This window comes from Pinus tabuliformis, chromosome X, assembly GCF_031772625.1.
Source record: "Pinus tabuliformis cultivar Carrire ecotype Pingquan chromosome X, CPIR1, whole genome shotgun sequence".
NCBI lineage: Eukaryota > Viridiplantae > Streptophyta > Pinopsida > Pinales > Pinaceae > Pinus > Pinus tabuliformis.
In genome coordinates, this window is record NC_142308.1 from 33,319,295 (window position 1) to 33,391,383 (window position 72,089).

General features: G+C 37.2%; 1 protein-coding gene across 1 annotated transcript; it reads right to left on the reverse strand.

Annotated features, from left to right (window-relative positions):
- Nucleotides 1–30,134: 30,134 nt before the first annotated feature.
- LOC149138192 (protein SKU5 SIMILAR 14-like) lies at nucleotides 30,135–37,548 on the reverse strand. Its single transcript, XM_089446204.1, has 8 exons — nucleotides 36,828–37,548; nucleotides 36,623–36,732; nucleotides 36,263–36,533; nucleotides 33,294–33,396; nucleotides 32,656–33,001; nucleotides 31,598–31,963; nucleotides 31,305–31,383; nucleotides 30,135–30,643 (listed from the first exon to the last, which is right to left on the reverse strand). The coding sequence occupies exons 1-8, from the start codon at nucleotides 36,981–36,983 to the stop codon at nucleotides 30,440–30,442; spliced, it is 1,635 nt and encodes a 544-aa protein (XP_089302330.1). The 5' UTR covers nucleotides 36,984–37,548; the 3' UTR covers nucleotides 30,135–30,439.
- Nucleotides 37,549–72,089: the final 34,541 nt, after the last annotated feature.

Consider the following 72,089-nt stretch of genomic DNA (forward strand, 5'->3'; position numbering starts at 1 on the left):
CGCAACTACAGATAAAGAAACCCGCGTATACAAAGCAGACTTATAATTTGATTTATCTTTCAGATGTCAGTTATTAATCTGTGTATCAGAAGCAAATAAACAGTACCAGAAACAGAGCAGAAGACAGTCACACACAAGAACACAAGATATAAGGAGGAAACCCAATGTGGGTGAAAACCCCCTGCTGCAATTCGTCTCTATCTTCTTTTTAATTAGAAACTTCTCTTTACAATGTTTTGTACTGGTGCAGTCTTTACCAGTACGTAGGCTGCAACCTACAGAGAGCTACAACTCTCTCTCGTTCTCCAGCTTTCCTGGAAGGGAGCTCCAACCCCCTAAGTTCTTGTACTAGCTTGAGATACTAGTACGCAGGCTCTTGCCTGCAGAAGGCTGCAACCTTCTCTTTGCTTTCAGGGACCTCGTTTCATTAATTTTTAGACTGGATCCACAAGTAACATCAATCAAACATCAGGAATTTCTGCATAACCCAAACTCCTTTTCACCAATCAAAAGCTGAACCAAATAAACACTTCTCTGATCGCTGTACCCAGAACACAGTAACTGTAATCAAACACCAATTCTGAACCCAGAACACTGCAGTAATAAAACAGAAGCAGCTAGAACATAAATCAAGATATATACGCTACTTCACTGTTCAGCAACCTGCGAGTATACGCCTCAGTACCACAACCAACCTGCGTATACGCTTCTTTCACTCACAGAAAAAGCGTGTATACGCACCTGCAATTCACTGAACCTGCGTACAGATCTATAAAGGATAATTTATTCTTTTAAGCATTCAGACATCAGTTAACCCATATTTATAGATCAAGAGTGCGCCACATATAACAGATCAAAATCATACAGAGATACCAATGTTCAAGCCTTGAGATTTTGATCCATCAATAGTCCTTATCCTTCTTGCGCTCAGGTTCCTCCTTCATTCAGATTTAGATCTGCACCATAACCCAATCACCAGTATTCCAGATCTCATGCATTATCAGATATTCAATAATAATTCAGATGATCCCTTGTCACATGATCTCCTTCCTCTTTTATAGTTTTAGGCCTTCCACAATACCACGGTCCAAAACCATAATAAACCAATACCAAGGGCCCAAAACCTGGGGTCAACACTTCTGACGAGATACCATGGTCCAAAACCATAGGTTCAAATTCCAATGACTAACAACCATGGACCAAAAATAAGTTTCCCACCATGTACGCGCTTTTCTGTGCATAAAAGTGCATGTATACGCATACGCGACTTCTGAACGTATAACCCGTGTGTATACGTGTGTTTGGCAAGGTGAACCTGCGTATACAAGATTTCCTTCATTCTGAGCGCCTGAACTGAGATCTGTCACCAAAGAGAGTTGCCATCAAGGACAACACCTGTACCATAGCACCACTCCTATGCCAAAATGCCAACAGAATACTCTAGGGAAAGCCTCAACTAAAAACCCCGATGTCTGTATTATCATACAAGTGGAAAATATGTTCAGATTACATAAAGCATCAACTCACAAGCTATCCTGCTCTCAGTACAATCCAACAATACAGCTCACAGACTGAATAGACACAAGATGATCCGAATTGGATCCTTAAACATTTCCATGACTGTTTCAAATTATGTCAGGCTTCACAATCTTATGAATGACGAGCTTATCAGAGATGACCTTTGGACAATGGCAATTTGTGGCCAGCACAGAACAACGAGGACCCTCGGTCAAAGCGCGCTGACCGTTGGCCCATGGAGACTGCGCATGGACGCAAATTGGCAATCGGAAGCCCAGATCCAAAAATAGAGGCAGTTTCTGATACGCGATTAGCACAAAGGAAAGCCGCAGGGCAAAACTCTCAGTGAAGGAAAGCCCCGAGCGCTCGGTCACGAGGAAAACAGGAAACCGTGCGGAAACCGTCAGAAGGTGGGTCCCGCGCCCAAAACCAGCAGGATATCGCATGCACTTCGAGCGGTAAGCGGGTTTGGCCAAGTTCAGTGCGATGCCACACACTGGGTGACACGCGTCCAACAGATGTGAGAGAAAACCGCTTACATCACGTGAGTAATGGTCGAGCAACTTACCCGCGCGATATAGACGGAGACTGTAGGATCTGGAGGCTCCAGATCAACGACGTAGAATCAACCCAATGGAAGACCGAATTTGACAGGGAAATAGACTAAGGTACATGAAATTTGAGGTCCAACATGACTGATGAGTTGGCAGAGGAACAATTGCGTGGGCAATCTTGGAGAAACGGAAATAACGACCGTTCAAAGAGAACTAACACTCAGTTCATGAGGAAACATGTCACCACCTCTCTTTGAAGCATTACACAGTGATGATGATACAGAGCAGGGGAATTCCAGCGGACAGAGGTAGGCGATCTAGAGAGCTGGGAAGCGGAAACGAACAGTCAAGGAGCAGATTGGCTTTAAGCCACAAACAGACAAAGAGCAGGGGGAACAAAAGTGGAGAGAAAGAAGTGAATTGTAGAGAACAGAGAAGCCGAGCTGACATGCAAAGCAAAGGCAACATCGAGCAGATAAAATAGAGAGAGTCCGAGAGTCTGTGAACTCTAGAGAAGGCTTGAGAGGTTCAAGCAACTCCTCTATGTAGACTTGTCAGGTATTGAGTACCAAATAGGACTCATACCACTAAGAATAGTCGAGGTCGAGATTCAGTAAGGGGAGTCTGTGTACTCTAGAGACTTGGGGGATCCAAGTACAATCCTAATGATCATTCTCTGTTAAGTGAGACTCAAATTGAGCTCCTTATTGTAAAATCTCTGCTTTAAGACACAATAGAAAAGGCCACCATTGAAGGCTGGACCCAGAGACGTAGCCGAGGAGGATTGGGTGAACTCCTTATTAAATTTGTTGTGTTTTGTATTTGCTTACTATGTTTCTCTTACTGTTCCAAGTGTCTGTGTATTCAACAATCTTATCGATCCGTTGCTTAAAATAACATAGGCACACCCGAGCACATGGGTCTATAATACCTTCATTAATTAACTGAGATCATTCATGAGTGATTTTAGATCACAAGATATGCCTTCCCTCAGCCCTCCAAGCCTCCTATTTCCTTGCGTAGTTTTCCTTGGGGTCCAATGCTGCCACCTGTGTGAATTGGCCTCATCACACACTCATCAAACCCAAAAGTAACTACGCAATATCCAAGGAATGAATTCCTTCTGCATGCAAGAGATATCTTCCATGGAATATTCCTGCAAATGATAGTACACTGTCCCATCATCTGATCTCAACTGGGTCTCTGTCTGAACTGACATGCATGAGTTATTTATGAGAGAACATCCAGTTATCTGAAGTGCAGCAGTTACATGCATGCATGCATTAACTGAACTCACAATTAGTTCAACAAACTATTTGAACTAATCTAACTGGAGTTAACTCAGTTAACTGAGCTAACTAATTACAACTCAAAGTACAACTCATCTTGATCTCCTTTAATCAAGGGATAACTTCCTCAATCAATGGAGAAATTGTTGCATGTCTTCACATAGACTTCATGTTTGATTTTCTACAACTAATTAACTCAAGATGAATTAATTAATTAGTTTACAAACAGCTGCTAAGATCAAATTCGAATTTTAATTCTCAATTTTAGTTTAGGGACTAGCTAAAATTGGAATGTATCTCGAAATGCTATTTATAGCAGTGCTAATTTTAGCACTTCTATTTTTAGCAATTCTTGTTTCTATTTTCAACAATTTTCAACAAGAAGGCATTCAAAGAGAGTTGATGAAACCCCACAAACCCACAACTGAATGGGGTAGCTGAGAGAAAGAACCAAAGCATTGTTTGAGCTTCTAGAGCTATGCTACATGACCAAGGCTTGCCACTTCATTTGTGGGCAGAGGCATGTAACACAACATTCTACTTGCAGAACCAGGATCCTCATTAGATTCTTAGTATGATTACACCAAAGGAGGCTTTCTCGGGGAGAAACCCATATGTGTCTCACTTCAGAATTTTTGGAGCCTCTGTTTATAGCCATGTCTCCAAATATTCGAGGAAGAAGCTTGACCAAACAACATAGTTAGAAGTTTTTATGGGTTATACCAAAACTCCACACAATTACTGTGTGTACTTACCTTCCCTTAGAATGACAATTGTGTGAATGGATGTAAATTTTGATGAGGAGAATGTAACAGTCCAAAAATAAATATCTAATTTAACATTAAATTTAAATGAGAGTGGCACTTACCTAGCCCAATAAACATGTAATTAATAAACTAAATTCAACTATGAATAGTGCTTACCTGTGGTAGAAGTAGGCTTACCGCAACAAGGTTTTGGGGACGACTCTCCACCCAACCGTAGGCTCAATTGTGCAAAGATTTGCTACAACTGGCCACCCCCGAGCCCTCAATCAACGTACTACTGCCAGTGACTCCTATGTCTTAGAACACCATTCTCCCAAGAGAATGGAAGACAGAATCTCGGAAAGATGGAATGCAGGAATGCCTCTCATCTTCCTCACCATCTATTAAATAGAACAAACATTGGAAGGGGAACCACATGCACACACTCCATGTGTCTACATGCAACTTTCTTTTGATTTTTAGCTTTCTTGTTTTATTTCTTTACTTTTCTTTTGATTTTTAGCTTTCTTGTTTTATTTTCTTCTTTTTGATAGTTTTCTTGTTTTATTTCTATTTATTCTTATTTAGAGCTTTAGTATAGTTATTACTATTTTTATTTTTAATATCATTTATTATTTAACATTTATGATTTATTATTTTTATTATTTATTATTAAGGGGAGGGATATTACATACTCTCCCACTTTAAGGAATTTCGTCCCGAAGTTAAGTTGAATTATTTATTATTTATTATTTTATTTACTTCATGTTGCCAACACCCTCTGCTAAACTAGTATAACCAACAGGCATCGAAAGTCCCCAACACCCTGGGAAATCTCAAGGAATCTCTGTTCTTTTTCCCACTTTCGGCACCAGGCATAAGCTTGACCCAGTCTGTATCTTAGTCCAAGGTTGGCCCCAAGGCTCACGCCTGACTCAGACCTCATCTACCCCAAGGCAAGCATCTGGTCCGGTACTCAATGACCCCGGGCATCTCGCAAGGCTGGCCCACTCCCTCCACAACTACTAAGGCGCACAGCCCAAGGCATCGAAGTCCTTTACATCCCTTCCAGACTTCGGCATCCCAATCCAATACTAGGCACCTAGCCTAGAACATCAGGCACGTGGCCTCCTCAAGATGGTCTCATAGTTCTTCTAGAGCTATCCATCAAGAGCTATACACAAGACAAAGGAACCACTGGCATATGTAGTGTTGATTGAGTTTGTCCCCAGCCCATATGGTGTTACTTATTCTCTCTCATGCATATGGGCTCACACGAGATCATCGAATAAACCGGCCCTTTCGGCCCATTTGTGGAGTCCTGTGAATCATCACACCTCAACATGCAACCAATGCATTAGCTATACCATCATAGTATCATAGAAAATAATCCACATGCCAAGTCTTGCATGTCATCATGAGAACATTCATCATTGTTAATCGCAAAAAAATAACGAACTGCATGCTCATGCATGTCATAAATTTGTATGCAACTATCACATGCTTCACCTCATGAAATACCATCATAAGTTATAACATCAACATATTTTCATCAAAGATATATCATGACTTCACGTAATAAATGAAACACATTTCAATATACATCTTATCATAACATCATGATCTCTATGAATATCATACCCATTATGATCATTCAACATCGTTATAATAACAGATAAATAAAGAAGCATCACATATACCCTCATACCAGCACATCATGAAACATCATTAATATGATAACCATCTCAATACTTAACAAATATAATGCACTTTAAGCATTATTATCATGAACTGATTTCATTTAATTATATAAACAATGAATACTAACTATGAATTAAGATTATTCAACATCCCTCTAAGATCTATGTTATCTCATGAATACTATTATTGTCATGTTTTCATCAAGATACCAATTGCTTTCCAATATTCATTTTCACTTCTTTCAACTAGGAAGTTGACAATTCATTAAGTACATCATGAGCCTCATCAGCTTTGAAATTTAATCTCTCATCATATTTTCTTCCTTCCTCAATATATTACTAGCCTTACAACATTCCTTAAATTATTAATATTGGATTTTACATCAATTTACACCTTTGCCTTACTGTCTCATTATATTCATCCTTAGTTAATCATTTGAAGCCCAAAGCCACTATCATCCACAAAAAGGTTTCATATGCTTGGTGTGCTTGGTAACTCCTTCCATTTCCCATGGTAAAAACTTGATAAATTATTTTGCAAAAGCCTCAGTATCATGAATCCAGTACATCCTCTATTAATTGATTTTCTCTTCTCTTATCAATTTATGTGTAGTCCCTCTCAAGGTTTCATTATATAATTCTTTTTCCTAGGCTTCATGTTTGGTGTTTAATATTAGTCTACATAGTCTATATCATTTTCCAACAATTAATCATCATTTTCGTCCTAGTTTATCACTTGACATTCTCATCAATTACAAGTATTCTCAACTTCCAATTTAGACACTTTTAAATCTTCCAATTTTGCATCTACTTGCAAAGTTATCCAATTCCCATCATACAAATATTCATGCAGTTATTACTTCTATAACCCAATGTTACCATAATTTCATTATCGCCTTTATTAAATTTTTTTGTGCATGCTATAGGGAGCATAAAAAATGTCATCATTCCTTGGCTTCTTCTTAACATATGGAATTTCTTAATGACATGAATTGCTTATTATAACTTTTTGATCTAACCACTAGGATGCCTACAAACTCTAACAAAAGATATTGAAAGAATTGTTTACAACTTTTGACCAATACAAAAAAAATAGACGCAACCATAACTATCATTATACACAAATTGGACAAGAAAATAATCTTCACCAAGTCAAGAACTTGCATCAACTACAAACTTAAACCACATTTCACCAATTTCATTATTAATGATTCTTATGAGATTTATGTATAACTTGATCTTTTTTCTTTTTTTGTTTTTACTATATCCATATAAAGTGTATTCAAATTCTGAAATAATACTTATTTGTAACCATATTGAATATCGTAAATTTCACTACTAAAATATATAATACATTATGGAATTTGACAAAATATTATGATTAATAACAAAATGCATGATTGGATTTTAAAACAGATCATTCAAGAAATCACTTAGTTTAGAAAATATGGCTACTATTAAATTCCCTAACATTAAATATATATATACAATATAAACCATAATTAAAATATTATAATTTCTTATTAACTTATAATTCAAGTTCACCATATATATATAAAGTTATATATTGAATAAATCAGCGTTCTCAAAGGAGAATCAAAATAATAAGAGCCGTCAATAACTCATTGTTGTTGTCATTTCTTAAAGAAGATTTTATTTATTTATTGTGCAAGTTTGTTAATGGAAAAGAATTCAAATTTATAGTGGGATGAAATGTAAGTATTTATATGCCACTTCTCCCAGTTATATTGGAATTGATTTTAAGTTGTATCAAATTTACATAAGTTCTATGTCTAACATTGATGCTACAGTCAATCCTAATATAATTTTATGATGATACTCATCCTTTCATTGTTGCCGCTAACAAGCGTATGGTCGTTGTATAGTTTAAGGAATACCTTCATACTCATACTCCTATTTTTATACATTCTAATTCATTAGCGTCATTTTAAACACCTAATTTGGAATATGAACAGTGTGCACAAATTGCAGATTTGACATTATTGGTTGGTTTAAAAAATTAATAAATCAAATTTGAAGGAATAAAAATGTAATCTCGCTCAGGCAGAATTTGAGTTTGCAAATTCCAACCGGTTAAAATTTAAGAGTTTGGATAATTTCCTATAATTGAAAACACCAAGTTTTCCTATATACTTTCTCCAGGGCAAAATCCTACTCATCATGAGCCAAAGCAAACAGGAAAAAAAAACAAAGAATCTCATTGAAATCCCACTATAAAATGGCTAAATCAATTAAATCAAGAAAATCAGAACAGCTTAGTTAAAAATCAGTATGCAGGATGAACAGATTGCTACAGCACTGCAAAGACAATGTAGGAATTAATAAAGTAACATAAATTCGGAGTAATTCCTTCAAAAATTTTCTTTCAATCTGCTGTGTTAGTGCAATGATATTCTACTTTTCAGGAATCAGGGCACAGAATTTGGAAAGAAATAATAATTTATTCAAAAGATAGAGAGAAAGTATTACCCATACCTGAAATGAGATTTGAACGGCGTAGAGTCTATTTCAACGATAAAAGGAAGAGATGATCACTTTTTTTTCCAGTGGAAAAAAGCTGTAACCTTTTATTTAAAAAATGAAAAGTTACAATTGCAGATGCATGATGCATTACCATAAGCTGCCCATTGGGCTCGAGTGCTTTCGCACCCTTCGCAACGTTACATGACTAACGTGCAAAAATGATGAGAAAAGAAGAGTGAGAGAGAGAGAAAAAGGGAGAAAGCAAGAAAAACTGAATTACATATGTGAGCAAAACTCACGCTTCAGGTTTTTCTTCCTTTTTTCTTTTCGACCTTGCGCCATTCTCCTTGAGTGGGCTCGATCGAGGCTATGACTAACTGTGTTTCTGCTTTTTGCGGGCCTAATTCCTTGTCCGAATCTGATGTGTCTGATTGGTGATGCCGTTTTATCCCTCCCATGTTCTGGTCATCATTTGTCTTCTCTGCCTGATTTGGGTGAAGCTGAGAGGCCTTGTTGTCTGATGTGGTTTCCTTCTGGTTCCCCGTTTCTTGGGAAACCTCAGCTTTCTCTGTGGTGGTATCTTCCTCTTCTGCTTCTGATTCTTCATCCTCTGAGATCGGGGGGGAGAATAGCCATCCTTTCCTCTGCTTCCCTTTCTGCTTTCTTTTACTGTTTACTTTCTTGGCTTCTGGACATGTGCTTTGCAAGTGTCCTGTTTGTCTGCAGAGCCTACATCTGAATGCAGTATTTTCATAGTCTAGTGCTTGCATCCAATTTTGTTGTTTATAGATCAGCCTTATGTTGTCAGGCAGCCCTTTACTTAGATCCACTTCCACACAAATGCGTGCAAAAGTGAAGATCCTTTCATCAATCCTTTCCAGATCTGTTTTGATGTATTTCCCTATGCTATTCCCTATTCCTTCCAAGACTCGTTCACTCCAGAAGTGAAGGGGAAGGTTATATAGACGAACCCAGACCGTCACTTTGGACACTGTCATTTTGTTTGGATCGAAGTCTGTAAACCATGGGGTCATGAATAGCCCCGTCGTTCACCAGAACCAAGGCCCAACACTGATGATTGTATCTCTGACTTCCTTGGATGCAAATCTGACTATGAAAAACCCTTTGGAACATAAATGTATGTCACATTCCATGGTCCAAGTGGTGAAAATCCAGTGAAATAGATCCGTTGGTTTTGGCCAGAAACTGTTGAATCGACATATTAGGGCATGCGTTTCATATGATTTGACATAATCATCCAGCCTAGTGGAATCAAAGTTAAGGGCTGGAGATTGCCCTAGCTGGTCTACTATGTATGGCCTAGGTGTGTATCCGCCTTGATCTAGAGAAGGCCCTGAATCTTTGCTACCTTGAAGGATGTTTTTGTAGGAGGGACCTCCCTTGGGTTGATGCTGGGGTGCTGTCTTTTTCGCTTTGTCTCCTCCTGAGCTGCTTGGCTGACCCTGAGGAGGGGTCCCTCCTCTCAGTCTGAGGTTCAAAACAATGGTTTCTCCTGGGCTAATCTCATAGCTTCCCATGGTTCTGTTGTCCTGGAGAGACCATCTGCCATTGACTAAATGTTGGACCTGGCTAGGGTATCCAGTCAATGCACAGATTTGCTGCTTCAGCTGCAGCACAGTACTTTCTGCATGTACCCATACTAAAAAAGATTGCTTCTCTGGGGTTTTAATGAAAATCTGAAAACGAGTTTTTGTTACCTGATGTCTGCATTTTAGCTGAGTTCCTGCTCTGCCTGAACCGGTGTCGTTGCTGGTTGCCTTGTGATCTGGCTGTAGGCAGTCTTCCAGATCTGAGCTTCTATTGGGACATTCTTCCATTTGCATGTCGCGATCTGCAAACCCTCTGTTGGATCGATGCATATATCCACCGATCTGCTGCCTGAGTTCTTGGAGATCTTGAAACTTGCTCATATTAGATAGATCCGGCCTGGATCTACAGGGTTTGGGCCATGCAATTGTGTGCAGAGGCAGATCTGCACCATGCAATCCCTCGTCTTTGCATGCATGAAGCGACTGTAGAGGGGTGAGCCTGACTATCACCAGACTGGCAGATCCTGTATATATCAGGCCGATCTCTGACGATTTTCCGCCCCCAAGTTGGGTTCTGAGCCCAAAGACGAATAATGTCTGCAGATCTCTGGCCTCGAACGGCTTTGCTGGCTTCTCCTTCAGATCGGCCTTAGTTGCATTTGGCCCATCAAGCAATAGGTGATATGGACGGAGGATGACTGCTGTGCCAAAAGCATCCGGTGCTTTCCAGGCATTGGGCCGCATGACCAAGGCAGTTCCAGAAGCTTGAGGAGGGTCGAAACGCTCCAGCGCCGCGCTCTTAATGTCAATCCTGTGGGGAGCAGTGACTGCGTCCTTCCCTTCCACGCCGCCTCCGACGATCGCCATGACGAGGGTTTCATTTCCTGCACAGACAGATTTCTCAGCGGTGGCCATCTCTCCCTCGGAAGAGATGATCACTTATTGGGTAAAGAGATTCATGAATTCAAAAGTCAACAGAGAGTTTATTGGCCTAACAATTGTATGGAGCAAATCGTACTTCAAACTCACAATCTAAAACTCTCTCTACAGGCAATCAATTTCTCTTCTTCAATGCACATGAAATCATCTCATAGACAATGGATTTCTTCAATCCAATTTCAAGTAACAGGATTTCCCAGTAAGATAAACACGATTCCAAGCACAACTATTTGATTCATACAAGTTTTAAGTGGGAAAGAAACTCGATTGCGGATCTGTCCACTCTTCAACTACAAATTAAAACAAGGGCACAGAAACCATGAACCTTGTAATTTATTTTATTTTATTTTATTTTTAAAGCGGAGACTAGAGATTCTAATTCCGTTTTATAGACATACTTAAATCAAACAGTTCTCTAGACCATTTACTAAAAGTACCCTTCTCATTTTTCCGCAGCTTCAAAATAGAATTACCTTCCTGCTTGCACAATATCCGGTTGTGCAAGGCTTATCCTCCTTCAAACACCAAACCAGTTTTTACTTATCATGCACAATAATAAGAAGAAGTTTACATCCTTTGAACAATTTCAATGATGATCCATGGAATTTTCTAACAAGACAAACTTTTGGTGATATATGCGGTTTCAAAATATGATCCTTAACAGTCGAAAAGTTTTACAAAATTTTAACGAAATCTTCATAATTAACAATACGAGGAACAAAAGGATTTGCCTAGATATCTCTACTTGCAACAAATATATCAAATATATGGTTTTCCTGGTTTCTAATCACTAAACACCATAGCTGTAACCCTACAAACCACTCACAATCAAACCCTTAAACAACCTGCAACCTTCAATTATGCAAACTCCAACACCACAGCCTTACTCTGGTTATCCCCATACAGGCAGACAGTTTAATTAAAATTAGTGATTTCTCTAGCTTTGCACACCATTAAGCTTCTTATTCAACAGGATAAACTTGATTAAATTGTGCATATTCCTGATCATTAACCATGGATACCGATCTGATTATTTCACGAAGCTTGAGGCCACTGCCTCACGGGACATATACTGACGCCATCTTTACAGACACAGAAGAATAGCATAAAAAAAGGAAATAAAATGACAAAAAGCCCACGCAAAGTGAAAAAGTAAATTCAGCGTAACTCACCTGGAATCCCGGTACAGAAATCTGAACAGTGCCACTCCTACTGCATACAGAAATTTTTTTTTCTCAGTTATACTGAATAAGTCTTTGGTTTCTTGGTTTGGTTGTATTGTAAGTGGACGCTGAAGAAAAAGCAATGACAAATCTTCATTCCAATTCCTATTTTCATCTGGATTTGAATGGCTCCTCCTTCACTTCTATTCCCATTGCCAATGCCAACGTTCGTCATTCTCAATCATAACCAGAAGAAAAATTGGAGTACCAGCTTCATCAGAAAGCATAACAATAATAACCAGAATGAAATTCGAATTCCCGCTCCAATTCCTCCACTGCTGGATACCTGCGCTTATCGGTGGATAATGCAAATGGATGCAAAACTCTGAAGGAGGTCTACGCTCGCAGAAAAAGGAGGGATTGGCTACGATGGCCGGCCACGGTTCCCATGCTGTGGGATAAGTTGAGAAATGATGTTGTTAATAACGAAAGCGCCGATATTATCGATATATTGAATTCCGATTTCAATCAAGTCGCCAAATATCCCCAATTGGATCTCTCGCCCCCTTTTTTTTGAGAGACCAAATACAAAGGTGGAACGACATTATCTATCCGAATGTCAATAATGGAGTTTACAGATGTGGGAAGTGCATGTCGATTACCAAAATTAAATAACCAAACTAAAAAAAATTCGGACAAAAATGATTGCAGAAACAAATTATCTTTCAGAACCACAATATAAATAAATTTATGATAAACGAGTTTTATCTGATGCCTATCATAAAACACACACCACTCGGTTTATGTTGTTGTAGAACCCGCAAACAATTGTAAAAAATGGCTAATAAATTAATGAAAACAAATCAAAATGCGGAAATCTAGAAACCCCGATTCCAAAGTTCAGTTGCCGTGGAAATTACTCGTAGGAAAGTAAGCATCCTGTAACTTTCAACAACAAGTCAAGTTAAAAATCCCAACAAATAAATTTTTTCTAAGATGCCCATAGGCCCTAAGGGTTGAGCCAAAGCTCTGATACCATATGTAACAGTCCAAAAATAAATATCTAATTTAACATTAAATTTAAATGAGAGTGGCACTTACCTAGCCCAATAAACATGTAATTAATAAACTAAATTCAACTATGAATAGTGCTTACCTGTGGTAGAAGTAGGCTTACTGCAACAAGGTTTTGGGGACGACTCTCCACCCAACCGTAGGCTCAATTGTGCAAAGATTTGCTACAACTGGCCACCCCCGAGCCCTCAATCAACATACTACTGCCAGTGACTCCTATGTCTTAGAACACCATTCTCCCAAGAGAATGGAAGACAGAATCTCGGAAAGATGGAATGCAAGAATGCCTCTCATCTTCCTCACCATCTATTAAATAGAACAAACATTGGAAGGGGAACCACATGCACACACTCCATGTGTCTACATGCAACTTTCTTTTGATTTTTAGCTTTCTTGTTTTATTTTCTTCTTTTTGATAGTTTTCTTGTTTTATTTCTATTTATTCTTATTTAGAGCTTTAGTATAGTTATTACTATTTTTATTTTTAATATCATTTATTATTTAACATTTATGATTTATTATTTTTATTATTTATTATTAAGTGATTTATTTATTATTATTTATTCTTTATATTATTAATTATTATTTTTGTATTATTTATTATTTATTATTAAGGGGAGGGATATTACAGAGAAAGTGATGTGGTGCTCTCTTAAGAGGGAGCTTTAAATCCCACCAGAAGATGAGATTTTAGCTCCAAAGGAGGGGCCTCTGGAAGTTGTGGAGCAGCCACAAATGGAGGAGCAGAGAGGAGGCAGAGTGGAGACATCCACTCAAGAAGAACCATCCAGAGAAGGTAGAAAAAGAACCAGGGAAGCTAATAGATTAGTGTAGGATGTGAGGGAGAATTTGGGAGCTCCTTCAAATTTTCACGTGCAAAGGACCTGAGAGGTACATTGGCTACATGGCTCTAATGACTGAGCTTGTAGACACCGATCCATCCTCTTTCGAGGAAGCAATAGAGAAACGTGTTTGGGTTGATGCAATGGTGGAAGAATACAAACCCAAAATGAAGAACAGTGTTTGGGAAGTGGTCCCAAGACCGGTAGAAATCAATTGTGGGTTCGAGATGGATCTCAAGGTTAAGTGTGCAACAAATAGAAGCATAGAGAAGTATAAGGCCAAATTTGTGGCCAAAGGATTTTTTCAAGTTGAGGCAATTGACTATGAGGAAACCTTTGTTCTTGTAGCAATGTATTCATCAATTAGATCAATTCTTGCACTGGTTGCACAAATGGGGTGGAAGATCAACCAGATGGATGTAAAAACAACATTTGTAAATGGTGTTAATGAGGGGGAAGTGTACATCGAGCAACCAGAAGGTTTTGAGACATTTGATCGGGAGTCTCATGTGTGCAGACTCCTGTGAGCATTGTACAGTCTCAAATAGGTGCCCCAAACTTGGTACACTAGGATCGACAGTTATCTCACTCGTTTGGGCTTCACCAAAAGTGAAGCAGATGCAGACCTCTATCATATTTTGGTACAAGGTAAATTGATTATCATTTTTTTATATGTTGATCATTTAACATTAACAAGTGATGAGAAACTTATTAGTTCTTGCAAGGAGTACCTTGCAATGGAATTTGAGATGAAGGACATGGGTCTCATGCACTACTTCCTCGAGCTGGAAGTATGACAAGGCGACTTGAAATTGTTTGTTTCTCAAGGCAAGTCTGCCAACGAGATACTACAAAGATTTCGCATGGAGAGTTGTAAGCCCATGGAGACACCTCTAGCGACCAATTGGAGGAAGGAGAATGCCACTTCAGGGGAAGAGGTTGATACTACCATTTACTGGTAGCTAGTGGGTCCACTTATGTATCTTGTGAACATATAACCATATATGTGCTATGCAGTCAACCAACTGAGCCAAGCTATGGTTAGGGCGACCAAATTATATTGGAAGGCCACTAAGCATGTTTTACGGTACCTCAGAGACACTACCCAATATGGATTATGGTACAGACAGAGAGAGGGAGTGACGTTGTGTGGCTTCACAAATGCAGATTGGGTAGGGAGTCCATCTGACCAAAAGAGTACTTCAGGTGGAATTTTCAGTGTTGGGTCTGCAACGGTTTCCTGGTACAGCAGGAAGGAGAGATTTGTGGCACTTAACTTGACACAAGCATAATAAATGGTTGCAAGTCAAGCAACATGTGAACTGATATGGATCAAATATACTTGTGGAATTGTTTGGTTAGATGATGGATCCTACTATGATCTATTGTGATAATAAGAGTTGCATTAAGCTATTTGAGAATCCAGTATTTCACGATCGATCCAAGCATATAGATATTTGGTATTTCACATGATTGTGTGCAAAGGTTGATAATGTTGCTACATTACATTCTGACAGAGCAACAAGATGTTGACATCTTGACAAGGATAATGAGTATGACCACATCATATTAATTATTCTTTCTCAGTACAAGCCTATCTTCCATGGGAACATTATAAATAAATCCTTTTATGGATAATGAAGAGGAAGTGAGAACATGAGTTATTTAAGAGGAGCAAAATCAATCCTTCCTAAATCATTTGAGAGAAAAACCAAAAAAGGGAGGAAGAGTGAAATCCAAAGACAAAGTCCTCTCTAAAATCTTATTAGCCTGGAGCTCAAAGAAGACAAGAAATTAACTTTCAAAGAGGAAAACCACTATAATTGACAAAGGAATGAAACTAATGGTTCTAAATAAGAAAAACACCCATTGTTACTCGTAAATAATTGATGTTGAAATCTCATTATTTTCCAATTGTGAGGGAGAAAATAAAGGATCTAGAAAGAACAGGGAGGATGTAGTGTCAAATGTAAGGCTCTCATGTGATGAGAGTCCCTTCTATCTTCTCTCCTTCTAACTCCCATAACATTTATGGGCATTACTTAATTTTCCAATCCTTAGTGGATGCCCAATTAGTTGTTTGGGGCATGATTTTAAGTACAATTAGGGATAATGGGGAATGCTTAAGAGGAAACTAAAGAATAATCTCCATCTTAATTTGAGCTCTCTAATAAAAGATAGAGGAGGATATCATGAAATGGGATTTTGTTATTTCTTTGTTAGTTATGATGAAATCAAACACAAAATAAGATTCACATCAAGATAACCACAATATGGAGAGTTGTCAACAAGGTGAAGTATGGGGTGTACTCTTTATTAATACATAATTCATGATGAATCATATACTATCCAAGTATCGTATCAACTAAATCGTGGAAATGATTGGAGGGAGCAACTACAAACAGTATTGGAAGCCTAAAACTAGGGATGAACTACATCTAATATGATTCAGATTGGATCATTATATGTTTTGTCATCCATCTCGATGCTTTTAGAGTGGATAAGTGGAGGAATCAACTCACATGACCCTTTTTTCTGGTGGGACCCAGTTTGGAAAATTGGGGGTTGAAAACTTCTTGGAGCGTTCTTGAGGCATCAAGTAATTTATTTATTTATTTATTTTATTTTTTGGGGTTGGGGGGGTAAAAATTTGCCACTTTAGTGTGGCATCTTTTGTTTCCTATTCTACACACATAGACTTTTCCAACGACACAAGAATCACGTAAATCAAAGTTTGTATTCAAAAGTTATGCCACTCAGAAGTTGACCTTCTTGTTTTTACCACCATAATTTGAGAGGATGCCACATTAGCCCCCATTATTCATGGAAAATGGGCTAGCCACGTTGTTACGATGAAGAAGACTCTATAATATTATATATTGTAACTTTGGTTAAGAGTTGAGGTAATCAAACCTAAACACTAGTAGGCTATCAGGTTGTGTTATAACTAGTCCATTGGGAGGAAAAGCGGTTCCATCCTTTCTAGTGCATTTGTTTCACAGATGAGCAAAAAGAGCCCAGAGAGATATATCATAGAACACATAGAGAGAATTTGTGCACTATGCTAGCCCACAAGCCACATGCCATACTTTGTTGTAGTCGTAGACATTTTCTATTTAGAGAAAGAGAGTAGAGGCGCCTCACATTCCAGCTAGGTTTTTCTCCCAAAAGGGTTTCCCAAGTCATATCTGCTATAAAATATGTCTGTGAGATTTTATTCCACTATTCTCTATTTCATAATAATTTTAATTCACATGCATACACTATTAACAATAATCTGAAGGAAAAAGAAAAGATCCGGAAAAATGGCTCCTCGCCCTACCAAGAAGGTCGCCGCAGCAAACCCTACTCCAATGAAGGAGAACGCTGGAAGTGTTAATTTGAAGCAAACAATGCTAAAGGCCAAGTCAGTGTCGGATGTTACTATTGAAGCCGAAGGGCCGAAGCAATCACCAGAAAAACCAAATGGAGCAGAGGTGGTACCTGACGCTAACATAGCTAAGGATTTCGCTTCAACGAACTTTTCTGTGGTTCGGGTCGCAACAACGCTATCATGGGACCAAAAACAGGACCTTTCTGCCGCCATGAATCGTACATTCACTACATTGGGGTGGGCAGGTCCATATCTGGGAGGCTTCCCCACAAGGGCACACTTCCTGAGGGCAGCGAATGGAATGCAAAGAAATATGAGGGATCGACTGCCGCTAACTTCGATTTTCAGAGGTAGATAGTAAATGAGGTGCTTAAACCAGACGGATCCGGTCCCGTTTCTTTCCTTGAACTCACACGTTCCTCCTTCCTCAGTCATTTTCCAGAGGGATCCAATAGATCTAGCCAACCAGAAGACTGTTTTTCATACTTTCTGGTCAGATCCAAAGGGCAAATTATGTCGGCGCGCGATGCAAATCTGGGTTTCAGACCCAAAAGGCCAAGAAGGGTATGTAAAGGGTACATTAAAAGGAAACTGGGGAGTACAAAATTATTCGCTGCTTCTAACAACTCATAGAGAACCTGACACCCAGGTGGAACATGGACATTTGCAATGAATAGGACTGGCGTATGACCCACTGCAACACTTCCATGGCCAACATATGGCGAAGCAAGGACCAGATAGGGCATCAATCTGCTCAGGTCCAGACATTGGCAGCAGATCGAGCACTTTCTCAGACAGATCCACCCATTACTGAGCCAGATTTGATACAAATTTTCATTAAAACGCTGGAAGGTAGGAATATCTGCTGGAGGATCGGGAAGGAGAGCCAGATCTAAGAACTAAGGCATGAAATCTAGACTCACCTCGGTATACTAACAAGCATGCAGAATCTGATTTATTTAGGACATAGCCTACAGGATAATCACACACTACAGGATTATGGTATTGTCTCAAACTTGAATATCATAATCAATCTGCGTTTGCGAGGTGGATGCTCCAGAACCAGCTCAAAGAGCACAGGCTCCTTTAAAGATGCAATCAAAGGAAAGGAAAAAGCTCAAACCAAGCCAGCATTGTTGGCATTATGATACAGGTATGACACAAGTGTTTTCCTTGATGGCAACTCTCTCAGATGAAAGATCACAGTATAGCAGGTAAACAACAAGAATGAAGAAAGAAAGGTATATGCAGGTTCACTATATACCAAGTCGCGTATACACGCAGGTTCACTATATACAAAGTCGCGTATACAAAAAGGTATACGCAAGTTCACTATATACCAAGTCCCGTATACACACAGGTTCACTATATACAAAGGCGTGTATATCGTACACATGCACTTTCACAGAAGGAAAGGCGCGTACATGTCGGAAAACTAAGTTTTGGTCCATGGTATTTGGACCATGGTATTTTGGTATTGGTCCATGGTATTTGGTCCAAGGTATTGACCCCAGGTATTGGGTCCAAGGTATCGGTCCTACGTGGTATGCACCTATGTGGCGAATGAAGGTTGATGAACCAGGATCATGAAGACTAAAATGCATTATCATTATATGGTATGATCATGACTAGTTCAGACCTAAATACTGACACATGTCTTATCTTTTATATCTTATGTTCTGGGTATATCTGAAGTTGAAAATTGTAGCGAAGGTATAAGTAATTATTTTCATATCTGTATGCGGGTTCACTTTGGTAAAAGCGCGTACACGCTGGTTCGGCTCATCAGAGTATCGTATACAGTATGAAGTATGATATATGAGGTTGCAGTTGGATCTGGTTGTTGTTGCAGAATTCTGTGGTCTGCTCTGTGTTCTGGTGACTGTGTTTTGTTGACAGGGTTTCAGTGTTTCAGTGTTGGGTGATTAAGAGATTGATGATGCAGGTATAGTTGATGGGTGTATTGCAGTGGTGATTAATTTTGTGGTTCAATGTTGTTGATAGGTCCAGTATGAAAATTGGATGAAACGTGGTCTTCGGATTATGGTGTTGTGCCTCAGGAGTATCCAGTATAAAATTTATGAAACGTGGTCCCTGGAGGAAGAGAGAAGGTCGTAGCCTTCTGTAGGCCGGCGCCTACGTACTAGTAAACATATCGACCAGTACAAGAGCCAGGGGGTTGGAGCTCCCTTTCAGTAGCAGCTGGAAAACGAGTGAAGGTTGGAGCCTTCAATAGGCCGGTGCCTACGTACTAGTAAACATATCGGCTAGTACAAGAGCCAGGGGGTTGTAGCTCCCTTCCAGTAGTAGCTGGAGAATGAGAGAAGGTTGTAGCCTTCTACAGGTGGGTGCATGCGTACTGGTATGAGTCTACGCCATTACAAGATTGTAAACAGGTTTTTCTTATATCAAAGGAAGACAGCAGCAGGTGGTTTTTGTCCCGCATTGGGTTTCCACCTTATATCATGGTGTTCATGTGTGTTTCTGATGTGTGATGATCTATTCTATTTTGCTGTACCTATTTATTGTTTATATGGTTAATGAAGTTCTGATGCACTGATTAAAGATCAACATATATTTAGATTAACTGAATCATAAGTTTATTGGATATACGCTAGTTGCATTAAACACAGTTGCGTGTACACGCGGGTTCCCTTGACTAAAGTAGCGTATATGAATCTGATTATGGAAATGAAAAAGTTAGTGATTTGCTAATATTGATTCACCACCCCTCTCTCAGTATTATTTCCAACACTGGGTATCAGAGCAGGTCCTTTGGTAGAAGCTTAATCGCTTGAAGGAGATTCGTAGAACAATGGGAAAGAAAGTGCGTTAGAAGAACAAGACAGCTCAAAGGAGCAATGACAGCCTGCCATTAAGTGGAAATAAGTATTAAGATTCTGAATCACCTCAGATTGAAGATGAACAGGCAAATGAAGCATCAGATAAAATCATAGATCAACATGATCTATTTAACAAAAGGGAGAGTGCTCTCAAAGAAGAAGTTACTAGCTTAGAAGCCCAACTGGAGTGTGTCTTCAGAGTACGTCAAACGCTGCAGGAGCAGAATGACGAACAAGAAAACGAGATTCTCAAACTAAGACAACAAGTGGAAGAAGGAAGAAAGTCTGAAGAAATCTTGAAGAAGCAATATCTGGAAAAGGAAGAACAACATCAGGTTGAGGTAAATATCTTGAAAGGTAAATTAGAAGAAAAAGATAAACTATTACGATTTCAAGACAGTACTAAGATTTTGGATGATATTCTTAGTAGTCAAAGGTCGCCTACTATCAAAAATGGTCTTAGTTTTTATGAATATTTTGAAGGTGAATCTAGCTCATAAGGTGGGGCAAGGAATTCTAATACAAAATCTGAAATGCTCAACAAGGAGATGAGAGGTCAACCCCATCAACAACTAAAGAAAGAAAGACTTCAAAGCAAATCCTTTACTCCTAACTGTGGAAGTGATAGACGGTTATTTCCTCCGATGAATAATGTTGCATGTTTTATATGTCATAACTTTGGGCATGTTGCAGCCACATGCAGAAAAAGAATGGTTCAACACCATCACACAGAAAGATCATCACGTTCTAGGTACTTTAAGGGATATTGTTTTGCTTGTAATATGTTTGGTCACAAAGCCATTGACTGTTATAGAAGGAATATGAAACATATAAGATGTTATGCATGTAACAAGCTTGGACATATAGCAAAGGAATGCAGGAGAAGATTTTGGGCACCATACAAAAAGGAGAAAACATCATCACAGTCAACGATATGGAAGAAAGAGGAAGTACAGTCAGAAAAATGTGGCATAGTAGAGTATATAAACATGACAGACTAAGAGGGAACTGAAGGTGTGGAACCTCAGTATTCTAAATCTCATACGCAAGTTTCATAAAGGCGAGTCGCGTCTATATGGGACTTCAAAGCTGCATGGTCGCGTATATGTTGGTTCGAGGAAAAGCAGTGGGACAGACTCAAGAAAAAGGCTTTGATATGATTCATTCAATTATTTTGCTCTGTTTGATAATGGTTACAATATGCTAATGATGTGTGGAAATGTGTTGGTACTCATAAGATGCTGTTTAGAAGTGTTTTTTATCCTAACTTGATGATGATGATGCCTTGATACTTCTTGTTGATATATGCATGATTAGATCTGACAGTGAATAGATGGAACATGTTCAGGGGGAGCATATGCTTTGAATAAATGCATTGTTGGCATTATGGTTAGAAATCTTTGGTGATGATGCTTATGTGGCTAAATGATTGTTGGTTGGCCAAGAGAATGGTATTGCAGGTTACAGGTCTGGATGCTGGTGACAAATGCTTATGGTGCAGATCATATATGGTGTATGATAGTTGCTGATGACTATCATGGTCCTGTTTAGATTGTTGGTCATTGTTATAAAAGTCATGTATATCATTTGATGTAAAGGTCATGAAAAGACCTAATTTGTAACCCCAATTAGCATGGGAAGGATGTTGTAATAATGTCTATTTTAGTCATGTATAAACATTTGGTATATCCCCACTTGGTTGGGTGGATGAGTCAAAATGGTGTATCCCCACTTGGTTGGAAGATTGATGTATGTATGAGTCATAAGAAGGTCATACTCACTTAGTTGAGTTGTAGAGTCATGCTATTATTTTGAAAAATATTTTTGCAGACTTTGCATGTGCTCAGGGGGAGCATGGACGGATTGGTACATCTTGGCATGTACAAAGGGAGAGCTCAATCAGAGATTTCAGCATGTACTCAGGGGGGGTATGGACATCAGAATGTATATCAAGGGAGAGAATATGTTGTTCTGCCCTTTGCCCTTGATGTCAAAGGGGGAGAGTGACTTGGTGTGGTTGTTGCCATCAAGTCCAAAGGGGAAGATTGTTGGCATTATGATACAGGTATGACACAAGTGTTGTCCTTGATGGCAACTCTCTCAGATGAAAGATCACACTATAGCAGGTAAACAGCAAGAATGAAGAAAGAAAGGTATACGCAGGTTCACTGTATACTAAGTCGCATATACAGGCAGGTTCACTGTATACCAAGTCGCGTATACAGGCAGGTTCACTATATACAAAGTCATGTATACGAAAAGGTATACGCAGGTTCACTATATACAAAGGCACGTATATCGTACACACGCACTTTCACAGAAGGAAAGGCGCGTACATGTCGGAAAACTAAATTTTGGTCCGTGGTATTTTGACCATGGTATTTTGGTATTAGTCCATGGTATTTTGGTATTAGTCCATGGCATTTGGTCCGAGGTATTGACCCCATGCATTGGGTCCAAGGTATCGGTCCTACGTGGTTTTGGACCATGGCATTGAGAGAGGTGTAAAGCTATATAAGGAGAAGAAGATCATTAGGCCAAAGTGTAAGTGATGAATATCTGATGAAGTGTGAGATCTAGTATGCTGGTTATGGGTATGTGATGTTTTGTTAAGGATGCACCTATGTGGCGAATGAAGGTTGATGAATCGGGATCATGAAGACTAAAATGCATTATCATTATATGATATGATCATGAATAGTTCAGATCTGAATACTGACGCATGTCTTATCCTTTATATCTTATGTTCTGGGTATATCTGAAGTTGAAAATTGCAGCGAAGGTATAAGTAATTATTTTCATATCTGTACGCGGGTTCACTTTGGTAAAAGCATGTATACACGTTGGTTCGGCTCATTAAAGTAGCGTATACAGTATGAAGTATGATATTTGAAGTTGCAGTTGGATCTGGTTGTTGTTGCAGAATTCTGTGGTCTGCTCTGTGTTCTGGTGACTGTGTTTTGTTGACAGGGTTTCAGTGTTGGGTGATTCAGAGATTGATGATGCAGGTGTAGTTGATGGGTGTATTGCAATGGTGATTAATTTTGTGCTTCAATGTTGTTGATGGGTCCAGTATGAAAATTGGATGAAACGTGGCCTTCAGATTATGGTGTTGTGCTTCAGGAGTATCTAGTATGAAAATTTATGAAACGTGGTCCCTGGAGGAAGAGAGAAGGTCGTAGCCTTCTATAGGCCGGCACCTACGTACTGGTAAACATATCGGCCGGTACAAAAGCCAGGGGGTTGGAGCTCCCTTTTAGTAGCAGTTGGAAAACGAGTGAAGGTTAGAGCCTTCAGTAGGCAAGCGCCTACGTACTAGTAAACATATCGGCTAGTACAAGAGCCAGGGGATTGTAGCTCCCTTCCAGTAGTAGCTGGAGAATGAGAGAAGGTTGTAGCCTTCTACAGGTGGGTGCATGCGTACTGGTATGAGTCTGCGCCAGTACAAGATTGTAAACAGGTTTTTCTTATATCAAAGGAAGACAGCAGTAAGTGGTTTTTGTCCTGCATTGGGTTTCCACCTTATATCATGGTGTTCATGTGTGTTTCTTATGTGTGATGATCTGTTCTGTTTTACCGTACCTGTTTACTGTTTATATGGTTTATATGGCTTGAGTCTCCGGATTGTGCAGAGCAAGTTGTGCGGTGTGACATCCGGGGAAAGGGGACTCAGATCTGCCCAAGGGGAGTGTGAAAAACAAGCAGATATGAAAGATGGTGTGAATTGAGTGCAAATCTGACTAAGTGTTGATGCATGCATGTAAAACAAGTGCAACAATTGATTAAACTGAAGGAAAACGAAGCATGTGAGGAGAGTCGCCGCAACGACGACTGTTGGTGCAAAAACAAGAAAAATCATGCGACACTTGGGAAAGGCAATCTATAACTTGAAACAACACTTCTACAAGCTAAAACAAGTTAAAACGTTAGCAGTCATGCAAAGAAACAAGTGAAACAATACTCACACAAGCTAAACAACGAAAATTGACAGAAAAAATGACAAAAGACTACAAAAGCAAAACTCACCCGAAAAAACAACGACGATCGCACTAAGGCTCCTTGATCTCCTCGGGAATGCTAGAGCTCCAAGATCAAGTGTGCAAATGAGCTCTAGCAGCATCGATTAAATAGATTTGGTCGAGTTAGGGTTTATGACGCGAATGCCTAAAGTAAAGGAAAAAACAACACTTGGCCTCCTTTGGGTTTCTAGTAATAGATCCCTATTTTTTATGGATGCTTTTTTTTTTGCTTTTTGCATTTTTCGAGAAAAACTGCCATGCATTGCCCGAAAGGATTGTGCAGTTCTGGGAAGGACTGGTTAACTCTCCGGCCCATGCACTGCGCAGTTTCTGGGCTCAGTGCTGGGATGCCCCTCCATAACTGCACATATTTAGAGCTTAAGGCTCATTGGCAGTTAGGTCTGCACAATTCCCAACAACAGGGCCAGTTGCCCTCAAGAATTGTGTAGTTTTCTGAGGCAAGCCCAGAACTATTAAGGGACCAAGTCAAGAGATCGACTTGTGGGTTAGAAAATCAACTAAGTGAGCAAACACAAGCCAAGATGAAAATGATAAGTCTCAGTCGAAGCATGGATACCTGGATCAATGTAAGATGAGCTGTTGTGGTTTAGAAGGAAGGCTCCAAAATTGAAGCATAGGAAAAATTTTGGAGGGTGGTTTTAGCCACTACAACATAAGGGTATAATGTCTCATCATTCTATGCATGTAGTTATCTTAGAAAATTTTGCATGTGTTTGGTACCATGCCCCTTCTTCTAGTGCCCATCCACCACAACATTGCATGTTGGTGTGATTGCAATGGTGATGCTTCTTAAAAATTAAGTAATAGGATAGGTTTTAGGATGATGTGATGTAGGTGGCTTTAAGATAAACTTTGGTGTGGATGGCCCCTCTTCTCTTGAAAATGGCACATCACAAAAACAACAAATGTACAATGTGCAAATTGTTTTAAGTGTGCACAATATCAAGATAAGTGAACATAAGAAAGCAGAGGCATACTAGTTGGCGGTGTCATCTAACTTTTAATGGTGCAAATGGGATGATAGACAGGAAGAAAAATGTTATAGATCTAACCCAGAAATATATGAAAATATAAATAAACCCAAGAATAACAAGATTAAAATAGATAGAAATGCTTCTTTATTGATCAAACCCTTAAGGTAGGGCAACACCATACATTCACTCTTTAAGGAAGGAGAACACTCCACAAGCCATATGCTTGTTCATACAATCATCCTTGACATAATTCCTTGACGTGGAGTCTCTAGCCTCTATATAAGTCTCATACATACAATACCATGGGTCATTACCATGGTTCCCTCATACCATCAAACTAATACCACGGGCCCATTACATTATTACTAACTACTTGTGGTCCCTTACATGATATGGGTTAACCACCTTATTTATTACTATGGCCCATCCTATTATTACATTATTACCTTGAGTACCTCCCTTGTTACCCCATATTATTCCCCCTAGGTATATAACATTCCATCCCCCTTAGCATGTTTCGTCCCCGAAACATGGGAAGAACACAAATAATAAGATCTACTCAAAAGAGTAGTCCACTGGTACCATGCACGTGCATCTAGCCATCCAAGAGAGAGGTGAACCCTCGGTCTCGCTGGTGCCTCGCTCGCTTGAGATGGAAGTTGACTGTGGTAGCTCTTCTGTGTTGATGTGTAGTAGGTGGATCTTTGCTCCTCTCTATCTGTCCTGCGGGGGTTGTTGTCCGTGTGGCTAATTGGTTGCCATCTTGATGGTTGTCTTGTGGGGTGATGTGGGTGATGATATGTTGAAGTTTTAACCCACGATGGCTTTTTCTTTAATTCACCCTGTTGTGGTGCCTGTTGTGGTGTCTTCTTTTCCAATATGACTTCAACCACTGAGCCCTCATCTGATGTACCTGTAACCTTTTATGTTTCAGCGTATGTTTGTGTTTGATTATCTATCATCACTGGCTCATCATCAAATATGTCAGACCCTGGAACATCTTCTGCTTCAACGTTCATGGACTCTACCTGTTTATTGATGGAAATATCCTGTAATGTAATTTTCTTCTTTTTATACCAGAGCTTTAGGAATTTCTTCTGCACATTAATATTGATAGTACTCGCAGATTCCATCCAAGGATATCCCAAAACAACATCCATATTATCCATCTCTGAAGTATAAAAATCACCATGCAACACATACTTATCCATAGAAAGCTTCAAATCCTTATAAATTTGAACATCCTCATCATCAATCATCATCAACCTGTGTATTTTCAATTTGTTTTGCTGGAACTTGCAATTTTTTTGCCAAATTAACATTGATGAAATTATGCTTGCAACTAGGATTTATAGAGACAATGATCTTCTCTTTCTGAATCAATCCATGAACCTACAATAAGGAGATACCAACAAAAAATAACCCTTTAGGTTCCTTGGTTTCTTTCTTTTCTGTAAAAATAAAATCTTTGCTAGGCTGTGTGTTTGTCTGTGTGAGCTTATCCACAAGATTAGTTTTACGGTCAAAATGGTCCATAAGATCTTTTGTGAATGTGTCCCAAGTCAAGGGCCTTCGATAGCAACGTTGATGCCATTGCCACCATTGCCGTTTTTTATTGTCCAAGTACAGTTTTCCCACACTCAACTGAGTCTCATCATCCATGACATAATTCAATCTAAAATATTTCTCCATTTGTGCTAGCCATTTGGCTGGATGAGAGCCATCAAATTTATACAAGTCCCTGAAATTCTGACCTAGGGCCGCCATCACAAAAAAATTGGCAAAAATTTGAAATGGTCACAATTCCGTCAATATTGCTCAAAATTCGTATTATGACCTGTTTTCGGAAATGGAACAACCATTCTGCATCTACCCATGTGATAGAAATCCTGATCTAGACACTGGAATTTCAGATCTGCGCTGCTACTCTCCCGCCGTCACCACAATTTTTGCAAAAAGCGCTGATTTTAAATCAGCGATATCTCCCTCATCCGAACTCCGATTCGACTGATTTTTTTTTGAAATTGAGTATTTTTTCACAAAGAATCCAAATCTGCAATTAGATTTTGCAGATCTTGTGCCAGGACGTCCAGATCTGCGCCGCAAATTCGCTGCCCCGAAAAATTGTCTGCAACACCACTGATTTTTAGATCAGTGATATCTCCTTCATCCGGACTCCGATTCAGCCGATTTTTTTTTTTGAAATCGGGTATTTTTTCACATAGAATCCAGATCTGTAATTAGATTTTGTAGATCTTGTACCAAAACGTACAGATCTGATCTGTAAACTCGCCGCCCCCGAAATCCTGCAAAAAAAAATAATAATAAATAAATTTCTCCACTTTTTTGCCCAAGAAAGTGCTCTAATACCACTTGTTATTGATCTAACCCAGAAATATATGAAAATATAAATAAACCCAAGAATAACAAGATCAAAATAGATAGAAATGCTTCTTTATTGATCAAACCCTTAAGGTAGGGCAACACCATACATTCACTCCTTAAGGAAGGAGAACACTCCACAAGCCATATGCTTGTTTATACAATCATCCTTGACATAATTCCTTGACGTGGAGTCTCTAGCCTCTATATAGGCCTCATATATACAATACCATGGGTCATTACCATGGTTCCCTCATACCATCAAACTAATACCACGGGCCCATTACATTATTACTAACTACTTGTGGTCCCTTATATGATATGGGTTAACCACCTTATTTATTACTATGGCCCATCCCATTATTACATTATTACCTTGGGTACCTCCCTTGGTACCCCATATTATCCCCCCTAGGTATATAACAAAAAATTCACAGTGGAGTATTGTGAAAACATTGGTTTCGTATAGAAACAATGGTCTAATTAAGGATACTTTGATCACTCAAGCAAGAGATGAGATTCGTTTTTTTTTTCACAAATCTAATAAAAAAGGTTTTGGATTTTGATTTGAAGATTTCACCTCGCTCTCATTTATTTAATTTTCTAAATTTCCCAAGGAGGTACCTTGGCCTCCCTCCATTTCAAAAACTTTTAACATGAAGACCCGAAAGGATCAAAGCCAAAATGCCCAAACTTCCCAAGTTCACCTTCGAAGGTGCTAGAGCAAAAATAAACCCAAAGGACATTTGGACAGGACTAAGAGTTATGAGAATATTGAGTAATAAGACTAAGTGGTAAAATATGCCCTTCATGAACTTACCCTTTAGTTTTGTTTGAATATTCTAATGTATTGTCATATTAAGTTTTTTATGAAACAATTTATTGAATTTCTATATTTACCAAATATTTCGATTTATAATTAGAATATGCAACAATCAATTCCTTTTAACAAGTAATATTTTTTACTCAATATTTTTACCCTTTTTCAAATTAATAAAACTTATATTCAATGTGAATCATAACATTGCCAAATTTCAATCCAAAAAAAGGGCCAATTAATCTTAATATGAGGCACTATGTAATTTTTTTTTCAAATTAATAAAACTTATATTCAACCTTAATCATAACATTGCCAAATTTCAATCCAAAAAAAACGTCAATTAATCTTAATACGAGGCACTATGTAGTTAGTGTAAATTTTTATTTTTATTTATATGACAATTTAAATTTAAATGCATTTAGGGTTTCAAAAATGATCAGTGTTTGGAAATCCAAGGTTTGTATCGATTTGGAGAGTTTCTTGATCCTAGTGAAACCAATCTCAGGGGAATCCTTTTGTTTGTAGGTTTTGAACTCAGATCTTGTTTTCTCGCTTGTGAAAAGGTTACAGCAGAAGATGTCCATTCCTCATGAATGCTTTCAGCTCATTCATGAAGGACGCCAACTTCAGGATCATCAGCTCCTCAATGAATACAACATTACTAAGGATACCTTGATTTACACAATGGCAAGAATTCAAGGTGGAGCCAAAGGGGGAGGTGCATCCACTTCAACACCACCAAGGTCATTTAAAGATGTTCTAATACCAAAGCCTCTTTTGCCAAACCCTAAAGATCTCTTTGGATCTACATTTGTCGTGGAGCAGTTAGTTGGAACCCCTTTTGTTGAGGTGAAAAATATTGCAAGTTGTTTCATAGCTGCAAATTATGAACAAAAAGTGCTTATTTGTCGTTTCAATGATTTTTGGCCTTCTTCATTGGTTCTAGAGGAGTGGGTTCATTAGAATTGGTCTATAGATGTTGCGGTACATTTTTGCTCATTTATTGTTATTTTTCAAAAGTCAGAGGACCGACAAAAGGTTTTAGATCAAGGACCCTAGCTTTGGGGCTGATTTAGTCTCTCCATTCAACCTTGGTTTCCAGATTTTAATCCTCTATCTAAGTCAAATTTGGCAACTCAAGTATGGGTGAGGTTTTCCAATTTTCCCATCCATCTAACACATCCAACAATCTTAGAAGATTTGGGAAATTTGTTATACTGCTTCATCAAAATTGACCCGGAAAGGATTACGAAAGGATTCACACATTTATTCGCATTTGTATTGAAGTGGGCCTCAATAAAGGATTGCCAGATAAAATCCTCATTAGAAGATTTGGGAAATTTGTTATGCTGCTTCATCAAAATTGACTCGGAAAAGATTATGAAAGGATTCACACATTTATTCACATTTGTGTTAAAGTGGACCTCAATGAAGGATTGTCAAATAAAATCCTCATTAAATGGGGAAATAAGGTTTATTCCCAACCTATGGATTATGAAAATACGACTTTCTCACGAATTAGACCATTCAAATAGTGACAAGGAGGCAACAAATATGCCAAAGCACTAGGCAATGGAAACATCTCAAGGAAAAGAAGTGGTTGCCTCGAGTTAGATAGACCATTGGAAAAGAAAAGGCAAGAAATACAAACTAATGTATAATCCTAGAGCCTAAATCCAAGAAGAAAAATGTAATGTTGAGTACTATGATTTGGGGAAAACAGATGTGATATGATATGATGTGATTCATTTTTGATGGATCAATATAATTATTAAACTTGAAATAAATAAATTTAAATGCATTTTTATATTTTTATAAAATGAAATTAACATTATTGCTCCTATTTTAAAAAATAATAATTTTATTACTCAACCAGCTGTTTGCCAAGAGCACAATGTCCAATTCCTTCCCATGTGAACAATCAAGTTTAATTTTTTTCGTACCAGGAAGGCTGGGTTTTACAGAACAAACCTCTCGACTTAAAACTGACAGCACACCTGCAATGGCATATTACAGTGATGAAGAAGAACAAGAAATTCTTCGTTAAAACCAGCAATAGTCACCATCTGTGACCAAAAGCTTTGCATTGAATTAAAACAACAGCACTGAGAATCACGATGAACAACAATAAAGGGCCGATTAAGGCATCTATGGGCGGGGGTGCTGGCCTCTGGCTCTCCCGCACATAAGGGCGTTTCGAGGAGCAGAGTATTCGTCGAGCATCTCAGCTCCTGCAACTTTCATGTAGAACTGCTGCCCCAAGTACTGCCTTGCCCACATCCCAGACCTTATGTTCCACATCCCCGCATTGTCCAGCATCACTAAAATTGCAGTCCAAGACTGGGGATATACCTGCAGACCATGGCATTTTTTAGTTCATATGAATATAAATGGTTAATCAAAATTAAAATTTCCAAATTAAAGATTTAAATTCAAATTTCAGATATGCAGTTTTAAGCTTTGCAATTCAAGACTTAAGTTTAAATGGATCTGTATCTGTATTGGGTATGTATCTAAGACCTAGCAGCTGAATTTAATTTGATTATAGATTTAGGGAATATTGAGGAATTTGATAGACAAGAAGGGGATAAACTTTAACCGGCTTAAATATTGAGAAACCTGGGAATTGGTTAAACTTTGACCTGGCTCGAATATTGTAAAATCTGAGGCACAAAACTAAAGTTAAACTTTGCCTGGGCTACTATCTATCGGATTCTGAAATCTACAATGCAATAAAATAGCAATACCAGACATAACAAATTCTATTTAACTGCAAGTAGATATCAACTATCAGATTCCGATACCTACAATCGTACTAAAGCTAGCCATACCAGACCTAACAAATTCTATTTAAGTACAAGAAGTAGATATCAAGACATTTAAGACCTGCACCTCTTGAGAAATTTGATGACAGCTCAGTGCATCATAGACTTGAAGAAGTGAAGGCAGTATCTGTGCTATTATATCTTGAGAAAATGATAAGAATAATGACCACAATAAGTCAGTAACTCACCTGTGTAGTGGAGCGAGAAACTGCATCGAACAGATTGTAGCTCTTCCTACTAGCGGGACTCCATTGTCCACCCTCCATTCTGCATACAAAGATTTAGTTATCCATTCTACATATCAGTATTTGGACTGAAATACTACCTACACAGTTTACATCGACCAAAAACCTATTACAATATGCCCAGCTGTGAAAATATTCAGTATTTAAAAAAAACCCCACCAATTAGTCCTGTAGATCCTACAGAGTCTCTTCTGAACATTAATAAGAAAATCCAACTGGAAACTTCTGAGGCTTACCCCGCCACGAAGAAGGAATAGCCATCTACATGCCATGACTGAATTGTGTTTTCGTTGTTCTGGAACACGATCTCAATAAATGACCTGAACTGCCCCGACATGACTGCAGCCTGGAGGTACGCACCTCCTCCTCTGGGGTAATCAGGGAGGGTACCCAAATTGAATACTCCCTGGATTTTGAAATAGTCCGCTAGTTTCAGGGGCGTATCGAGAGGCAAGAAGGAGACGCCATTTACTGCGTATCGCTGCTTTCCGTTAATGATGGGAGCCGTATTGGCCAGGATGATAGTTCTCGAAGGCTTTATGAGGCCGTAATGATAGGAACCCTGTGGATTGGGGCGAGCTGCGTTGGCCGTCAAATTCCATCTGCCAAAATATATACACATTAAACAGGAATTCATACTGTGAATATGAAATTTACAAATTTAGCAGACATAGAATTTAATGATTTTTTTTGTTTTGTCCATTTTTTTTGGGACCAGATTGGGGTTAGCGCAGGAAGAAAATTTATGTTTTACAATGGAATGCTTATCATTAGAATTGTACGTTTTAATTTAGATATTAATTTTTGATTTGAATGTTTATTATTAAAATTGTTTTTTAAAAATCACTAAAATGATGTGATTTAATTTAGATATTAAATTTTGCTTTAAATGTTTATCATCTAAACCTTTCCCCATTTGACCTGGTAATCTGAAATATTACTTAACCCCTGCAAACCAACTCATATATATCTCAGGAGTTTCAAATTTGTAAACATTAATGCAAAACCATGGCAATTCCTATTTCCAACCCTATTGAAATATAAATGTGTCTGACATGCTAGGGGAATAGGAGTTGCTTTGCTGCTAACATGCCAAAGTCAACTTTGAGGGAAATATAAATGCAAGGCAACTCCTATTCCGCTCGCATGTCAGACCTCATTTATATTTCAATAGAGTTGGAAATAGAAACTGCCCAAAACCATTCACGTTTTGCATTTCATTTCATTTAATATTGCAGAGATTACATATATATATATATATAACAAAAGTTGCACTAAGTTAGCCGAGCCAAACCTGATGGACTTCGCCTGGTTGATAGACCAGTCGATCTGAATAGTAGGACCGGGAGGTAGGGGGCCAGAGGCCGGTTGCCTGGAGTTGCTGTAGCGCAGAAGAGCCACTCCATTTAACACAGGAGCTGTGAAGCGCGTGGATGCAACTATGTAGTAGTCTTTGGGAACCTGGTTTGCAGTTATGAGCACCGAACAAGACTGACCCACATGGATATCCAGGGAGTCATAGACGTTCTGAATTGTGTGGGATCCTTCAACTTCCACCAGCTTCATCTTGTGGCCCTGGATCCTGAAGTTTAACGTCGTTGACAGTCCCACATTCGAAATCCGGAGCTTGTAAGTTTTCCCTGCCAAAGAGAAGACGATATAAAACATGAATAATTGGTGTTGAGTATGATTATGGCAATTTTGAGGTGCATATCACTTATGTTTAAAAGCTGAAAGCATTACATTCTACAATTGTTTTAAAGCCATTTTTATGTTGATTACAGGTTTTAAATGTCCTAGAAATTTGTCAAGCAGGAATGGAGTTTAATTATTTGATTTTATTCGTGTTTGATTTTCAAAATCTGCAATTTAGTTATATTCAAGTATATTTGTTTTGTAAATCTTTTTTCTGAAAGATGATTATTCAATTACCTGGGTCGACCTTGAATGTAGAAAGCCCGTTGCCCCGCCCGTTTATGTGAACGCCGTTGGGCATGCCGAGAGCTTTTCCATTATCAAGCCATCTTCGAAGAACCTGGCAAAATAATGCAACGAGATACAGTGTGAACAGGTATTCCCGAATTTATTAGAGAAGATTTTCCTTTTTAATAAACTTTTCCAAGCAGTAATTCAGTCAGGAGATAGTAGCACGATCTTCTGGCGGGAGATCTTAAGGATTAGCTAAATACTTCCCAGTATTATTAGTGATAATATTTTTTTTAATTATTAAAAAAATAGTTAATTAGTTTAAAGTGATATAAAAATTAGTTAAATATTTAATAATAATAATAGCTTCTTTTTTCTTTTCTTTTTTTATTTGAATTTTGAATATCAGAATCTACTTAATAATACAGCCATCATTAATTAAATTATTGTTTTTGTTCTCTAGTAATAATAATATAATAATAAATTTATTTTAAGTAATTGACAAAAAAAAATGTTATTATTTTTAGTGATAATTAATTTTTAAATATTACTAGTACAACCACATTAAAAATATTAATGTGGTTGATATCCTTGAAGGTTTTATAAATATAACGAAAAACCTATTGCAACACTAAGAATGTTTACACATTTAAGTGATTAACAATGTATAAAAAAGTTAGAAAAAAATGAATTACACATCTTATTGTGAAATGTACCATTTTGATAAATAAAATTTGTTTATATATTAATTTCCCCATCTAATTAGAATATGAACTTATTAGAATTGGAATAATCTCAAATTCCTAGGAAATTGCATGAATATAATTTTTAAATTTATTAAAAGTCAATACAACTTAACAAACTCTATAACACGCTACAACCATTGATAACCATTAAGACTAAGCATATCCTGAGCATATTCCCTTGAAAATCAATCCAAAGCCTCAATTAAAAAAAAAAGTCAACAAATCCTCATTCACTTTAAGTTGAAATAAAAAACCTTCAGTAATTATTAACTTACTTTAAATACTTTTATTATTATTATTGATTTAAAAAAAATACTTAATAAATTTTCTCAAATAAATCTTAATTGGGTCACTGATAGGTAGGTAAATGAAAGGTTGTTTGGGCACGTTGAAACAGGCCAGCATTGCCTAAAAGAAAAGCAATCATAGCTTGTCCCGGCAAGGCAAGGCAAGGCAAGGCAAGGCAAGGCAAGGCATAACATAGCATAGCATAGCATAACTATGAACATATAAATTAGAAAACATACATTGACTTATCAATTCAGGGTTCCACCTGGTTTGTGCAGAGTGCTTTTTGGACAAGGCAAGGAATAGGGAGTGTTCTCCCAATCACCATGTATATAAAAAAGTAGGGGGTTGAACGATGACACAGGTTCTAATCTACATGCACATATATTAAAACCTACATTTTTATGTGATCCACCTTATTTCTTTGTTTTTCTTCCAGTCATGTTTTTTCTATATTGGGATAGGATTTAACAAGGAATTGAACTTTAAGTTTACCACAACTAGCTCAGGGCAGGTAAGTAAGTATCTGTCACAACTAACTCTCGTTCAAGCTACACATCCCTACTTTCAGACAAGCATGTGGTCCTCTCTCTTAGTGCATTGGATTATTGAGAGTTCCTAACATCTAAATGCATATCAAGCCACAATTTAAATGAATCTGTGCTCGCAGGTGTGTAGATGTGACTGTGCACTAAATCCATTGTGAAGCTTGGGAAAATCTCTGAGTGAATTTCAATGCCAGGGTATAAATCTAGATAAGTGTAAATTTCTATAAAAAAAACGTACCCAATACAATGAAACTTCTCAACTCCCTAATGAAATATATATACTTGGAAATATAATTTCATTGAAGATACACACTAATATATCTATCTTATATATATTTGAAAATATAATTTTACTGAATATACACACTAATATATCTATTTTATATATACTTGAAAATATAATTTCACTGAATATACACACTAATATATCTATCTTCTACCTATTGTCTGTATATTCTCACTAATATATCTATCTTATACTTGAAAATATAATTTCACTGAATATACACACTAATATATCTATCTTCTACCTATTGTCTGTATATTCTCACTGAATATACCCACTAATATATCTATCTTCTACCTATTCTGTCTGTGCATTGAATATGGCCATCAAAACTCAACCTAAGAGACCTCTCACATCTCAATTTATATTGATGGTATGAGATCATATGCATATGGACATCAAAACTCAACCTCAGCAACCTCTCAGCTCTCGGTGTATGTTGTTGGGCCTGTGATCATATGTGGACAGTGTAACTTTGCATATGATTCAGGTATACTAAACTTGATGTTAGATAGAGATGTGTGAATTGGCTATATGGACCATGGACTCTAAATTTTTATTTTTATTTTTATTTTACAAAAATTCAATAAAAATATGTAAAAAATAATAAAATCTAATTATTTTATATATTGATTGAATTCTGATAACACAAATTTTGTTAAAAATATTAATTTTTATTATTTAAAACATATAAATAAATTACAAATTTTTTAAATCACTTCATTTATTAAAATTAACAATTCAAATCTATTATGTCAACCACTCTCAACCATATTTTAAACAAAATTCATCAAGAATATTAAAAAACACATCCAACCTTCTTAACACATACAAACATTTAAACTATATTTAAAAAATATTATAATTAATCTTTAAACAATATTATTAGAATGGAAGAAAGGGGAGGTGAAGAGACCTCACTCAATAATTAAAATATACAATTTTCTAAACTACAATTCAACATAATTAACATACACAATTTCGGATAATCTTTCGACTATAGTTAACATAATAAAATTTCATAACTATGATTTATCACATGTTTTATTTTATTTTTAAAATTAATTTATTGAAAATAAAATAGTTTTAGAATGATGGCCTGCTTACCGCGTGATTAGTCTTGTACCAGTCTCCGATCAAAGCGGTGTATTCCCCATTAGGAGTGGGGTACGGAACGGGGATTACAGACCTGCTAGCAATGGCCAAACCTCCAAATCCCCCAGCAGCCTTGTGCAGAGCCGTGGAAGGAAAATAAAAGTAGGTGCCGATCTGATCCTTGACTTGAAATTTGTAAGTGAAGTTTCTGCGGGGAAGTATTGGACAATTGGTTCCCAGCACTCCATCTTGCCACGAATTTCTTCGTTGCTGGATTCCATTCCTGAACAAAAAAACTCAAACTCAGATTCCCAGCCCGGCCATTAAAGCTCAACATATCTGAAAATGCATAAATCACAGTTGGGTTCTCACCATGTAAGCAAAAAAGGCTCGTTCAGATAGTTAAAAACATTGATAATAACATTATCGTTCGTCACAACATCGAGTTGGGGTCCAGGAAACTGGCCATTGATTAAGATCCCCTGCACAGAACACAAATAAATAAACAAAACCCAAATGCATTAATGCATTCAATCATGGCTTCTCACTGGCTAAAAAAATAAGGCCTTCAACCAACCTGCTGAGGGACACCCATGGGATAAATAGTCCCATATGTGACAGTCCATGTAAAGTACTTGTAAGCGTCCTCGGTTCGAACCCCAGCAGAGGCAAACCACACCAGACAGATCACTGCCACTATGCTCTGCGAGAACCCCATTTTCCCTCTGGACATGAATCTCAAAGTGAGTTATTCCGCCAAAATGAGGGGCATATTAAAGCCGAGCTGCCAGAGGAATCCGAAACTTCCATCATGGCCATCCCTTTTTCTTTTTTAAGTCCCCCTGGATTGACGCCAAAACTCCCGCCAAATTTAGCGATGCACGGACTTCCGTGATTGCGGAGATGCTATAATATCACGATTTCGAACGCGGTTTTCCCATTTTTTTAAATTTTAGATTCTTCACTCTTAAGCAAATGCATATATTTAACTTAAAAAAAGGGTAGAAAACAATCTTCTCAAAGACTGTTGCCCACCATTGGTTTTCAACTAAATTATTTAACTGGTATTAAATCATTCACTACCATGTGCAAACATAAGTTCCTGATGCTCAGTGTCAGGCTCCCCAGTGTTGAAAAGGGGCCTCTCCCCATGTGCAATCATGTTCTTGAACACCAAGATGGTAACAGACAGGTCAAACCCTCTATTGATTGTCATGTGTCCAGTCAGGGTGCCCCAGGTGAAACCCTGTCTTGAATGTCATATGCCCAGTCAGAGTGCCCCAAGTGAAACCCTGTCTGATTGTCATGTGCCCCTGCAAGAATCTCAGCATATGATGGCAACTTCTGCAACCCTACAAGCACTGATGCACTGTGTCTCCTTGTTGGAGTAGTAATTTGTGGAACTAAAGTTCAATTGATTTCCACTTGGAGTTGTCCCATATACAAGTATAATTCTCTATTGTCTAAGATACCTTGATAATTAACATTCTTTTTGTTGTTGGTACAATTTACTTTTACATTATTTTCATCCCATTTACTTTCACATTACAATTATCTAAATTTTGCTGAAATTATTTGGACTTTGAAGTGGACATTTCAAAAACCTAACCAAACCAAGACATATAGCAACTTAAAATTGTAAAAGTAAAGCAGTTTAGTTTTTTTTCTTCTTCATCAGTGAGCAGTTTTTCACAGTGGATCTGTAGATAGAGCACCCAAAACCGTTTTAATTAATTTAATTTAGTTTAGTTTTTTTAGTGATCAATTTTTCATAGTTAATATTCATGAATCTTTGATTGAACATCCAAAACAGTTTTAATCTAAATACACAATTTCTCTAAATTCTCTAAGGACAAAAACAGATTAACAATATAAATCAGTTTTATTTTTAGTAATTAAATTTTAATTTTGTAACTGCTTTATAACTTTCTATATATTTATGGGATAAAAATGGAAAGGAAACAATGGATCAATTATTTCTGTTTTTCTCTTACATTTTTAATCATATAACATATGTACTAGTACAACCACATTAAAAATATTAATGTGGTTGATATAGTTAAAAACTGCATAAATATAACAAAAAAACCTATTGCAACAAAGAATGCCTTACCAATGCACATGTATAAAAAGGTTATAGGTCAACTTTAACTTGAGAAAAAAAGAATCACACATCTTCTTATAAAATGGACCATTTTGTTGAATAAAATTTGCTTATATATCGCCCTTTCATGGACCATATAGTATAGGCTCAGCAGGAGCCTGTGCTTTTTTGTTATATGTTAATGTTATCATGTTTATATATTACGAGTTGTATTTACATGGACCACATAGTATAGGCTCAGCAGGAGCCTGTGCTTTTTTGTTATATGTTAATGTTATCATGTTTATATATTACCAGTTATATTTACAGATAGACATACTCTTTGAGCAGAGTTATTTTTTGATAACATTATATGAACTCTACTGATGGCAGAGCCTCCTTGGGTGGAGAGCTGATTATATTTTTTTTGTATTACCTCTACTTGACAGGCACTTAGCCTCATATACTACATATGCGAACATCATCTACAACATGTAATTTTCCTTAATATAATGAAAATTATGATTTTTCCAAGGGGAGAAAAATAAAATTGCTTATATATAAATGAATGTTACAAATAATAATGATGAACTTATCATGGAGTTACTTATTAGAATTGGAATAATCTCAGATCGAAATTGGTGGGCGGGGAGCCACTTGGCAGAAAACTAATTTTTTAAATTTATTAAAAGTAATGAACCATTTTGCTAAATAAAATTTGCTTATATATAAATGAATGTTATAAATAATAATGAGCAACTTATCATGGAGAAACTTATTAGAATTGAAATAATCTCAAATCTTTAGGAAATTGGTGGGTAGGGAGCCACTTAGCAAGAATCTAATTTTTTAAATTTATTAAAAAGCCAATGCAACTTAACAATCTCGGTAACATACTACAACTCTTGATAAACACTCAGACTAAACATATGTTGAGCATATTCCCTTCAGAGTAAGCATATGTTGAACATATTCCCTTGAGAATTAATATAGGGCCGTCAATTAATTAATTTTTTTTTAAATTAACAAATCCTCATCCACCTTAATTTCAAATAAAAATCTTTGAGCAATAACATAAACATTATTAACTTTCAATTTGTTTTTTTATTTATTCATCACATTATTTGTTATGATATTATTTATGTTTTGATATTCATAATCTTATTTATTTATTTGTTTAATTTAATCTTTTTTGAGCCTTGAAATCATGTGACTAATAAGATATTAAATCACTCATCAAAATTTAATTTTTAGTTAATTGCAAATTATAAGTGATTTTAATCGAATAATATCATTTTAATTAAATGAAATTGTCTATATTAATGATTTATTCTTTAAAAGGTATTTTATATATTATTGATAATGTATATCTCAATGAGATATTAAATCACTCATCAAAATTTAATTTTTAAATTATAAACAAATAATTAAAATCAATTAAGTGATTTTAATTAAATAAAACCACCCTAATTAAATGAGATTGTCTATTTTAATGATTTATTCTTTACGAGATATTTTATATATTATTGATAATGTTTATTTTTTAAAGTGAAATTATATTATTTAAAAATTATTTATTTAAAATGATAATGTTTATTTTTTAAAGTGAAATTATATTATTTAAAAATTATTTATTTAAATATAAATAACTTTCATTAAATTATAAATCTTTTATATATTATTTATTTTGTAAAGTGAAATTATAATATTTAAAAATTATTTATTTAAATATAAATAACTTTCATTAAATTATATCATTGTTAAATATATTTTTAAATTATAATTTAATTTATCAAAATTATATTAAAATACCAAATCTATTCTTATAACCATAAATAAATATCAAAAATACATTTAAAATAGTATTAATAACTAAATTAACAATATGATTCGATTAATCGATAGAAAGAAAGAAATTATTTTAACATCCATGAGGCTAAAGATAGCCTATGGGACAGATTGCTTCTTCATCTGCTTGATGTATTCGGCCCTTTTTCTGTGAAGCTTCACAATAAATGCTCCCAGCTTCTCGACAAACCCATCACTAAATAGATTATCCCAAGAGCTATCTGCATAACTTTCCCTATAGTCTTTGAAGACCTCACATTCTAAAATGAAATGTTTTTCTGTTTCCACTTTTCCCGAAGAGCAACAAATGCATACCCTTTCCTCCCACACCTCCTTTGGCCTTTTCCGGTGCCCTGTTTCACAATGGAGTTGATGAGAATTAGTCCTTAACTGAGCAAAATTCCTTTTATGGAGTGAAATTCCTTCTTGTTATAATCAAATATCTACCTTTAACAAAATAAATATAAAGTTTGTTGTTGTTGTTGTTTTTTTTGTTCATATTTTTGTGATCCATAATGAATTAAGAAAAATTTTTGGGTAGAAATCACATAAAAGAAATTTTTGGCCAAGGCTTTTCAAACCAACAAATATAATTTATTATAAAAAATGGGTCGAAATGCATTTCTCTTATATAATTTTTACCAAAAAACTTTTCCTAAAATAAATATAATATACATCATTAAATGAAAACTACAATATCAATATTTAATAAATATAAAGGTGCAGGGAATGAATTTTGGCCATGTAAAATAGGATGGCGAAAAAAGATTTTTAAAACAAACAATTTTACACTTTTGAAAAATGAAGAATCAATTTTACCGAAAGGGAAAAATAAACTTTGGAAAAATGATCGAACGTATATATTCCTAATTGTCATCGGGTCCCTCTTTTCATTGTAATGATTAAATGGGAATCTTAATGGTATCATTATAAAACCAATTTTACCGAAAGGAAAAATAAAGGACTTTGGAAAAATCATAGAACGTATATGATTCTAATGGCTATTGGACCCCTCTTTTCATTAGGATGATTAAAGTGGAGTCTTAGTGGTATTAATTTAAAAGAGCTAAAAAAAAAAGAAAATATTATAAAAAATAACTATTTAGAAATTTAGAATCATATTATATTTATTAATTATTATAAAAAATAATTATTTAGAAATTTGGAATCATATTGGATCGACCAAAGAGGGGATGAAATGAGGGGATACGGGACAAGCTGAGAAGAACGATGGAAAACTAGGGTTAGGGTTTGGGAACAGGCATCCCCAGGCGGACCTGCTCCTGGCCAGGTGCAGGGGACCCCGTGCCACCTGCGGAACCACACAACAGAACATTGCCAATTAAAATAAGGGCAGAGGTCACTGAGATTAAGCCAGACTGCGGAGAAATGACTGAAGCAAGCAGGGGGGGGAGAGATCCCCTCCTACAAGGAGATCACAGCAGGGGAATCAAGTCGAATCGGGGCAAACGGTGGACCTGGAAATCACGGCAAGAACGCGCCGGTGTTGGGAGAAGTATGGCAGGCGAGGACAGGTAACAAATGTCTACCGCGGGCAACCAAAAAACCCAGGTTCGTAATTCCGAATAATAAATTAGAAGAGTACAGAGGATATATGAAAGACCATGCACTTATCTGCAAGTTTGTAGGAACATGGCCGTCTGAGAAAGATTTGATGAAATGGATACAACAAAAGTGGAAACCCAAAGGGCATATAGATCTTAAATTAGGGGCAAAGGGTTTTTTCACAGTAATATTCACAAATCTGGAAGATAAGGAGAGGATATTTGAAGAAGGACCATATTTCTTCAATAATGCAGGACTATTCATGAGGCAATGGGAAGAGTGTTACAATCCAAAAAAAGAAAGGATGTTAGCGGCACCAGTTTGGGTTCGACTATTTGGACTCCCGATAGAGTTTTGGGACCCAGAGATTTTAGAAGGAATTGGGAACTCAATCGGGACTTTTGTGAAGGTAGCAGAAACCACCAAGAGAGGCAGATATACATCATATGCCAGGATCTGTGTCTACATGAACATCACAGAACCATTGCTGGACCACATTGAAATAGAATATCACGATGAAGTCTGGCAACAGCCAGTTGATTATGAACACATCCCATTTAGGTGCAGACGGTGCCATGAGTATGGTCATCTGTTTAAACATTGTCCGATGAACGAAGGCAACACCCCAACAAACCAAGGGATGAAAAGAGAAATACAGAGCAGGAGAGGAAGATGAACGAAGGAAACAGAGGAGAGTTTACGGAAGTACATAGAAGAAAGAGACCCCAAAAAGGAAAGACCAAACTAAACCCTTCTTACCCAGAAGGCAACCAGAAAAGCCAGAACCAGTTTGAGGTCCTGCGAGATCTAGAAATGGAAGCAGAAGGAGAAGACAAGGAAGAAGAAATAAGAGAAGCCTAGAAAGAAAACAGGAAGGAAAACGAGGAAACGAATAACATAGAACTGGAAAAAGAGGGAGAGAAGGGAGATCGGGAACAAGAACAGATCTAAATGGAAAGAGATCCGCAACAAGAACAAGAAGGAGAGGAAGAACAGATCATGAGGAAACTTCTACAAGAATGGAAGCATCTGGATGAACGGTTTATACCAGATGACCAGAAACAACTCTATAAAGACATGTTCCAAAGATACAAGGAAAAATGAGGAAGATGGACAACAAAGCAATCAAAGCAACTTGGATCACAAGGAGATGAGAACACAGAAATGGGAACCACAGGGAAAGGTGGAAGGAAAAGAGGAAGGAGACCTATGAGTGAGACCATTCAAATGGTAGGAGATATGCTGGTGAATTCAGGGAAAGTTGTACCATTGTCGGAGGTATTCCAACAACCCCTAAAACTATTGAAATGATTATTACAACCTGGAATATCAGAGGGCTGAACAGTAAGGGAAAACAGAGATATTTGAAAGAGAGACTCAAAAGGGATAAGCCAAATATAATGCTAATCCAAGAAACAAAATTACGGGAAAGCAAACTAAAAGAAGTGATGAACAATTTCAAGCCGCATTATGAGATCATTGGTCAAGATGCGACAGGTAGTGCAGGAGGAGTAGCAATCCTTTGGAACCCAGAGGAAGTCCAATTTGAAGATTGGACCAGCATACCATGAATCCTCTCAGGGAGATTTAGAATTTTAGGTTCTCAAGAATGGATTCTCTTATCAAACGTATACGGGCCCCATATACAGAGTGAGCGTAGGGTTTTCCTTCAGAACCTGGCAGTCATGCGATCCCTGTATCCAGCTTCACCATGGATAGTGGGAGGAGACTTCAATATGATAAAATCTTTAAATGAAAAAAAGGGAGGGCTCAGGAGAATAGAGATAGACATGGAAGCCTTTGGAGATTGGATAGCAGCTCAAAGGCTGGTAGACATACAGACAACAAACGGAATATATACATGGAATAACAAGAGGGGAGGTAGACACCAGATCGCCTCCAGACTAGACCGATTCCTACTGTCAGAACAGATCATAAATTGGGACATTTTCATTGAAGCTGCGATTCTTCCTGGAATGGGATCGGATCACTGGCCGATTAAAGTTGAACTGGATATAAAAGCCAACCCTAAGAGAAAGCCCTTCAGATTCGAAGCCTTTTGGCTCAGGGATAAAATTTTTATGAAGAAAGTAGAAGAATGGTGGAAACAAAGCAGTCAGAGAGGAAGAAACAAAATGCAGACATTTCAGATGAAACTAAAAGAACTGAAAGGAAACATTAAAAAATGGAATAAGGAAGAATTCAGACATATACTCAAAGACCAGCAGATGCTAGAACAGAAGATGAAGCAAATCCAACAAGAAATAATAAATACGGGTAGAAGTGATGACCTGGCTAAAGAAGAAGGGATCTTGATAGGGCAACTAGAAGAGAGGCGAAAACAGGAAGAAATCTTGTGGAGGCAAAAATCCAGGGTAAACTGGCTAAGAGAAGGGGAGCGGAATACTAAGTTCTTCCACCAAGCAATGATCCAAAGAAGGCAAAGAAATAGAATTTTCTCTATTAAAAACGAAGCAGGGACAAGAGTTACGCAGCATGAGGAAATAGAACAAGCCCTGGTGAAGCATTTCAAGGATCTCCTCACGGAACCCAATGTTGACCGAGGTGAAGCTATTGAAAGAATCTGTAATGAGATTCCGAGCAGGATCACTAGAGAACAAAACCTAGCCTTGATGAGGGCAGCCACTCTGGAAGAAGTAGAAGAGATAGTGAAAGGAATGAAAAAGAATAAAGCCCCAGGCCCCGATGGATTCACGGCAGAATTCTACCAAGCAGGATGGGATTTCCTAGGCCAAGACATACTGGACGTAGTGGAAGAATCAAGAAGGAACCAAAAGGTAAGTACAAGCCTAAACTCAACCCTCTTATCTCTAATTCCTAAAGAAACTAAGTCAGAAGTCCCTCAGGGCTTTAGACCTATTGCCCTCTGTAATGTGATATATAAGATTATAGCTACCTTAATGGCTAAAAGACTCAAGCCTCTCTTATCTAGCATTATCTCCCCGGAGCAAACAAGCTTTGTTGAAGGTCGGCAAATCTTGGACGGGCTGGTGGTCTCCCAAGAAGTAGTGCACTCTCTAAAAGTCAAAAAGGAAGCTGGTATGATGATCAAACTTGACCTCTCAAAAGCCTATGACCGTTTGAATTGGAAGTACCTGAAAGAAGTTTTAAGAGCTTTTGGCTTCTGTAATAGATGGATTGATTGGATCTCAGCCATGATATCGTCAACCAATTTCTCTATCCTGGTGAATGGAACCCCCTCCCAACCTTTTAAAGCGTCCAGAGGCCTCCGACAGGGGGACCCTTTGTCTCCTTTCCTGTTCATCATAGCTGTAGAAGGCCTAGGAAGATACATCAAAAAAGAAGTTAGAGAAAAGAATCTCAAAGGAATCCAAATTTGGGGTAATAACCTTCCTATTACCCATCAGCAATTTGTTGACGACATCATGTTGTTTGGTAATGTGTCCCTCAGAGAAGCCCGCAGAATTAAAGCAATTTTAAACCTTTTTATGTCAGCGTCAGGTACCCAAATTAACAATGACAAATCCTACACATATTTTTTCAACACTGCTGGAAATATCAGAAATTTCTTGACTAGAACCCTGGGATTTCGCTCTGGAGAACTCCCAACCAGGTATCTTGGAACACCGCTAGCCCTAAACCCCTTGAGGATGTCAAATTGGCAACAAACCCTTGAGAAAATAGCTAGAAAACTAGCAAATTGGTCTTTCAGAACTCTGAATTTCGTGGGTCGAGCAGTTTTAGTTAAGGCAGTACTCCAATCAATACCAATATATCAATTATCGGCTATGGCGGCCCCAAAAGGAGCGTGCGCAAAGATGACAGAGATCTTCAAAAAATTTATATGGGGAGGTCAGAAGGATCAAAGGAAATGGTCCTTGGTATCTTGGAAGGATTTAGTGAAAAGCAAGATGGAAGGAGGATTAGGCCTTAGAGATCCCTATGTTCTGAACCAGGCAATGGGTGCTAAGCTGTGGTGGCGCTGGTTGAATGGAGGAAACGACCTATGGAAAATAATATGGACAAAAAAATATAATATGCCTACAAAACCAGAGGAAATATTAAGGATAAGGGATACACCGAAAGGGTTGACAATATGGAATCTAGCCAGTCTCAATAAAGAAATGATAACTATACATGCTTTCTGGGAAATCAGGGACGACAGCTCAACAAGATTCTGGGATGAGGCTTGGCAGCAAAGAGAAAGAATGAGCGGACTGCAAGCCCTAATAGACATAGGCCAAAAAGCAGCTGAGAAAGGAATGAATTTAGTCAGGGACTTCTGGAAGATGGAGAGACAAGATGAAGTATGGAGAATCTGGAAGAGTCCAGAAGAATGGATGGATCAAATAGCTGGAGAGCAAAAAGAGTTATATCAAAAGGAAATGCAGACAAGGAGAATACCCATAAGATCTGGACCAGACATTCTAAGATGGGGACACACAGTAAAAGGAAAATTTTCAATTAAAGAAGCTTATCATCTTTTAAACACCAGAGAACCAGAGGATATGATAGGTACCTGGAAACAAATATGGAATAGCAATTGGTGGCCGAAAGTGGGCCATTTCACATGGTTGGTTACCAAAGGCCGTATTCTGACCTGGGACCAACTCCAAAAGAGAGGCATACATGTTCCCCCCAGATGTTCTCTCTGTAAACAAGAACATGAAATGCAAGAACACCTCCTTAACTCATGCACAGAAGCTCAGCAATAGTGGGAAGAGGTTAGGAGGCTCTTTGGAAAAACCCATAGAGATCAACAGAGCATTAAAAACACTATTAAAATTTGGGGAGGCGGACAATTTACGAGTCCAGTGGTAAGACGAGCTTGGAGCCTGGCAGTAGGGATGAACATGTGGATGATCTGGAAAGAAAGAAACAGAAGAATCTTCCAAAACAAAGAGATGACAAAAGACCAAATCTGGGAAAAAACCTTGAGCCATATTCGTGAAACTATACTTGCGGATACTTGGAATGGTGAAGATTGGGAAGTGACGCAGGAAGAAGAGCAGATTCTAAAGAAACTAAACCTGAATCAAGGGATGGTGGCCCCTCAGTTGTGGAAAGAGCCTAGGACGGGATATAACGGCCCCTTGCAATTCTCCCATCCTTCGGCTGGATTCATAAAGCTAAACTTCGACGGAGCCTCTAAAGGAAACCCAGGCCCAGCAGGAATTGGAGGTCTTTTTAGGGACGATCAAGGAAGAACGAAGTGGATCTACGCAGACAACGGAGGCATTATGAGTAACAATGAGGCGGAACTGATGGCAGTACGTCAAGGCTTAAAGATAGCTATCAGGAATGGATATAATAATCTGGAAGTGGAAGGAGATTCCCTAATGGTTATTCAAGTACTCAAAAAACTAAACAATGGGACCTCATGGGACAAAGTTACGCAGAGTTGGAGAACGGCCAGCCTAATCCAAGAATTGGAAATTATTCTAAGAAGATTTGAATACATGATCATCAAGCATGTTAGAAGAGAGGCCAACAGAGCAGCAGATTTCCTTGCGAACTGGGGAGGCTGGGAACAAGCAAGGAAAATGGATAGTATATGGACGATTCAAAAGACCTAGGATTTGAACAACTAAGTACGATTCTTAATCAAGCTAATCATGAAGACATGACTCAAAGGCAGTAGAGACAGATGGCTCCCAATCAGGATGAGGAACAAGGTAGGTGAGGGTGGCAGGAGTGATCATTATAAGGGAAGGACAGCCGGACGTGAACACAGGAATGAGGCCACCCTTCCAGCCAAAACAATGAGTAATCGGCCAGCACAAGTTTCAAGAAACCAGAGTGGGGGAGGTGGAATGCAGATGATTAACTATAGTGGCGGCGGTAATGGCAGAGCGAGAAGGGTGGTGAAGGGGCATTATATGAAGGTGGCGGAGGGTAAAGGAAAGGGTATTTCAGGCGGGACGAAGGAGGAGCTGAATGCGGCGCAGCCAGGAGGAACCATCAGGGAGGTCTGCGTTCTCGGGTATGTGCAACCTGCGACCTCTGTTTCCTTATTATCTATCACAGTAGGCAAAATGGATATGTTTAATTATTGTGAAGTCCCTGATGATGAAAAGGGCCTGAGTGAGCTCGGACGCCCCTTCGCCATACATTGTGAGGGTAAACTGGGACCATCTTGGGTGGGAAATCCTGATGAAAAGGGTAACTGTAGCCGGGAGCACAGTCTGGAGAATAATTTGGAAAACCATGTCAAGAATTTCATTATAAGAGCAGAGGGGAGGCCTGATAGTGGGGACTCAAAGATTATGCCCTTAGTCCACCACCTGATCCGCATGACAGAGGGCCTTATACATCTATTGTACCCGGAGAATGGAAATCAGTGTCAGATTCAAAAAAACGAAGGTGATTGCAGTAGAAGCAGAGGAACAACCAACGGGAAACTGGTAAGGGAAGACGACGATAAGAAACTCAAAAAACTGACACCTGTGATTGATGAATGTCTACAGGAGAGGGTAGAAGAAAGGATGGTGCGCCCGGGTCGTGGAAGAGGACGAGGAGGCAGAGGCCGTCCAAGGCAAGGGAACCCAGGAGGCAGGCCAACAGAAGCCCCAGGTAATCAGCGCAGAGGAAGAAGGTCCACCCTGACAACGGTTCAGGAAGCGGCAAGAGCTTACCAGGCAGGCACGGATGAGGATATCCGCCGTATCATCCAAAATATGGAATCCAATGTGTTGGAGGAATAGTCGGGATCAGAGACAGAAGAATGGGCAGAAATGGTTAGAGATCCAGGAAATACTAGGGGAAGGCTGACCCTATACAGGCAGTCTCTGCATATTTACTGGGTCCTAAAACGCCTCCTGGCAAAGGCACTAGAATAGGTAGCGAAGGAAATGGTGGAAATCGCTAACGGTATGCCAAATTTGCAAAAGGAAATGAAAAACTTCCAGGTCATCATGATCAGACAGAACAACAAACTGGAGGAGATGTCTCAGTTGCTGTCTCGGATGGCTAGCACTCACCCTAGTCAGGAGGAACAAATGGATATCCCCATGGATATGGACCAGAATACAGGAACCAGAAAGGAATGATTTTCTTGAGGCTCTGATGTGGTTTTTGAATTTCTCCTTTTTACAGTTTTATGCAAATTAGTAGCTTAATAGGTAGTTTCAGTTGTATAGTGCATATAGCCAGTATGGAAAGACTTGTCAAATTTTGTTTTTGGAATGCTTATAGCAAACTAAGGTGGCCAACAGACCTGGTTTCCCTTCGGGGTAGGTTGAGGCCACCAAAACGTTGTATCTGGTCTCCTTGTTTAACATAAATAGAAAAGAATGGTACTACCTCCACTTACAAAAAAAATAAATAAATTGGAATCATATTATATTTATTATATATAGTTGAGTATGAGGGAGATGTTTTATCTTAACCTTAATCTACCAAGTGCAAAGAAAGATAAAATTTTTAAGATGCAATTTTTTTTTCAAGCACCTCGATAGATTTGATTCCTCTTAACTCTTGGAGATCGAGCTAAAATAATTCTACATTGATTTTGAACAACACACTAATAAAATGTTTTAACTATTAGAACTTTTTGATTTTTACTTTATTATTATTATTATATAATATATAGAATTATTTTTGTTATTAATGTTTTTTTAAATGTGCACTTTCTCTTTGTATATATACAATAATTTTTGTTATTAATATTTTAAGAAATGTTCGGATTCTCTATATTTTTTTGTTAATACTTTTTAAAATATTGTTTGTCAATTCCATATTAAACATTGAAGCAATTAAATTATTATTTGTCATCTCCATATTTTTTTTTGTAAGTAAGCACTCACGGGGGATTTGAACTACTGACCTATCACAAGGAGTGCCTTAACATTGCACCCATTCATTGTCAATCCAAAACCCCATGAGCTTGTCATCTCCATATTATACCAGAAAGAAGAAATAATATTTTTTTTATAATACTTTTTAAAATATATATTTTTGTTATTAATACTTTTTAAAATATTATTTGTCAATTTTATATTAAACATTGAAACAGTGAAATTATTATTTGTCATCTGCATATTATATCTCGAAGAAGAAAGAACTTATTAATGGAATAAGGTCTCATATATATTGAAATATCTGACTTATAATCCATATTAAACATTTTTGTTGTTAATATTTTTTAAATATTATATATGAACTCCAAATTAAGAATATCAAGTCAAGCTCTGTAGTGCTCAGGATCTCATAATTTGCAACGGTCTAAAAAAGTGGCCCAATTCCAGCAAGATGACCTGCATCCATGGACTTGGTAGCAGCGTGGTAGACTACGTTATTTCCGATCTTCCATTATACAACGAAATGATAAACTTTGACATCTTAAATGACCACGAGCCTGACTCCGATCATAGGCCTTTACTTATAACCCTCAATTTTGTCATGCATAGAGTTCCCATAGAAAATAATACTTACAACCAAAAGAACTTAATATTTGATAAAAATAAAAAGGACCTCTTTCTAAATGAATTAAAAACTAATTTGCCTCCTTTATCTAGTATAGACAACATAGAAGACCTATATCATAATTTTACTACAACCCTCTCATATTCTATTAAAAAGTTCTCAATTGAAGTCTCAAATAATAAAAGAAATAGCAAAACCAATCCTTGGTATGACAAAGATTGTAAAAATGCGAGGAGAGCAATTAAGGAAGCTGTTGATGATTCTCTTAAAATGGACAAGATAAGAATATACAAAGCCCTAATTAAAAGGAAAAAGAGGCAGTACATTCGTCAAAGACAGGAGAATCTCTTACACCTCTCTAAGGTAGCTCCTAAGAAATTTTGGAGGCAGATTCTGACTAGGAAGACTAAGGATAATAATAAAATTGCTCTTCACGATTGGAATTCTTATCTTAAAAAGCTTTATGAATCTCCTAATGTCATGGATAATTTGGAAACCCTGCTCACAACGAAAGAAGTCTTCTCTTTAGAAGACATTAAGTTTGGGGTTAATCGCCTCGCGAATGGGAAAGCTAAGGACATTGAAGGTTACCAGGCAGAAATCTTAAAAATTGGAGGCCCTGTCCTCATCCCCCACATCCACAAGCTTTTCAATCAAGCTGTTAAGCAAGGGTTCCCTAAACCTTGGACTGAGAGCCTCATTATCCCTATTTTTAAAAGTGGAGATACAAATAACCCCTCTAATTATCGAACAATTATGATCAGCCCTCTCTTAGCCAAGTTATATGGTAGTATTCTGGAAAAAAAGTTAAGCATATGGCTTGAAAGTGAAGGTAAGCGGGCTAAAGGCCAAGCAGGTTTCAGAAGGCATCACTCAACAACAGACCACCTTGTTACGCTAAGGATCATTGCGGAGGAATGTCGTAATGATAAATCCAATTTATTTTGCTGCTTTGTAGACTTTAGAAAGGCTTTCGATACGGTTCCTAGATACAACCTTTGGAATAGGTTAGAAGAGCTAAAGGTTCCTCTTGAGTTAAGAGCTGCTACTATAAGGCTATACGAGAATGTAATTGCCAAGCTAAAGAACAATGAGGGGTGGTCAAAAGATATTAAGTGTAACATCGGAGTTAAACAAGGTTGCCCCCTCTCCCCTACTCTATTTGGCATTTACATCGATAAGCTCGAAGGTTATTTAGAAGAAGCAGGATGTGGTGGCACAATCTTAGCTGGGATAGTCATTATCCTTCTTCTCTATGCTGACGATATTGTTCTTTTGGCAAGGTGCCCTTCTGATCTTGATAAGCAACTCAAGCTTCTTAAGGATTTCTGCTCTACCATGGGTATGACTGTTAACACTGACAAAACAAAAGTTATGATTATCAAATCCAAGAAGGACACTTGCGCTAATTTTATGTATGACAATAATAACTTGGAGGAAGTGTATTCTTACAAGTACCTAGGAATTGATATCCATCACAAGCTCAACTGGAACCATAGCATTGAGAAAAGGATCAATGGGGGATGGAAAGCTTATTTTGGTCTTGAAAATAATTGTAAAACAGCAAACCTCGTAATGTGGGATAAAAAGAAGTTCCTCTTTGAAACTTTAGTCACTCCTGTTATCTTATATGGCTGTGAAGTTTGGGGCTGCAGCATCTCCAGAGAATCATGGAGGAAGATTGAGCAAATCCAGAAGCGTTTTATAACTTATAACCTAAAAATTAAAAGTAATACACCCTATCCTATTCTCCTTATAGAAGCAGGTCTTTCTCCTATTGAGAGCCTAGCTATGCTCAGGTTTCTGTTGTACAAGCACAAGCTCAATAACATAGACAATCATAGACTTCCTAAGCTAGCTTTAAATTCCAGCCAAAACCACCTAAGGCTTAACCGAGGATGGCATAAGGACACAAGGGCCTGGTTAAACTATTGGGAGATCAATGAGAATGATGCTTTGCAAAACATAAATAACATTAAAGATATTGTTACTTCTAAGTTCAAAGAAAAATTGTGGTGTGAGAAAGATTTAGCGTCTAAAAGAAAATTAAGTTATTATAAGAAGGTCATCAACCCCACCCTTGAAGATCAAAAGTATCTCTCCATTCTAACTAGCTCAAAGAAGAAAATTAATATAGCAAAGATTAGAACGAATTCTCATGAGCTCCATAGTGAAACTGGCCGCTGGGCAGTTCCTAAAACGCCATGGATGGAAAGGATCTGCCATATTTGTGAGAATAGGAGCATCGAGGATGAAAACCACTTCCTCTTAGAGTGCCCTGCATACAACCACATTAGATCTCAATTTCACAACCTTTGTTACAATACTGACCTTCCTAGCCTTTTACAATGCCAAAATTATAGTGAACTCGGGAGGCTTCTCTCCAAGCTTTTTGAGCATAGGAATAAAATCTTAAATCAAAATAAATAATTTGTCTTTTTAGGTTCGATAGATCATTATTTGGTCTCAGCGGACGTTAACCATCATCATCATCATCATCATAAATGATGTTATTTATAATTGATAGAGGTATCAATATATTTTCTTTTTAAATGTCACATGTTAACTAAATATAGAATGAATTACACATTATGTAGTATGAATAATTATGAATAATATTATTAGTCTGTGCAAACACAAAACTCTAGCAATCAATTTACTTTTGACTTGACCAATATATATATATATATATAAATTAACACCTATTTTTTATTCACATTCCTATTTAATTTTTCCATTTTAATTGGGAAATGAGGGGGGTTGGTAAGTCCCTCTGTAGAAGCATTATATTAACCCAAACATAATATTTTACTATATATACAATAGTCCGATGATTACAATAGCTGTGACGACAACGCATCATGTATTCCATGAGTCGAACCCAAATGGGGAGGCAAATAGCGCGTCCCACCCAGACGAGATAATTTTTCCATTTTAAATTAATGCGATTCTATTTTTTTAAATTGTACATCTGAGAAAACCTAAAACTACGCAATTCTATAGTGAATTTAACCCATTTCCGGGCCTAAGTGTGGAGAAAATTACACATCATTTTAGACGTTGCTGGTACTTTAGACCCAACTGGCTATACTTATTATGTTCTGAAATTTGATGAAAGACATGCCATCGGGAATTTGCATAACAATCGATTTATTTTTCATTGGCATTTTCCCAGGCTTAGAATTTCTCAATTTTAAAATTTCTTAATCATACAAGGATACAATTATTTTAGTTGTCAAATTACTTAAGTTTAAAATTATATCTATCATAAAATTATATTTTAAATAGGTTTTAAAATCTATTATAATTTTATGTTTTGTTAACTCAATATTAGGTACTAAAAAGAATTACATATCTCCCTAATACCAAAAATTAAATAAAAAATTATTTATTTTGAATTACTTTATGTTTTGGCTAAAATTTAATGTAAAATTAAGGTGGAAATTGAAGTATTATTTTGTTATTTTTAAATGTAACTTTAAGTTTAAGTGACAATATCTTCGTTGTAGGTGCTGCTTGATGCAATAATGTATGAATAATTCCTCCAAGTCATGAGATAGGCCCACAAGGCCTCTTGTAATCTAGCAACCCAGTCTCGTCTGTGTGTCGAGACTGTCTTGGTCAGAATCGCTTCAATGACCTTATTGGTGCTTTCGACCTGCTTGTTCACCTATGGGTGATATGGGGAAGTGATCCTGTGCGTAATATGATGATTCTTGAGAGTGGCAGTAATCTTATGTCATGTAAATTTCCCTCCCCCATCTATGATCACTTCTCGCGATAACCCATATCGCACAAATAATCCAAAAAGGAAGTTAATCACAACTTCCTCTGTGGCTCTTGGTAAATCTACTGTTTCCACCCATTTCGTCACATAATTCGTGGCAACCAGTATGTAGGCCTTCTGATTGGATGATGGATGGAATGGGCCAATAAAGTCTAATGCCCACCTTTTGAAGGGTTCTATGACTAGCTGGGGTTGCAGAGGAATTTCATTAGATTGGCCAGGCCTGCCCATCCTTTGACAACTATCGCAAGCCTGGGAATATTTCTTAGCATCCTTAAAAATAGTGGGCCAATAATAGCCCATCTGTAATACCTTATGCCCTGTCCTTCGATCTGCAAAATGTCCCCCGTAGGGCTCGTCATGGCAATCTTTCAGGATGTCATGAATCTCATCCTCGCGAATGCATCTGCATATACACATGTCGACCCCTGTGTGAAAAATATATTCGCCAATCCAAGAGAATTGGGCACTGCTTTGAATGATCAACTTCCTTTCTCTTGCTGTCAAATGCCTAGGTAGCTTCCCGACTGCCAGATAATTTGCCACATCTGCGTACCATGGTGTCTTGACTGCCACGACAAATAGATGTTCATTCGAAAATTGGTCGTCTACCGCTAGTGGATCATTCACCTTCAGGATTCGTGATAGAAAGTCAGCAACTGGGTTTTCCTTCCCTGGACGATCCTTGATAGTAATATCGAACTCTTGTGAAAGAAATAACCATCGTGTTACTCAACCATTTGTGATAGGTTTATTAGCTAGATACCGAATGGAAGAGTGATCAATGTATAAAAACACTGGCTAGCCAGTTATATAATGTCTAAATTTGTTTATTGCATAGATAGCAACTAAGAATTCTTTTTCTGTCACTGTATAATTAAGTTCTGCAGAAGTGATATTTTTGCTAATATAATATATAACATAAGGTTTCTTGTCCTCCTCCTGGCCAAGGACAGCGCCTATAGCTACATCTGATGCATTCGTGGATATGTGAAAAGGCAACTCCTAGTTTGGTCCACATAATACTGGTGCTGTTGAGACTAGTTTCTTTAAACCTGTAAAAGTTGTGTCACATTTGTCAGACCAACTAAAATCAACATTTTCAGTCAAAGCATATAGAGGTGCAACAATTTGTGAAAAGTTTTTAATAAACCTATGATAATAGCTTGCATATCCTAGGAAGTTATGTACTTATGTCAAAGTGCTGGGTCTACCTGTATTCCTGTTGCAGAGATATAGTGTCCCAAGATTATGCCCTCGGTCATCATCATGTGGCACTTGACATTGCTTAAACATAACCTGGTAGCAATGCATCGTTCTAAGAATTTTTCTAATGTTTGCAATGCTTGGTCGAAGTCATCCCCATATGGAGTAAAATCATCCATATACACCTCAAGTCCTTCATTTATTAAATCAACAAAGATGCTGAGTATAGCCCTCTGGAATGTAGCTGGGGCATTACACAAGCCAAATGGTAATACTCTATACGTGAATGTACCCCAGGGATAGGTGAAGGTTGTTTTGTCCTGGTCTTTAGGGGCGATCTGAATCTGATTGTTGCCATTGAAACTGTCTAAGAAGGAAAAGAAATGATTCCCTGCCAAAGTATCAAGGACATGATCGATGAATGGGAGGGGGAAATGATCTTTCTGTGTCGCCTTGTTCAACTCCCTGTAGTCTACACAGATATGCCACTTCCCATTTTTCTTAGGGACGACCACTAATGGAGAGACCCATTTACTGTCTGAGATAGGATAAATAAAGTTTACATCCAATAGCTTCTCTAACTCTTCTTTCACAACATCCTTGAGATGCGGATTCAATCTTTGTTGAGGTTGCTGAATGGGTCGAGCATCCTTCTTAGTATAGATGTGGTGTGTACATAGCAATGGGTCTGTTCCTTTCATATTAGGATAATCCCATGCAAAAGCCCCTTTATATTTATGTAGGACCTATATGAGCTTTTGATGCTAATCGCTATCCAAACCATCATAAATATTTAGAATTTTGCCGGGTTCGATCTCTACTGGTTTGTTGTTATGAACAACAATCATCTGAATATGCTGATCGTTGGTATCCTTCAAAGGATCCTCCATGGCTTCATTATCTAGGATTTCTTTTAGCATTTGACACTTTACATTGCTCACATTAGTAGGTTGATTTATAAAATTATTGATAACGTCATCTTTAGTTTGATCTTTAAATTCCAGTGCCTCTACTACTGTGAGTGGTGAATGGATGCTTTCCTCTAGGTACGCTGGTGGTTGTTTACATATTTTTACAATGGGCAGACTTGGCTTGGCAGGAGGATATAACACAAGATTTTTTACAGCATCCCCCTTTGCAATAGTCATGTTGCCTTCTCGATAGCCAATATAAGCATCAACTGTCGCAAGCCAAGGTCGGCCCAGAATCAGAGGGTGCCCATCTAATCTACTCTTTGGGTTTATGACAAGAAAATCTACTGGATATTCCCACGAATCAACAGAAACTATGATATCCTGTAAGGTTCCTTCTGGCCTTACCACCGAACAATCAACAAGTTCTAATAAAGTGGTGGTTGGTTCCAGGGCTGTAATACCAAGTGCTTGACAAGTTTCTATTGTTAAAATATTAATGGCTGCACCCAGATCAACTAGAGTATTGGGAAAAGAGTAGCCATATCTCTGAACTATCATTATGGGATTTCCAGGATCTTCATACTTTATTGGAGTTTATCCTCTCAAGAGTAAATCAGATAAGTTCCATACAACGTGAATGGTGGGTGAGGTTTTTCTTTCCTCGTAGGCTTCTTTACACATAACTCTTTAATTTTTTTTAGCATAGAAGGGTATGTCTTGAATGGCATGGAGGAGAGGAATTTTAATACAAAGATTTTTTAGTTCCCCTACAAGATCGAAATCTGGATAAACAATAGGTTTGGGTATCGTTAACCTTTCAGGGAATGGGGGAGAAGTGACTGTAAGTTTTTTAGGGTCTTCATGCTGATCTGTCTCTTCTCCTTGTTTTAGTTTGGTATTAATTACAGGTGGTGGTATATGTACAGGTGGGGTTTCAATTTCAATTGAAGGTTGATCCCTATTTTCCTCAGGGGTGATGATACGACCTGACCTCAATCTGAGTTCATTAAATTCTTTCTGCTCAACCTCATAATATGAGCTTTCAATAATCTGTACCAACTGGACCGGTCAGTTATTAGGATTTGGATTCGGTTGAGCTGGCAATTGAGGCCGCAGAAGAGGTTGGGGATTTTGCTGTAATGTATACGGTGCTGATAATGCAGGTTGATGCTGAGGACCTGCCCCCATAGGTGTATTAGATATCCCCATAGGTCGCTGCCAATTTGTAGACCAATTCAGATTTTGAGAGGTGGAGGCAGGTCATTGGGATTGATAGGGATTGCCTTGCCAAACAGGAGTAAAAGGAGAATTTGGCCAGCCATCACCCATAAAACATTGTGTTGGTTAGGATGTCACAGGGAATGGATGGGTTTTCCAATTTGGGTAGGTTGATTGGCCCTGCCATGCTATCTCAAGGTTCTGTTGCTGATTAAACCGTGAAGAAGGAAATATCTAGGATGCGTCTTGTGACATACCTGTAGGTTTAGCCTGCCACTGTTGACGCTGGTTCATCTGATATACTAGCTCTGTTTCTTCTTCTACTTCCTTGAATACTGCTTTCAGCCCCAACAATGATGGACATTATTCAGTGGTGTGCTCTTTAGTATAGATAACGCATATCTGCACCATGTCTAATGGGCATTCCCATTGGCTGTGCTTCTTTCGACAATGTGGACAGAATATGGCCAAGTTTTTTCTGCTAAGGCTTGTTTTTGTTTAGCTTGTAAGATGTCTAGTTGCGTTGTGAGAGTGCCTAGGATGTCTGTCTTAAAATCTTCAAGGAGGTTACAGATTTTCATCCACGTTACACCTCCACTGTGTGCTTTGCTTCCCCTACTCATGGGATCTTGGCTTCCTGTTCCTGTACATGTGCTTCCTCACGAACACCTGATACACAAACGGATGATTTCATCATAATCTTCCTAAGAAATATCTCCTTTTCCCATTAAATTTAGAGTTTCTACCCATTCCTCTTTCATTCCTTTAATTAAGATAGCTCTTAGGACTTCTTTCGGTAAGGAAATGTGTGGAGACCTCTGCAAATTATAATTAAACCGTTCTACATATTCTTCTAGTGTTTCATTATCTTTTGCAGTCATCTTAAAAATTTCATCTTTCAGTTCCCTAGTCTTACAAAAGTCCTGGTATCTTTTGAGGAAGGAGGTTTTCATCTCGTCCCAAGAATTAATAGTTCGCCCACCCAAACCCATGAACCATCTTAAGGCTACTCCTTTCAGAGTGGAAGGGAAAAACTTTAGCTTTTGGGGGTTAGTGGTGTAGTCATACCCTCTACAGAGGACATCAAACTCAAACAGGAAAGCATTGGGATCCTTTGTGATCATCCCATGGAAAGTTGGGATGCTCTGCAGAGGAATAGCCTTCATGGGGGCATTGGCCACTTGGTCGACTATGGGATACTCTAATGTCGAGGTTTGACCTTGAAGTGGTTGATCTGCCATTTGGTCAAAGATGTGCCAATAACCTTCGAGGATTTCAAGGGGTGCTTTTTGAGTAAGCGGAGGATTAACAACACGAGCTGGCTTTGCAACATTACCTAGATCTGGGATCACAGGAGATCTTTGTTCAGACAGCTTTGGTTCTGCCTTAGTAGTCCCACTGGTTCTCCTTCTCCTTCTCTTAAGTTACAAGATTTTACCTCTTGTAAAGGATCAGAATGTAAACTTACTGTAGCTTGAAGACTCTATTTTGATCCTCCAACTTGGCTTTAAATCTCAGTGTAAGCTGTAGATGGTGAGCCTGCTGCTTGAGGGATAACAGTAGAAATTTTTCCAGGTACTACCTAGAATCCTACTTACTTGAGCCTCTGCTTTTCTTATGATTTCGTCTATAAAGGTCGTTCTCCCAAGGTTCACCGATCCTTTGGGTTTTGCGGATTTAGGTGGGGGGTTCTGCTCTTTTTCTATCTTTCTATTCCTAGTCATTCATAAAAACCAATTCCTATTTAACCTCTAAGATTTTGCTGAAAAGCGGGCTGGTAAGCAAGCACTTTACTTGCTAGGTACGCATGTTCTTACCTTCCGTTTTTAAAACCCAATTCTTTCACAACAAGATAAAAAGAAATCAATTGAAACACTCTCCCTAGAAACGATGCCAAAATGTTGGTGCACTAAGATGTCTTTTTACAGGCAATCTTAATTCCTACATTAATTGTCAACCCAAGGTAAGTCTTTTTATCTCAAGAGTGTTAGCACAATCTATGCAATGAATTCAGAGGTTAGCTAAAGGTAAATCGTTGCAATCACTAATAACTATCTCTTCAACTTAATTCACACAACTCTTAAAGAAATAACTAAGGAAGAAATGACTCTGAAAGAACTCTTAACACACTCTGCAATTTCGTCTACTTATTCCAAAATCAAATGAATCTGAATGCGAATGGAAAGAATCACACTTGGAAACCTTCAAATAGAATTAAAACTAACTCACTCGATCAAGAAAGATAATTGTAACAACTGAACAACAATGTTAATCTATAGCAAGTCAGAAGTGAACAACAAATCCTATTTGAATGACAATCTTGGTTGAACGGCAATTCCCAATTGAATGACAATCCCGATTGAACGATAATTTAGAATTGAAAAGCAAGCAAGCAAATACGATAAATTATTTCTAAACAACAACTTTTCTCTGTAAGCTTATTATGGAAATCAATTAATACTATCTCTAAGATCTATAATATCATCACTCAGAATGAACATCAATCTACTACTGAAACTAATATAACCAATCTAATCAAAGCATTACTCAGATACATCACACGACTAAGTATGAATCGAAATGAACAAGAAGAAATAATATTAACTGAACATTAACAATCAATAAAGATTCAAATGGAAAGATTATAACACAAGAAAGCAGTAGAACTTCTCTTGACCGGGCCTAGAGTCGCCAGAAGTCTCTGCTAAGGAATACTCAGAATATAAGTGAAGATCAAACACAATCTTTCATTAATATAAGTAATCAGATTACAACGTCACTGAGATAACATTATTATATGTCTCAAAAAGAATAATTATAAATTACAGAAGTCTGAACTGAACTTCGTTTTCTTTTCGGCCTTATATATAATAGTAAAAGAGTAAACTAGATAAAAGTGAATCCTCAAGATTAGGGGATCCTGAGGATTTCACAATACATAATTTGATTCTGTCATGAAATAGTATTGGTTTGCCTAGTCTCTTGCTTCCTTGCCTGCTTCAGACGCTGTCTTTCCCTTTTACGGCATGGTGCTGCTCTGTCAAGTGAACGACTATTGACCAATCCGCGTCTTCTGCATCCAAGGATAGTAAAAATTCAGTTTCCTGTGTTAGATTTATCTAATTTGTTACCAAGTGCTTTCATCCAACTGTAACTGTAATTTCATTTATTTAAATTCATAAACAGAGACAGTCGTGTAAGGATAAATACGAAATAAAGCAATTACTGAGGATAAAATATACCTTTTTCTTGACCCAATAGGGTGGACATCAAAAGGATTAGATCCTAAATGAGAGGGAACTGCGAGCTTAGTTGATTTATTGCAGTTCCCTGTTTTTTTTCATCTGAATGTTTCCCATTGCACTTCTTGGGTTTCTGTTAGCTCCTCCGCTACTTTTTTAGTACATATATTTGCAAAATGACCATATTCATAACATATCTTGCATTTAAACGAGAGTTTTCATAATCCAATTGTTGAATGTGCGTCCAGTTATCTACCTTGATCTTCACTTTCTCCGGTAACCCCTTACCTAGGTCAACTTCCACGCATATTCGAGCACATGCATGCATATTTTCTCTTGGCTCACTTCTATCTATATATTTCTCGAATGAATTTCCGATTGTTCTTACCAAATCATCTCCCAAACAATGGAGAGGGAGGTGAGGAAGTCAATCCCAGAACATAACAACATTATGTATATCAAGTTCAGGATCAAAGTTTGGCATCCATCTATTTAGGTATAAGTCTCTCGTGTCCATAAAATATGGTCCATTTCTAAAGATCAAATCTCGATCTTCCTTGGATTAAAAGTAGAAAGTAAAATATCCCCTGCCACAGAAGCAAATAGAGGTTTGACCTTGAGTTTTTTCAACCTAGTTTTGTTCAACCCATTTCTGAACTATTTTTGGAGAGGGCCAGAGTCTAGTGAATTGTCCTACCAATCCTTGCTTTGCTAGAGAGAGTGTTTCTTTTTTAGGGATTGCAGGGGGTAACTCTATTTCTAGGATTACATTAAGTTTATTCATAAACTTGGAGACGGAAGGTCGCTCCCGAGGAGGCCTGAGCGAATTGATGAGGTTGGAAAAGGCCAGGGCAACAAGGTCAGGAGGGGACTCGTGAGAAGGAGGGTGAAATCCCTCTGGAGCAGACTCCAGAGGGGCCATTTGGGGAAGACGAGCAATGAACAACGAAGGGATCTCAATAAGCACATAGGCAGAGGCTCAACGTAGGAATGAAATTGATATATAAAAATGAAAAAGTATTAATAAAAAAGATTTAATTTTCGTTATAAATCAAATAGTTCAATATATATTAAGTAAAATATTTTAACGTCAAATATATAGAGAATGAGTGAGTTTTAATTTATTCCATTAATCAGTTCTTTATAATTCAAGGTGGGGGGCATGTATTAACAATTTAATACAAAGAACGTGAAATATAAATAAAATATTTCAGTAAAACATTTTATTAAAGTGTTTCTCAAAACAAGCATAGATCCATTTTAATTCTGGATGCACTAAGAGCTTAGAGGAATCAAATCTTTCAAGTTGCAAACCTTTCCTAAGTTTTATACTCAAAAAGTGGGTTGCATCATAAGATATATGGTCCCTCTAAATGCTTGGTAGATCCACACTTAAGATGGATTTATGCTATTTTATATTAGTATGATGAAAACTATTTTAACCAACATACATTAAGAAGATAAACCAATATAGATCCATCTTAAGCATGGATCTAGCATGCATGGAGAGGGATCAAATCTCTTCACGTGCAAACCTCTTTTAGAGTGCAAAATTAGAGAAATTTTTTTGCATCTCTCTCTCTTTCTATATATATATATATATTCATCTTTTAAATTGCATTTTTGAATGTTATACAAAATACATAACTTAAACTAGTAAGTCCAAAAAATATTTATTTGATTTCACAGAAAATTGACCAAAAAATTTACCTAAAAAAGGACCAAAATGTAAAATAGTGTGACTACTTTAAATGCTTTAACCATAAAACATATATTTTTCAATTGCTTTATATGATATATACACAATTTTTTTAAAACAATACATAATATTTCTTTTAGAAAGAAATAGGTAGCTTGCATTAATCAATCTGGTAAACGGGCTAGTACCCTTACATTCATGTGCTGATTTTCATTTGTTATATTCCATAATTGATCAAAATGAGATCTATTGCTACCCTTCCTACACCCAAGTATGCCTCTAACAAGATTTATCCCATACAATATCCAAAATAGGCCATTATATAATATCGTTTTACATAACATCTATAAAAAAAATTACTTAAAAATTACTACATTCTTGGATTCCAGCTGGTTGTCGATGCACTATCGTTTTCCTCCACTACCTGCATTGTAAGCTCTAGATTTAGCTTCTCTTCAGGCTCACCTGACGGTTCTACTCCACTAATGGGTGGATCTTGAAGTCCAAAGACCTCCTTAAGAACTCCCATTGTCATAGTCTCAACTGTCACCTCAATCCCTTCTACCTTTGATCCGAGATTATTAACCTTCAGGGCTAGAGTGGCCATTGATATTTTGAGTTTCTCAACATCCTCTCTTAGAGCCTCAATCTTCCACATTAACAAAGACAAATGCGAGCATGCCTCCACCATGAGTTTATCCCCAAATTTATCTATTCTGGTCAGTTTCTCCTCCAGTGAGACCACTATCTAAGTCGGTTGAGAACTATCACCACCTGTTTTGAATGGAAAAGCCATACATAACAAAGGTTTACAATTCACTGAAATTCTGAGTAGCTCCAACTTCACTTCTCTCCATTTATAGTCCATATTTCTTCCTATTCCAATCTCCATTTGCATTAAATTACATTGATTGCCTTTGAGTTGCATTTCCCTGATCTAATCCCTGATGTCTTGCAACCTATCTTTCCCCCAATGATCAAGCATCTTGCATTTAATCCACAAGCAGGGGAGAATGGTACTACCCTTAGGTATAATATATTCCAAGGAGGTATTCCATGTCAAATGACATGTGCAATCCTTGAGAATGATGAGAACCATCTTTAATAACCACCTGGAGAGGCAATATGAATCAATTGCTGAGATTGAGGACCGTCACTTCAAATTTATTATTAAAGGCTTAACTGTATTGTTATTAATCATCATGACACGTGTCAAGGTTCGTTCGCTCCATCGTGCCTTGTTAATTATATTATTCCCTGCCTCTAGCTTATTCTTCCCTTTGAGCTTCGTGATATATAATGAAATGAGTGGTCTCCTTTATCGAGGAGCAACACACCTTGTTCAAGGTGGACACCTTTATTGGCTTGTTCATTTGCAATTTTACTATTCTCACTTTTTATATGGAAGAAGGAAATAAAAAAATTTGAATTTGATTTCTAATCAGAGCATCCATGGGCAACAAATTTTCATCTCTTAAGTTTTTACCTTTGTGGAATTTTTGAATGACTAACATCGAATCACCCAATATAGATATTTGTCGAATTCCTATTTTCAGAGCTATTTTTAACCCTTGCCATAATACTAGTGCTTATGCTTGGTTATTAGAGGATTTTCCTAGCCCCCATGCAAATTTAAGCTCTATTTTTTCTCCAGGGCAAAAAATTACCCCTCCCGCTCTTGCCTCCCCTATTAAAACAATATATAATATACACATAGTTCACATTAAAATATTTTACATAACATGTGCATTAAGGTATTTTATCTATGGACTACAATGTCCACATTTAAACATTTTTTTTGGTATTAATATATTTTTAAGTATACATGATGCCGGAGCATTATACCAAGATCGAGATGAAGAAATGGAGAAAATCTTGATAATGTGGTGGACTGACCACATGTTAAGCTGGAAAATTGATTTTGTTATTTTTGTTGGAATTCTATATACTTAATGTAAATGCAAGATTGGATTAAGTTGAAGAGTCTAGGAATGTAAGAGTTATTTCTATTATAATGATTATGCCACATGGTTGTCTTTTCGACTTCCTTCATTTGGAGGGAAGGAGATTAAAACCATTTACTTAAGTCGTGAATAAAGAGGCATTGAATGGGTGGAGGGGCATCCCTTCTCCTGCCTCTGAATCTGTAAGTTCGAAGTGAATGATAAGAAAGGTTGAATTTGCATATTTGCATAAAGTTTGTGTTTCTTTTCTCTAGTTTCCAATCAAACTGTGTGTCTGCCTTTACTTAAGTTTCAAGAGAATTCGTTGTGATCATTTTTCAAATGTAATGTGTTGTCATACTAAACTTGGAGCTATGAAAAATTGTGTGTATTCCACTTACGGTGATCCTTCAAACTATTTCACAAAACCTCTATGATTTTGTAGGCAGTGGCATGCTTTTTTATTGGAACATAGACCATTGGTGAGCGAGAGTGTAATCATTGATAAGGAGAGGCAGGAGGAGAACATTCCTTGAGTTGGGGGACAAGCTAGACCATGGAGGAATCGATTTTGCATAGGACTGAGCCTTCCCACCTTCACTTATTTGAAAAAAAAGTTTTTTAGAGCGCTACGAACTCATTTCATAGCGCTTACAAACAGAATTTTCTGCATTGCGTTTTGGCTTCCAGATTTCCTTTTGGCCTACCCATTGCCATCAATTTTTCTATCAGGGCTATGTTTGACATTGGTGTTGTCGTATATAACATAGGGAGATGGCCATGCAAACAAGGAGAGCACGAGGTCGAGGAGGGAGACTCGTAGCTAATGCAAAACTACAAGAAGAGATAGAGAGGCTACAAGCTCGTTTAGAGGCCATGGAGACAAGTAGGTAGCGAGACCTTGAAGCTGGGGATGATAGTGGATTGGAGGAATAAGTTAGAGAAGAAAGGGAAACACCTGTCGATGAAGCTCCAAAAGTTAAATTATTGAGGTTAGTGTTAAGCTCAAGTTCAAGACCAAAACCTAAATTGTCTACCTATGATGGTAACCTGGTAGCCGATAATTTGATGGATTGGATCAGTGAATTAGATAAGTATTTTGAGTATGAGGAGATTGAAGAAGATAAGCAGGTAAAATTTGTTGTAACTAGGTTGAAAGGCCATGCTGCATTATGGTGGGACAATGTACAGGCTGAAAGGAGAAAACATGGGAAAGAATTAATAAAGAGTTGGAATTGGATGGTAGCGAAAATGAAGGGGAATTTTCTTCCAAAATACTATCAACTATCCCTCTACAGGAAAGTGCATAACCTCAAGCAAAGGTTATTGACAGTTAGAGAGTATACCGAGGAGTTTTACAAGGTGAATTTGAGGGCAGGTTATGTAGAAGACACCTCGAAGAAAACAAAAAGGTACATTAATGGTTTGAAGCTGGAGATTCAAGATGAAATCAACATGATTTCTCCCAAGACGATGGAAGAAGCATATCAGTTTGCCTTGAAGGCAGAAGAGAAGATAATAAGGAATAAGGATTCAAGTAGAGGCCATGGTTTTGCTAAAGGAAAAGGATAGAAAAGTGGAAGGGGAAAGGATCCATCTCAAAAGAATGATGCAAGTAACCCAAGGCAACAACGAGAACAAGAAAAAGAAGGTGACTCTAGAGGAGGAATACCTTATCAGAGAGGTAGAGGTAGAGGAAGAGGCAAAGAGATTGTCTATTAGTGACACAAATGTGGGAAACTTGGTTACATATATTTTTAGTGTCTTGAGAATGAGAAAGGAGGACAAAGAGATGCACATGTAGCTCAAACAACAAAAGCATATGCACTTGTGGCACAAAATCCACCAGAGATGAGATAATATTTAATAATGAACAAAGTCTTGTTGAAACCAACTAAGGAGATTGTTGAACCAGTGCAAAGAAGAGCCTTGCTTAGGAATATTTGTAAGGCCGTAGGAAAGTGATGGAAAGTGGTGATTGGCAATGGGAGCACTGACAATCTAGTCTCCACATAAATGGTGAAAAAACTCGGATTGAAAAGGATGAATCACCCAACACCATATAAAGTGTCATGGATGCAGAAAGGTCACCAATTGTTAGTGAATGAGCAGATAAAAGTAGATTTCTAGATAAGTAGATATAAGGATAAGATAGTTTGTGACATCATGCTAATGGATGTCTACCACCTTCTTTTGGGTTGACCTTGGAAATTTGATAGGAAAGTGGTGCATGATGGAGAGAACAACACCTACAAGTTTGAAAAATATGATATTAAGCATACTCTTGTACCATTAAAGGAGGAAAGTACAACTGGGACAAGTAGCTCAAAAGCACTGTTGTTAGGAGGAAAATAATTTCTGCAACAAATGGAGAAAGAAGAGGTCAGCTATGCGGTGGTTTACAAACCAAAGGTAATACTTCTGCACACTGAAATTGTAGATTTACCTGTTGAGATTCAAGAGATGTTGCATGAGTTTAGTGATATCGTAGTAGATGATTTTCCAAGTGAGCTGCCACCTAAGAGAAGTATCAACCATCACATAGACCTGATACCAGGAGAAAGCCTTCCAAATAAAGCTACTTACCGAATGACACCCAAGGAGAATGAAGAAATAAGGAAACAAGTTCAAGGACTATTGGACAAAGGGTTGATAAGGGAGAGATTGAGTCCATGTGTTGTTCCTACGTACTTAGTCCAAAAAAGGATGGAGAATGGAGGATATGCACATATTCCAGAGCAATCAACAAAATCACAATTAGGTACAGATTTCCCTTGCTATAGATGGATGACATGATGGATTGTTTGAGTGGGGAAACCTACTTTTCAAAGGTTGATTTGAAGAGTGGTTACCATCATATCCAAGTCAGAGAAGGGGACGACTTGCTAAACAATATAATCTCTGACAAGGACACCAGGTTAATAGAGCATTTTTGAAGGACCTTGTTGAAGAAGATTGGAACCAAGTTGCACTTCAATTCAACCTATCATCCACAATTTGATTGGAAAACTGAAGTTGTGAATAAGAGTCTTGGAAACATATTGAGGAACCTTATGGGCGAGCATCTCAAGTAATGGGATCGTTTGTTAACTCAAGTTGAGTTTGCATACAAAGATTCACCAAATAGGAGCATGAGGAAGAGTCTATTTCAAATCTTGTATGGAATGCATCCTAGAGGAGTTTGTGAACTAAGAGATTTTTCCAAACTTGAGCAAAGGAGTGTTGATGGGGAAAATTTTACAACAACAATGAATGACTTACATGAGGAAATAAAACAAAAGTTACAGGAAAAAAACTACAAGTACAAATAAAGAGCAGATTTGAGAAGAAGAGAGGTAAAATTTGTGGTAGGGGATATGGTCTTAGACCACTTGAGAAAGGAGAGATTCCCAAGAGGAGAATATAACAAAATCAAGATGAAGAAAATAGAACCTTGCTGGATACTCAATAAATTTTCTACAAATTCTTATGAATTGGAGTTACCTATGGGCATATGTATCTCAACTATTTTCAATGTGGCTGATTTGTATTCGTATCAAGTTGGTGATGAAGTTATACCTACAAAAAAATGAGGCTAGTGTAGAAGTCAGTGAATAGAGTTGGATGAAGCAGACGCCTATGGCAGAGGGTTCGAACGCTGAAATAATTTTGGACACTAGAGATGCAAAGCACACTAGGGGAAAATAGTATCTGGAGTTTTTGGTGAAGTGGAAGGACCATTCGATGTGAGATTCTACATGGATGAGTGCTGCAATTCTACAAAAGGAAAGTTTCTCTATAGATGACCTTATGAGTAGGAGCTCATGAATTCTTCCTTCCTAAGGGATTTGATGCAAGAGCATTAGACCAAAGTAGAGATGAAGAAATGGAGTCGAGCTTAAGAATTAGTGGAATTGCCACATGTTAAGCTGGAAAAATGATTTTGTTATTTTTGTTGGAATTCTAAATACTTAATGTAAATGTAGGATTGGAGTAAATCGAAGAGTTTAGGAATGTAAGAGTTATTTCTATTTTAATGATTATACCACATGGTTGTCTTTTTAACTTCCTTCATTTGAAGGGAATGTGAAACAAACCATTTGCTTAAGTTGTGAATTAAGAGGCATTGAATGGAGGAGGGGCAATTCTTCTCGTGCCTATGAGTCTGTAAGTTGTAAGTGAATAATAATAAAGATCACATTTGTGTGTTTTCATAAAGTTTGTGTTTCTTTTCTCTGGTTTTTAATCACACCGTGTGTGTGCTTTTACTTAAGTTTGTAGAGAATTCGTTGTGACCATTTGGGAAATTTATTGTGCTTTCAAACTCGACTTGGAGCTGTGACTAATTGTGTGTATTCCACTTACGGTGATCCTTCAAACTATTTTGCAACACCTCTATGATTTTGTAGGCAGTGACATGCTTTTTGATTGGAACGCGGACCATTGGTGAGCAAGAGTGTAATCACTGACGAGGAGAGGCATGAGGAGAACATTCCTTGAGTTGGGGGATGATTTAGACCATGGAGGAGTTGATTTTGTAAAGGACCGAGCCTTTCCACTTCAAAAATTTGAAAACAAAGTTTTTTTAGATTGATACAAAATCATTTCATAGTGCCTACAAGGTTTTAAAAGAGTGCTACAAAATCATTTTGTAGCACCTAAACCATAATTTTTTGCACTGTGTTTTGTCGTCCAGATTGCCTTTTGACATGCCTATAGCCATCAACACATCATCTTAATCTTACATATTAAAATATTTTATTGATATCCACATTGAAATTTTTTAATATTATGAAATACTTTAAATATCACATGAATTTTATATTAAAAAATGAATGGATTACATATCTTCCTCTTTTTATTCTTATTCGAAAGTAGTTGATATTTTTTATTTTTTATTTTTAACTTTTCGTTACTTTTTTATTTGTCATAGAATATATTATTATATACAACATAAAAATATTTTATTGTAACATTTTCTTTCTATATATATATATATATATAGAGAGAGAGAGAGAGAGAGAGATCTTCAAATAGTTTATTTAAATCTTGTGTTGAAATATTTTTGAAAAGTACAAGGGTTATACATCTTAGTCACGCTCTTTTTACTTCTAACTAATTTATCTTTTTGTAATGTTGATATCACTTTAGGTTGTGATATCAACAATAAATTGAGTTACCATAGTGAGTTTGGGATTATTTATGCTTTATAATGTTTTTAATTAAAACTAACTAAACATGAATATTCATTTTTCTTTTTTATTATAACAATATTTTATTTTTAGGGGGAGGCAGGAGTGAGAGGGTTTTTTTTCTAACCTCAATGAAGAAAGAGTGTTAACATTTACTTTGGGCCTAGGGGTGTCAACCGATAAATATGTAGAGTATTATGCAATTTGGCAAGGATTGGAGCTGACTCTCGCCAACAATCTTTGACAATTGAAGGTGTTTGGAGTCTCCAAGATTGTCATCGAACATGTGATAAAGTACTGTGAGAAATATGACCCATGGTTACCTCCTATCTTGCACAAAATCAAAATGTTAGTTGAACTTTTTGAGAATATAGACTTTCATCATATTAAAAGGAACTTTAATGAGGAAGCCAACTTCATGGAAGACTCTGGAGTATTATTAAAGCATGGGGAACTAAGGATAAATGATGAGGAAGCAATAATTAAGCCACTCCCATAAAGTTAAACAAGTAGATGGAAATAAATTGGTTTACGCGGCTCATTAAGCTCGGGATAAGAGATCAACTTTCACTACTAATATCAAATTCTCTCAAATTAAGTTCCATATTAAATAAGGCTCAAGGGAGGCGTCGTATTAACTTGGAGATTCGAGCCTTCATGGCCACCTAGAGCAGCAACGCAAGCTTGGAACCGACATAGGACAAATGGATTAGCTAATACTTTATTAATAGGGCTTTAAAAATGTGTGAACCCATCTCCTATGCTCCAAAGTACTAATTTGGTACTGGGCAGTGCTTCGAAATTCAAAGGTTCAGTGCTGAAACTTTAATGGGCTCAATGCAAGTGGCTTTGGTCAGAGCAACAACCTTAAATGCGAAAAGCCTCCGAAATATGGGTAGAAGGGGAGCATTGTCACTATATATGGAGCGCTCAGGAATATAGGGTATCAATAAGAAGGTAATTCAATTTCTTATTACGTTGAGCCATCAAATCCGGGGACTACAGGTAGAAATTGAGCAAAATGAGGGGGAAGTAGGTGAGGAGCTTGAACGTCTGCAGTTAGCCGCTGACATGTTGGAATTTAGGGTCGACAATCTAGGGAGGAGAGTGGAAGAGAGTGGTCTGGCGTGCAATTTGGCCAGTGATGACAATTTGGAGGTTGCTGTGAATGAGGAGCAAATTGAAGATGACACCAACGCAAACAACCCAAGAGAGAGCCAAGAACAACTTGTTGCAGATGATGATGGAGGCCAGGTAGCTCCAACCAAGGAGGACCTGTAACGTTTTTAAATCTTTAATATGGTTATATGTACTATTGTTATGTAGTGTATAATAACATTTTTCGGAGGGTTTATGGGAGTAATGTCTTCAACATATAGTATATAATATTACAAAAATCTATGATGTAATAGGGAGGGAATTTAAAATAAATGAAAACCTCAAGAAACATGCTGTAAAAAGTTTTAGCCTTCAAATTATATTATTATACTGCCAAACATACCCGTTTTTGAAAAAAAAACAATATTTTATTTTTATTTTAAAGACATATGTCAATTCCATATTGAACATAAACAAAATTACAGTTACCTTCATACTAGACTGTAAAATGAATAATGAATCTCTCAACTCAATAAACTATTTTATTTTATAAAAATAAAATATATAATTAAAAAAATTCTTTAATTATTAAATCTACTTTTAAATGCAAATTTTTTTTATTAAATAAAATATAATTTATAAACATGTAAATTTTTCCATAAATTTTTTAAAGCAATGTTAGTTTTAAACAATGGAATTTTCCAACTAAAAAGCGTTTGGAACAAAAGAATTTCACACTTTAAAGGGAAGAATTGATTTTGTCGAAAGAAAAGAAAACCGGAATGGATAGAGCACATAAATTCATAAAGCAACGTGATATTCTCAGCGTTCCACTATAATGGAGAGAAATGACAGAGATTCCAGTGAGTATTTTATTTTGATTTTAATTTAAAGTTTAGTTTTAGTTTTAATTTTAATATAAAAATACATCGAAATAATATATTTTGATTTAAAGTGTGTTTAGATTTTTTTTTATTAAAATTGATATTTATTAAATATAGATATAAATTGTATTTATAAATATATATATATATATATATATATTTAAATATTTAATGGGAAAAAAATTATAAAATTAAAATTACAAATTTATAAAAAAGAAAAATTGAATATATAAAGTTAAATTGTATTATTTTAAAATAACAAATTACATTAATTTTTTTATCACTGATTAATACAAATTAATTATTATTGGTCTCCATTTGCCATGAGGGAAACCAAATATATTGACAAATAATGTACTAGAAAAATTTAAAATGTAGAGTCTACAACTGATAACCACTATGTATAATAGTAGCATAAAACCATAAAACAACAGAGAGCTATAACTAAACATGATAGAATCTTAGGAATTTGATAAGCCTTCATCAAAGTCGGCTCCCTTGCATTGGTACTAGGAGGGGATAGAGGTTTGATTTCATGTTGGAGGTGCCTCTCCACATGAGCCACATGAGCATCTCCACTGGCCAAATAGGAGCATTGATGGCACTGCGCCCTTTGAATCTCATTCAAGGAAGCTATGATATGATTATGATCCTCGTGTTTCTCTTTTAGGACACTGCCCAAAAGAGTTTTCAACTGACAATGCAAGGTGATTGAGTTTATATGCTGGTTCCTTCTTCCCCTAATATGTCCAGGGTCAGGAAGCCACTTCTCAA

Coding starts and splice junctions, on each gene's coding strand:
- LOC149138192 (XM_089446204.1), bottom strand. CDS start 36,983: ATGTCCAGAGGGAAAATGGGGTTCTCGCAGAGCATAGTGGCAGTGATC. Junction 31,384..31,597: donor TATTCCTTCTTCGTGGCGGG/GTAAGCCTCAGA, acceptor CTTTGTATGCAG/AATGGAGGGTGGACAATGGA. Junction 30,644..31,304: donor TTTCTCGCTCCACTACACAG/GTGAGTTACTGA, acceptor CATGGTCTGCAG/GTATATCCCCAGTCTTGGAC.